Source organism: Brienomyrus brachyistius, chromosome 14 (assembly GCF_023856365.1).
Source record: "Brienomyrus brachyistius isolate T26 chromosome 14, BBRACH_0.4, whole genome shotgun sequence".
Lineage (NCBI taxonomy): Eukaryota > Metazoa > Chordata > Actinopteri > Osteoglossiformes > Mormyridae > Brienomyrus > Brienomyrus brachyistius.
Genome location: NC_064546.1, coordinates 6141835 through 6213923, shown reverse-complemented (window position 1 = coordinate 6213923; position 72089 = coordinate 6141835). Strand labels below are relative to the sequence as shown.

The window sequence follows — 72089 nt, the reverse complement described above, 5'->3', positions numbered from 1 at the left end:
CCTGACACCATCGAACACCTTTGGGATAAACTAATATGAAGAATGTGAGCCAGGCCTTCACATCCAAAATCAGTGCCTGTCATCATTAATGCTCTTCAGGATGAATTCCAGACACAATCTCATAGACACACTCCAAAATCTTGTGAAAACCCTTTCCCAGAAGAATGGCAGCTGAATGGCACCCTTTTCCAGAACCAGGGATTTTTTATTCTTGTGTGATTGTAGGAACTTGAAGTTCTTCTGAGGCAGTTCCAGAACTCTTTTTAGTACCTACTCCAGATGAGGTACTTTTTGTTCGGCACAAACTACTGGGAGGTATTTACAGCCATAGCTTGCTGATTGGTTGACCACAACCATTGGTGCTACATTGGAAATTTCGCAGAAGTGCAGAATAACACATGTAATGGAGCAAAACTTGAGCAGATGTATTTTTTTTGAACCCCAATAATATTTAATGCATCAATTAATACAATTTTTTCTTGTGCCTTCATATTTCTGTATTAGAAAATTTGATCGCTAATAAGTATAGTTGTGTCAAATATCACCGGTAATGGTGGTTAAACTTGTCAGTGCTTATTAATAGCACTAACATAGTTTTTTTATTCTGTGGAAAATTAAATATCTGCTGGCCAGATTTAATAGGAATCATGAGTATGTCATGGGTAATATAAGTAAAATATATTTAAAAAATGTCACATTTCAACAATGAAGGGGGCAGAAGCAGGCATGAGAATAAACAAATAAGGGATTTATTTAAAGAGATGGAAACAGAGGAAGCGTAAGCTGACCACATGGGGCCAAACAGAAAGGCATTACTAGCAATGGGAAGAAACACTGGAGCACACACTAGTGCAACATCAATGACCAGACTGTGGAGCACAGGACTGGGAGACACTCTTACACGCCACTGATGAGGAGCAAACAATACGGTTGAAGCGAGAGGTAAGACAAATTATCAGCAGGTGTGGCTCGTTAAAGCTACACTAGGGAGAGAACGAGGGGGCAGGAATGCAGGGCAAGACACTAACCTACAGACATTTGGCATGCTCCCATGCTTATTTAGCATAAAACTCCCAGTTCCTGTGGTGCGAAAGTAACACACAAAAGTGCCCAGGAGCTACAAAAGTCCCAGGTCGATACAGTCCAGGGGCCAGGTTCCCGAACTTTGACATGAAAGCACCTATTGATGCCAATGGATTTGCACAGAAAAAAACCATCAGACACCACATTCATTGTAACATATTATTTGGATGGTATGCCAGAAAAAAGCTTTTTTTGTCAGCTAACCACAAACGTAAACACCTGGAGTTTGCGAAAGACTACTACAACTTTGACTGGAACTAAAATTCAATAGTCTGATGAAACAAAAATGGAGCTTTTTGGTAATAAACATTCAAGGTAGATTTGGTGTGAAAAGAAAGATGGCTGTAGTAAAAAGAACCTTATCCCTACTAAAATATGGCGGAGGTTCCGTGATGTTGTGAGGCCGTTTTTCCTCCAAAAACTTTTTCCAAAAACTCTGGAAACCTTGTTGTGGTACATGGCATTATGGGCTCCATGAAATGCCTGGATATTTAAAATCAAAATTTTGCTGAAACAAAAACTGGGCCATCCAGTTGGGCCAATACTGGGTCTTCCAGCAGGACAATGATACTAAGCACATATCCAAATCAACACAAAAATAGTTAGCTGATCTCAGAATCAAGCTTCTGTCATGGCCATCTCAGTCCTCTGACATGAACCCCACTGAAAACCTGTGGGCGGAGCTAAAGAGAAGAGTGCACAAGAGATGGCCTAGCACCCTGGATGATCTGGAGAGATTATGTAAAGAGGAATGGTCTCAGATACCCTGCTTGGTATTCTCCAACCTTATTAAATGTTATAGGAGAACACTCAGTGCTGTTATACTGGCAAAGGAAGGTTGTACGAAGTATTAAAAGCAGGGGTGCCAATAATTGTGGCACATGTGTTTTTGTTAAAAATAATTATTTCTTAATGAAAGATTTGTTTTTTCTTTGAATAAATTTATTTCAAAGAAAGGTTGGATTTTTCTATTTTTTTCAGTGTGAGATGAAGCTACTTCACTGAGAGGTAGATTTTTTCTAACCCTTTTTACAAATCTTTACAAGGGGTGCCAATAATTGTGGAGGGCGCTGTATATAGTTTTAAATCTACACCTAAAACTGTACACTTGATCTGATTCAACATCACCTCAAAGTTGTAACTGCAGCAACAGAAGGAGGCTGAAAGCGAAACTGGAGCCTGCAACACTTTGACTTTGCATTAGTATTTTGCTGATTTCTGTAGAAGTGGGTAGCACCTTGGCCTCAAGCTGTAGTTCTGAATCCTGCCTTGTCTCTGTGAATGTCTCATGACTTTAGATACTCAGACATCCCTCCAGAATCCAAACATATGTGAATAATGATGAATTTGTGAATTTAAATTCACCTTTCTATGTACTGTTTGTACTGTGCCTTGTATTCTGTATTTTCTGGGATTGGCCTAAGGCTTGCTCTGTGACCCTGAATTACAAGTGATTATGAAATAAGGGATGGATATGCAGTCATGTGCTGCCAAACGATGTTTGGTCAACAACGGACCACATATATGTCACATACATGACAGTGTAAGACTATATCTGTAAAGAGGAATGGTCTCAGATACCCTGCTTACCACATTTTAGGTTGCGGGCCGAACAGGATAAATATTTATTGAACAGATATCCAAATCAGGATAAATTGAACAGGATAAATATTTATTGAACAGACTACAACTAAACGTTTTTTTAACATAAATATGAATCGAACAGACAGGATACAATATTATTCCAAAATAAATAAACTTAAATTTAAAATAACTTAAAATATTTTGCTCTCCATAAAAATATCTCCTGTCAAAATTATACAAATTGAAAATATGAATATGCAGCAAAAAACTGAAACTATAAATAAAAATTGTTCTTTTAAGTGAAAGTTAAAATAATAACAAATCAAAACATTCCATTTTCTTTGCACTTATGCCATTCTGTCAGAGTTGGATGCTTGGCATCTTTTCTTGGCAACAAGTTTATGTTTGGGTAAGGTTCTGTGTTGTGGAGATTCTCTATCAGTCACATTAGCTCCACAAATAAGACACACCGGTTTACCGGCAATGTCTGTAAACTTAGCCTCCCACCAGTTTTGAAAGGCTGTTTTTTCAATATCATTTTTTCACTTGGCCATTGTTAGGGGCTAGCTTTGACTTGAAATTAGGGTCAACAGACGCTTGATTGATCTGACGTAATTGACGAGGGAATGATTGCAGGTAGCCTATCATTTGGTAAGGTGATTTGAAACAGGCTGTGCATGCAAGACACCCTTCAAACATGACACAGCTTAAGAAATTCTGCATTGGAGAGTAAGGAAATCTTTCTGCCAGTCGATATTAGAGAGTGATCGATGGTTATAGGAAACATCTCATTGAAGTTATTTCAACCAAAGGGGGGAAATACTAGCTGTTAGGGCGTAGGGTATCCTAAATTTTATTTCCTCAGTAGAAATTAGCATCTTAGCATCTGTGTTTTTGCACAGGTGATGCAATTACATCACCTTTAACTACTGTACAGATATAATTTGAAAGAAGATTTAATATTGATATGATGATATTTCTTAAGAACTAAATATTCAATGGGGTGTCCTAATTTTTTTAACGTGACTTATGTACTTATGTATTTACTTTTTATCATTATTCTATGATTTACTCTATTTATAATTATGCGGTAAAAATAGCCTATACGATGTAGGTTTTATAAAGTACACTATATTACGTTAGCACAACAACACACTTCTCAGAATGTATCCCCATTGTTAAACAACACATGACTGTATTGTTTGATTATTTATTTTAACAAAATAATTTCATATGATTGCTTAAAATGCATTTAAACCTGAAACACAGACATTGGTGATACATAGGTAATCGGTAGGTAATCAGTTAACACAAGATATCTCCTCTATAACAACATCCATGATTCATGACATTCCATGAAATCTTTACATATCAGAAATGGCTGCTATGTAAATAGGTGGGAAGCTAAAGCAAACGTTTTTACCATTTTGAAGTGTCCAACAAAATACTTCCAGGCAGTTGCTTGAATATCAAGAAATTACAATACAGTTCTACCAGGAAAGACTTGCAATGTAGCACACAATTATTTCAAATTTAGCTGTTAAACAGTTTTCAATATATTTACATAAGTACAGAAATGGGTTGAAAACTGCTGTTTTGGTAAATTCAAAGTGAAGTGAATAAATTGCCTTTAGTGTGGGTATGCAAATTGTTTGCCAGAATGGACTGAGATTCAAATTTTCTGAAACACAAAATACTACTTGTTATAAATTACTTAACCCGAACAATAGTACCAGAAGCAGTGGCCTAACCTTCCAGTAATGGTGGTTTCTAAGCCCTTGAACTGCATTATGAATAAAGTGGCCTGCTCTTTCTCATACCCAGGTCTTGATACAGTACCAGCTTGGGTCAGAACAGTGTTTCTGTTTTGAGCTTAAAAATAGTAATTTGTTCTGTAAAATAAATTAAGGTATCAACAACAGCATGATTGTTTCATTCTGGTATACAATATTTATGTCTAAAGTATTCTGTTGCTACAAAACCATACTCTGACAGAGTAATGTATAATGGAATAATATACAGTGCTCACAATAAGTCTTGGGACGCTTGTTTAATTCTGTAAAAGGATTGCAAATTTATTGGTTTTATAACAAAATCATTACTTTATTTTATGCTTACTAAAACATCACATTATAAACAATCAGTAGTTTTAAGTAAAACATTAATTTCAAGTAGTAATAAATTGAAACCCAAATTATAGTTCTAAAAGTGTTGTTCTGAGATAAAAGGTTCATTGACAAGCAGTCTCACTGAGCTTTTTAATTAGTAAAATGCCAAACATTTGTGTTTATTATCCCTTTGGGAGTCAGTGACTACAATTCCAATTAATAGCAAAATATCAAGAAAATAACTGAATGAGTCAGTCAAAAAAATTATCAGACTTAATAAAATGTCTGTGCGAAACAGATGTTAAACATTGCTTGTCAATGGACTTTGTTATGAAATCAATAAATTAGCAAAATTTTTACAGAATTAAGCAAGCATCCCAAGAGTTTCTGTGAACACTGTAGCAAATGATGGGGCAATTTCACTATGGAGAAAATGACACCTCTGTCAATCTTCTGGCATTTTTTCCACTGTCACCAAGAACTAAGCCATACCTGAGTCATACCACAACCTAATGGTTTTCTATTGTAAATTATCCGAGTTGTGCCCAAGCCGTACCATTTGAATATTATGTCAGTTTAGCTCCTGCTTCTGACAGCACAATACTGATGTTAGCACATTCTTGTTGATTTCCAGATGTTCCAAAGACAGCCTGAAGATATATTCCTTCCAAAGTATCCTGGATCTATCCCAGGGCTTATGCCCAGAATAGGTCCCTTGGTAGTTGCATTGGTGGCGTTCTTACTAGATGACTGACCATCTAAGCCAGGGGTGGCCAATCTTATCCAGAAAGGGCTGCTGTAATGTGTAGTCAAGTTTTCGTTGCAACTCTCTAATGAGATTACAAATTAGAGGACTGATTCACTGAAGACTCCTCATACCTGGGTTTGAACAGCTAAAGGTTATCCCAAAAACCTGCATACACACTGACCTTTTGTGGTTAAGACTGGCCACCTCTGATCTAAGCTGAATATATTAGATCTGACAGAGCAGAAGCTCTGTTTTGAGGTCCCTCTAGATTACTCTTCAGGAGAGTGCTTTTAGTGACTGGTCATTACTGTAGACCAGTGTTTCTTACTGTAGCTGGGTCCTCGGGGACCCTCAGACAGTCCATTTTTCTCCCTTCCAGCTCCCTGCTAGACAGTCCACATTGTTACTCTAGGGAACTGGGAAGGAGCAAAAACATGGACTGTCTGGGGAGTCCCTGACGACCAAGTTGGGGAACACTGCTGTAGACTGACCTGTAAACTGCAAGCCTTGTCTGACTACCTTGGTCCCAATTTCACACCCAAGACCTGGTCAATGCCTGGAAAACAGCAGCAACCAAACTGACCTACCTGTAAATTTTATCAAAAGATAGTTTTCTCAGAAGGAACCATGGCCTCAGACTTGCGGTTCTGATTTTCATCAGTGTTGATTCAAACTTGGCATTGAACTGCTTAATGAGACAAATGAGGCCAAAAGAACAACATCATTTGCAAATAAATGGGAGAACTTCTAGTCTTCTAGACTTTCCAGCTATGGCCATGAAAATCACACACAGGAGTGCGGGCCAGATACACTCTTTGTACCCCCTTTGTAAACACATGAAAACACAAGTTTCACTCCATTCATACAGAAGCAATTCTGTGATGCAATACTTCTGCAGCAGGTATGTGGCAGGGTATGTGGTCATGCACCTTCTCCAAATGCACAATGCATATCATCGCTGTCCAATAAAAAGAACTCCTAAAAGCCGAAAATCTAAAATTTCAGGAACGTGAAAAAACATAACTTTACAAAATACTTTAAACTACTTTACAAAACAAACCTAAACAACAGAATGAGACATGGTAAGTGCCAGAAATAGAAACCTAAGTGACACTTGTATCTGACTCAAACAAACTGCACCGTACAAACTTTCTTCTAAGTCTCTTTAGCACTTCCTGAATTTGAAAATGAGTTGCTTGTTAAAAACCAGGAGTATAGCCTTTCTGTTCTGCAAAGTTTATTTGATAGTCCCAGTAATGATCACAAATTGTAATCACATATTGCAACAACTAAATATGGCAATATAACTTTTTGAATGTCGTTCAGCCTTATTTATGTCAAAGAAGGCTACTCTGAAAGGCCAGATGGAGAGTTTAGCTGAGCTGAATCTGTTTAGCCTCGAGCAAAGGAGACTAAGGGGCGACATGATCCAGGTGTATAAGATTCTAACAGGTCTGGATGCTGTTCAGCCAAATGGCTATTTCAATATTAGTTTAAATACTAGAAGGGGCTGCATGGTGGTGCAGTGGTTAGGACCAAGAAGGGCTACTCCCCTGGTAGGGGTATTAACAAACTGAGTAAAAAAACAATCCCGTACTAATTCCACCATCTGACGTTCATTTACAGAAGAGCCAGAGACAGTGTCCCACTGAATCCCAGGTAAATTAAAATCACCAATAACCACCACATCATTTTTGTTACTCATAATCCTGATATCATCATATAATATTCTGCTTTCCTCTGCAGCTACATTAGATGCTCTATAACAAACCCCGACAATTAGGCCATTTGAGTTTTTAGCATCTGGTTTTATCCATACAGCTTCTGTACTTTTACTTTCATCAGTGAGCTCCCTTACCTGCAAATTTTCTTTCATGTATACTGTAACACCACCTCCCTTCTTGCCTATCTGGTCTCTGTGCAACAACGTGTAACCATCCATATTATATTCTTCTCCATCATTGTCATTCATCCCCCAGTCCCTAGTTTAAACATTCCTCAACTACTCTACACATACCCCACCCCAATACACTGGTTCCCCTCTGGTTCAGATGCAACCTGTCCAGCTTGAACAGGTCCCACCTGTTCCAGGTCTTCCAGTGTCCCTTAAACCTAAACCCCTCTTTCCTACACCACCATTTTAGCCACGCATTTAATCTCCTTATCTCAGCTAACTTAGTCTGGCTTGCACATCACCAAGTGCAATGCAAAGCATCGGATGCAGTGGTGTAAAGCACACCGCCACTGGACTCTAGAGCAGTGGAGATGTGTTCTATGGAGTCACAAATCACACTTATTTGTCTCACAACCTGATGGATGAGTCTGGGTTTGATGGTTGCAAGGAGAATGGTACTTGGCTGACTATATTGTGCCAAGTGTAAAGTTTGAGGAGTGGGGATTAGGGTGTGGGGTTGTTTTTCAGGGGTTGGGCTTGCCCCCTTGGTTCCAGTGAAAAGGATGCTGCAGCATTCAAAGCCATTTTGGACAATTTCATACTCCCAACTTTGTGGGAACAGTTTGAGGACGGCCCCTTCCTGTTCCAACGTGACTGTACACCAATGCACAAAACAGGGTCCATAAGCACATGGATGAGCGAGTCTGGTGTGGAGGAACTTCACTGGCCTGCACAGAGCCCTGACCTCAACCCAAAAGAATACCTTTAGGATGAATTAGACCAGAGACTGCAAGCCAGGCCTTCTCATTCAACATCAGTGCCTGACCTCACAAATCCCCTCCTGGAAGAATAGTCAACAATTCCCATAAACTCACTCCTAAACCTGGTGGACAGCCTTCCCATAAGAGTTGAAGCTGTTATATCTGCAAAGGGTGGGCCAACTCCATATTAAATCCTATGTATTAAGAATGGGATTTCATTAAAGTTCATGGGTGTGTAAAGGCTGGTGTCCCAAAACTTTTGCCAATATAGTAGCTAAGTTTGCATTGTTGGGTGAGTCTGTCAAAATGGAATGTCTTCTTTTAAGGTGTATTTGCATTGTAGTTGTGTTATGGACAGACAACTGCATTTTCATTCATTGTAATGTGAAGTGCTTCCACACGAAGGATACACCCACAATTTATTTGGACTCTCATCCGCCATGTGATGTCTTTCTCCAACCATATTGCTCAGTAATCCAGAAGGAAAATTTTATTTGATGCTTTTCAATAATCGAGAAATTGAGGTTAAATGAATTTAAATTAATCGTAAGAGCTCTAATATGCTTGTGTGAAAGTATGGGCATGTATCAAGAATTTCTAGCTACTGAAAAGATAAGGGAGTAAGTCAAGTTCACCTGCGGCTTGACTTTTTTTTTTTGACGGAAGACTGGAATCTGGGCTAAAATTCTCAGGCTATAGCCTTGAGTGATTGGAATTAACGACGCCCATGGCATGTAAACTCAGTGACAAAAAAAGTTAAGCACCCAGATGGAGTTGTGGAAATGAAATAAATCTGCATGTGGTGAAAGGTTATGTGACTGTATCACGATTATTATAATATCAGATCAAACAGACAACAGAGTTGGCAGTATGGGCACACTGCTGGTCCCATATCAGTAGGGTGTGTCCCCCCAGGCCTGGATACATGCGGTGACATGGTGCACAAGAGAGTCGCACAGCCGTTGTAACCTCTCGTGTGGCAAGTCGGCCCACAACTGCTGTAACTGGCCCTCGAGATCCTGCAGATTGGCACTGGGCCTGAATTGATATCCGAGCTGATCCCACACATGTTCTATTAGGGAAAGATTGAGGGACCTGGCTGGCCACGGAAAGACCTCAATATGACACAAGCAGTATATAGACACATGTGCTGTGTATGGACAAACATTGTCTTGTTAAAAGACTTATCAGGGTGCTGTCTCAGGAGGGGTAAGACAAGCGGATGCAGGACGTCACTGATGCAGTGCTGCGGTGTCAGGGTCCCCTGAATCACTATCATTGATGAAAAGAAGTAATACCCTATGGCTCCCCACACCATGATGCCAGGAGTAACGCCAGTGTGTCTCTCCTCAACATTGGCAGGATTGGTCCTCTCCCCTCGGAGCCACCATACACACATTCGACAGTCATCCATGGTAATGCAGAACCGAAATTCATCATTGGTACATGGTACGATGCCACTCATCATCAGTCCATGCCTCCTGGTTATAGCACCACCAAATGAAGCTGTCTCTGCACTGCTGTTAACGCCAGTGTACGCTTTCGATGGTGAACCTGCAGTCCTGAGTCCTGAGCTTTATCACTGAGTGTATATACCATGCAACATACCATACCAAAATTCCATCCTGACTGTATCCCAGGCTTGTGACCTGCGTTGCCCGGCACAGGCTCTGACCCCACTATGACCCTGACCAGGATAAGTAGTAAGATGAATGGGTGTCCATAAAAATTACTTTTGCAGTTTTTTGTGCTTACTTCATTAAATCAGCTGTGACATAATGACATAAAAGAAATCAACTTGTATATCAGAATATACATCAGAATATACATTATATATCAGAAGGGGACTTCAATACAATTTTAAATTAGAATTATCTGAATTTTTTCAGAAACACTCAGAATATAATAACAAAGAGGCAGATAATCCAACTAATTCATGTAATCTGCATCACTTGTACGTTGTTTTGGACAAAATATCAGCTAAATAAATACATGTTAATGTAAGATACTCCACAGTTATTATAGCACTACCTTATACCAGAACCATAATGTGTGTCTAAGTCAAAAGCTGTCTACCATAACACTTTTTCTGTGCTGTGGTGCAAACTGGGGAATAAAAGTTAAAGGTTTCTTCATTTGTGTTATCATTCACTGTCTTTTCCCCTAGATAAACCTCCAATTATATGAAGATAATTTAAAAACAGATTATTTGATATTCAATATTGATTCAATGAAAAGGAAATGAAACAGAGATTAGAAATAGGAATTTCCAACACACTGGGTCTGAAGAGGTAGAATTTATTTTACCTGCAGTCATTAGTTGTGCAATCAAAATAATTAACATTTCTCAAACAAATTAGAAAGTGCCCAGGGACCAATTATATTTGGCATGTTTCTGATCTGTCTCTTGCTAAGGTTCTAAATATCTTGCTGGTCACAATGCGGCAACACTATTCCTAGATTCCGCTATGAATTTTCCATTAACAGTTGGCTTATGGTGCTATCAGCCACACCCTGACAGTATCTATGTCTTTGGAGCAAAAGCAAGTTCACAGAGTGGAGGGCAGCAAGAGACGGCATCCCTTGGAGGGAGCACATGCTCGCTTCCTGGAGGTACAGCAGAAACATCCGGCTCAATTTGCATATCATGAGAGAAAGGGAAAGCAGATTGGTACAGTATACAGCAGTATTAAACATTTTAAATATAAGATGGCAATTTTTATACATACGTATGCTATATTTGTACACGCACACACACAAACACACACACACACATATATAAATTGCCACATTGCATATGAAGTATATGTAGTATATGTTGTAGAAAAACATTAATACTCCCTTCTGAATATTTATTTTTCTGGTGATACTCAACAAGACAAGAAGTCTTTTGGACACAAGTAGCATCTGGTTTCCACGCACTTTACATTCAGTAAATTTCAAAATGCACTTTGTACACCCTTGTTTTCAAATGCTTCTTCAGAGAACTGACAAAATCTTTGAGAAAATGAATGTCATAGCTTTGTTTAGTTTCAAATCTTAGGCAACAGACTGCCAATGTCACAGCAGGGCATGATTGACGATGGTCCACTATGCAGCTTACAAACACAGGGAACTTTATTAATAGCCTAAGAAATCTGTTTTATTTTTTCTTGAATTCAATCTTTTCAGATTTATATTTTGACCTGTTTTGGATTTTAAATCTGTATAAGCAGCTGAACCGAAAAACTGAGCCTTTAAGGAGACAAAAGTCTTGCAGTTTTCAGAGTATGATGCATTGTCTCTATTGCATGTATCCCACTTTAGTGTTCTTAAAGGCTATGTATGTTCCCAGTCTGTGTGTATGAGTTTATTCTCGCCCACTGTTTTACCGATATCCTTTTAATGATTGTGCAATAAAAGAGCGCTAAAAATAGAACTTTGCTGTCTGTTTCATGGTCTGTTTACCACTCGATTGTCACAATATTTTATTTATACAATTCACAACATGTTTACAATTCAATATTAATTTTGGCCAACAGACTGATCTTTCGTTGTCCATCAAATAAAAAAAGTTATTCTGATAATAAGCGCTGGCAAATTTCATTGCTGGCACCAGCGATATTAGTTTGATCATTGATAGAATTTTCTGATGTAGAACTATGAAGACACAAGCAGAAAGGTATTCATTAATGCAGTAAATGCAATTGAGATACAAAAAATCCATCTGCTCAACTCTTGCCCCATTACTTCTCTTTTCTCCACAGTTCTGTGTAAAATCCAAGTTAGCAATGGTGCTTATCAGCAAAATTATTGCTATAAGCCGTACCCCAGTAGTTCCTGGTCAAACACATGGCACTTTTCCTCAGTGCCAGGTACCATACTTTAGGTACTTTCCCTTTTCCGGTTGAGTACCAGTACCAAAAATTCCAGTACCTAAAGTACCAAACCAGTTGTGATACTTTTTTGGTGTTTCAGTACGTTTGACTGGGACTTGCAAACGTGTTCATTGTTGATTGGTTATGCACATAGCCTGCCTCTGAAACACAGTATAACCACCATCTTGAAAAAAGATATAAACTCAGAAAACAATAAACAAAGTAAAAAAGTAATAATAATGTATGAAAAGTGGACAAGTGAAAAGATCCAAGCTTTAACTGCATTCTGGTCAGAAAAATCATAAGATCTGGATGGCTTGATAAGAAATTAAAGTTTTTGCTATAATATACTAGGACTGCAGGATATTGGGAAAAAATAGTGAGATGTGATTTTTATGCAATAAATATTGGGAAATTATAAAACAAAAGAGTTTACAAACTCTTCTAGTTGTGATTTAAAAAGCAATGGTGAGAATGACAACATGGGGAGAACATGCAAACTCCACACACATGTAACCCAGGCGGACACTCGAACCCAGGTCCCAGAGGTGTGAGGCAAAAGTGCTAACCACTGCACCACCATGCCGCCCCCAATTTTTTAAAAATATACTAGATAATCTTGAAAAAGAATAATCATTAAAATTGCAATGCTTGGTAAGTCTTGTTTTCTATGACAAAATAAAAATGTTTTAGCAAATCTCTGCACTGAAATGTCTGGACATTATAAAATTGCCTTATTTCAACCCAGCTGACTATCATGGTCCTTGCACTGTGAGAATCGCAAGTGCATAACATGTGATGATGGCATTAATATCGCACATTGCCCAACCCTATAATATACTATAGCCATTTTCGAATTCAGCACAAAATACCTTGCCTCACATTGTGGTGACATTCAACAGTGCCACCAGTTTTTACACCAGTGGAAAACCAACACCTTGAAGTACCCCCAATTTTTTGAAGCACCAAAAGTATGGTACCTGGTGCAGTAATATTTTTACATATTAATCAGGCTAAACAACATAGTACATGTATTTTTAACATTCTTAGATTATTAAATTATATACATTTAAAAACTTTGCTAACCATTTACCACGTGGGAAGGAAGTAAGTCTCATATCTTGGAACTGAAAGTATGTCTAATTCTTTTCATTTAAATCAGATAAGATTCACCTATATTTATAAATCTTAGACACAGTGGGACATAACAAACAAAATATTCTCTCTGAGTTAAGACAGGGAATTGCGGGTTAGAGTAAGGGCAGAATTATTTAACAATGTTTTATAAAAACACAATTTTCATAAGGACAGTAATATTGTTGAAACACTAATAAAAATACGACAAAATACAGATTTTATTCCTTTCGAAAACTTGACTTATAAACAGAATTGCGAGCCAAAGACATGTGAATAACTTATACTAGTTTTAAAAAGCCAAAAAAAGATCACAAAATGTAAAGTTTTTACAGTACGGCGATCGGAAACCACCAGAATTACGTCACATAAATGGCACTTTTACAAAGACCAGGATATTTATAATGCATGCATTCCATGTATACGTTGTATCGTAATGTGCTTGTTTTAAAAAATATTTGATTAATGATAACAGCATATTGTTTCACTGACTGGCATCTGGCATCAAGGATGGTCTAAACACAAGGAATCGGAACATGAAATAGACGGTTACATGGAAAATAATTGTTAATATAGGTCCGACGTTGTCTTCTGTTATACTAAGTTGTGTTGCAACTTAGTAATTAGTTTAAGATGGGAAAAAAACTAAATAACATCTCACATATTCATATCTTTAAAAGTTGACGTACTGCGTGACGTACTCGCTTAATGTAAGCACGCGCGTTATCCCAGGAATGGTGCGCGCGCGTTGTGCACGAGCGCCTAGGCGAATGGAAAACTTGGGGGTGTAGGTGAGAGAGCAGGATCCATCCGTCGCCATTACTGCTTGGAGTGTGAGGGGAGGGAGCGGGTTTCGGATTACACCCACATCGAATTATACGAGGAAAAAACATCAAAAACGCCACTTTTGGATTGTAAAAGGTTTTATCTACGTTTTTCGCATCGGGGGAAACTGAAAACTATCTACGTTTGCTCCAGTGTCGAATGCAGGAGATTATTTTGGGAAGAAGGCGCAGGAATGCTCGCTTCTTTTCCGTGTTGTCGCGAGCAGGGAGCGACCATGTTCCTAGGTAGGGGAATGTATACGGACAAGCAAAACTGCCCCGACTTAAGTAGCCTGGATGAAAGGGATATATAATGCAGGGTGGCTTTATTGGGTCGGAGTGGTGAGACAGCTTACCACACTTATACACCCATATATTATAGAATATGTAATATACCAGGATACGTGATAGAGTACACACGCACGGAATGCTATGTTCAAGCGTGCACATGTAATTTCCAGAAGTATCCGGGCATAGTTGTGCCAGGTCCGGGCAGGTGATCATACGATGCCCGTTTTTATATTGTCTTTTTCCAGGACATACAGTTTTGTTATTGATTTGTCTTTCAAGTGTTGTCATCCCATGTAAGCGCTGTGCTAGGCTTGTAGGTGTCGTGTTCGGATTTGTATGCTCAAAAGCTCCACATCGCTAGCTAATTAGCTGTTTTACGTAGCAAGGACATCTACTTAACGAAATAGGTGTAATGTTGACGCTATTAATAGCCGGAAAAAAGCTTCCTAACATCGGACAATGTCAGATGTTAACATCAGCGAATCAGCTGTCGGCTGAATTATAATATTAGTTCAGATAACGAAACTTAATTCTGTTATTGTTTAATATTGACAATATGGTAACTACAGTAAAATAAAAGACAACTGCCAGTAACTGGCGTCTTAATGGTTTCTGCTACTTGGGGGCAAACCAATTCTTTGGCGACAGAACAAAAAAACAGTCGTTGTAAAATGCGAGAAATAATCGAGTAGTTAGCAACCAATGGAGATTGTAGCGACAGTCGTTTGCCTCGATATCTCGTTGGCTATGCCTCTGCTGAGCTAGTAGGCTAGCGTTAGCTTGGGAAGCACATCTGGATGCCTGAATGTAGCGAAGTGGCGGCTGGATATCGGCGCAGCTAGCCATCTTATATCACATAGCTTAGCTTCGACTCAAAATTTCGCGTTTACATATATTTTAGAGGGTATACCCAGAAACCGCGGCGTGCAGAGAGCGTTACGTATTGCCGGCTTTGTTGATGTGCGGGTTTTGTCCTAGTTAGAAAACAGTGTGAATTGGGGAACACCCAAATTTCGACTGTAGTGGCTACAGTGGTTAAGCAGATAGCACTTACTCAGCGCTGATCATACTGGAGGAGAGCAAAACATGGTCTGACTGGCTCTTGGGCGCTGTAATACTAGAACAGGGAAGTGTTTCGCAATATCACATTTACGCAGCAAACCGGGTACTGCATTGCTATTATTTTCATTAATACGACTGCGCCCAGTTGATAGTGAGACTAGTCACGATGTTTTCAATTTGGACGAGTGCAGTTGCAGTTCATTTTTGATAAATGGGGACAACAGACCGACTTGTCGGTTTGTGACCGTTTGAAGACCGGGTCAGGCCGGGCATTAAACCGGAAAATCAATGAACCTGACCAGAATTACAAACGGATTTTTTTGTTGTTTCAAGATGGCTGACAACAGGGGCGAAATTAATTTCAGTGATGTTTAACGTATTTGAATACATTTAAATCAGATACTTTTTCTTAAATGTTTAGGGCAAATGTTTATCATTGGCGTGGATTTTAGAGATTTATATTTGAGTTTTTATCACCACTACAGAATCGATTAAAGTTTAGGACTTGGCATTTTATTAGGCCATTATTTTAGCTAGTTACCCTTGTTCTGTTCCAGTATATTGCATTAGCTTGTGATGCTGGCCCAGCCTAACATTTTACAGATGTTTGATAAATGTTAATAATTCAGACTGTGAGGGATTGATAACATTATGTTCAGAAGTTATAATATATTGCTTTTAATAAAGGGAAAAGGTCACTATTTGTTCATATTAGAACTTAATCCATAATGTTGCAAGTAATTACATAAAATTATAAAACTAACTTGGTATTTAGAATAATATAAAGTGTAATGTTTTAATTCTTTGAAAATCTTAATTTTGTTTAGGTAAGAATTTGGATTTAAATGGCTTTTTTGCATGCAAAATGCGGTTACCGTACCTAGCTTACTAATGGTGCTTTTCCACTGCTGCCAAGAACCTAGTCTTACTGCAAAGAGACTGGTTTCCATGTAAATTATTAGAGCCATACCCGACCCGTATCCGCGCTGACATGTCCCTGCTTACTAGTAGGGCTGAAAGCGTGACTAAACCAAGCTGGTTGCATCGCCACCATCTGATTGGTCGAAATGTGCACACGTACCAGTGATTTGCATCAATATTTGTAGATTAACTGATGGAAAAAAAGTATATTCTATAGATTATTATTGGTAGTATCACTCATTATGACGTATTCCTGCATCCCCAATAACTTGGAACTTGAAAATTTCCAACCGTCTACTTAAAAACAACACCACATTAATCGATTCCATTTCTAAATGCAAATTTGCACAAGCTAATGCTAATTCTGCTATAATTTGCTATCATAACACCAGGATTGTCAACTCTCATACATGTTGCGCTTTCTCACTATCACGATTGTGCAGGAAATCTTAGAGCAAATCTATATCATTCCATTATAAACCTAAAATTAACTATATCAAAAGCATTTTGGTAGTTTGCAAACCCTGCAGTCTATTTGCAAGGTAATAAAACTCTTATGTAAGTATGTGTGCAAACTTTTCTTTCATTGAAAATCTTACGCTAGCCAGCTTACCAAAGTTGGCAACTCTGTAACATGGTGATTCTTACAAAAACATTCCAGTGAAAATTAGCACATAGTTAATCATGTTGTACACCGTATGAACAGTACAGAAGCTTCTCTTCAGGTGTATTTCACTGTTGCTTTCTAAATCCAGCAATTCCTTTTCTGAGTCAGTGCTTCTGTAGCAGAAAATCGAAGTGAACTGGAATCACGCTATAACTAGTCTTTCTTTCTGATATGGGTCGGATATGGCTTGGTTCCTGAATGCCAGTGGAAAAGCGGCATAAATATCACATTTGTCAAGGACTTGGCTTTTGTTTAGTCTAATACAGTTGACACATTGTATCATCATAAGCATGTAGGTCAGGTACATGGTGGCTCCACTTTGCAAATGATGCCTGCACAAAACTAAATCGAACACGTCGGTTAGAAGAGTCTGTCGCATACTTAAAATGATGCTGCCACTTTGCTCATTTTATGTCATGCCACAATTCTAGGGGCGCAGAATGGTTTCGATGCAGCAGACCCACATACAGAGTGTATTTATACACATTGTGGCGAGTAGAGGAGTCATTTTAATAAAGGGAATGACAACTCTTTTAAATTGGAAGCTGTTTTCTTTATTAACAGCCACTATTGGTTTAATACAAACAGCCACACAGACATGGAAGCCCACGGTTTACATGACACTCATACTTGCACGCTAACGAAACACATGCATTCCACAGCAAACAAACATGGTTGCAACATTTACTATTGACATAAATAGAAGATGTGCGTTGCACTAAGTATGCCCGTAACTGCATAATTAGTCCTGCTGACCAACCCCTCGGCAAATCGTGGGCAGTGAGTGTGGTCAGAACAAATGGAATAGTTTCCCTCAGGTACCCTACACAGGCGGTGCGGTGAATGAAAATGACCACTCGTACAATGAATTACTAAAGCAATGCCAATTCCATCAATTTTGCTTTCTTAACAGAAATAGGGGTAACACGACTGCAAGTTGGAAGAACTTTAGCTTTATCCAAATTAGTGGTGACACAAGGAAGCACCCTATAATTAGATGGTAGATAATTGTGGATAACCTGATTTTCACACTCTGGTTAAACAGAAAAGTGGTTCTTTATCATCCCCCTTATATTTAGGTAATGATTAAATGATCTTGAGTCTTAAAAACGTTCAAATTCCTGAACATTTCAGTAGTCATTGCTCTTATTGTAGTCAATGCATTAAATTATATCCTGTTGAGTATTTTAACATAGGTAGGCCGAAATCAAAAGGTTAAATAGGGAAAAACCAAATTTATCGAGGACTATGTTTTTTTTTCTCCTGCTGAGCAATGTGTTAAATAATTTGCAGAAGTTAGTGTGTTGAGTTTCATTATTGCCCCTAAAACTGATTTTCTCATTCGAGGTGATCCCTGCCATAGACAGCCTATATCTTATTTTGCAGCTGCCTTTCCAACACAAAATTTTAATTATACACCATCAACTTTAATTTTCAGCAAAATTTCTGCTTACTTTTGTTAAACATCTTAATTTTTTTGGGATGCAAGTGTTCATCATAGTGAACATGACATCACTGTTTGTTGTCTCTCCTGTTTTGAGGTAAAATTATCATTTATGCAGAAATCTTTAAAATTTTAGAAATGTTTATTCTAAAGGTTCCTACACTATGGTCATATTTACTCACCATGCAAATTAAGGAAACATTTTCCATGGTATAGCTCATTATTCTAGGGATTTTGCTTTTCATTTTAGTATATATGACACTACAGTTGTCCCAAGGGAATGGAATAAGGAATGGAGAAACATTTCAGAAACAGAGGTTCTTGGCGAGGCCAGTACTTATATTGTGTTGTTAATTTTGTGGAGGAGAATATTACATGAATTCTATCAGTAAATAAACTTACTTGCATTTATTGTGTTTTATCGTAGTTGGTCCATCTGTTTTGTGTTAACATTTTTACCCCTTCATATGAAACAAATGCGAAATTCCAAAAATTCATATCATTCATATTCATATCATTCATATTCATAGAACTTATAAGTTTATGCTTAAACGGTTCACCTTCCCCTTAGAGAGACTTGAATTAAAATGCTTATATACAGATATTGCTGCTTGGCAACTAGTAATAGGCCACAAATGGCTAACCTATGGTGAAAGGGTTTGATTTTATTTGATTTGATTTCAGAAAATCCTTTTTTTTTGCACAGAAATACTGGATTTTTTTTCTCTAATGCAATTCATCTTATTCAGTTGACGTATTGAAATATCCATAAAATGTAAAAAGTTTACAGTATAAAGCCATAAAAAATTGATGCAGAAGCTTTTGTATCCTTGAATGCCCTTTGCTATGCTTATTTGGTAATTTAAGGATCATTTCATTTTATAACTGTTAATGATAAAATTACCCTTTATTTTCCTAAATACAAATACAGATACGTTAGAATCCTTCCCTTCGCATTGATAGTAAGTTTGGGGGTTACTGCAGGGTCAGCCAGCATGTGATGCCTCTGGATTTAGGAGTTAAGGGCCTTGCTCAAGGGACCACGGACATGTGACTATTCTGTTGAGGCTGGGGTAGAACGAGCGATCTTCTGATTACAGGCACAGAGGCTTAGCCTGCTGATCCACTCACTCCCCTTGGTTCCCTAGCAACTGTTCTGTAGAATAGTGCTATAGAACAGTCGTTAAAATTGTTTTTACTTGCTCAGCTGGTTTAAAGAAGCATCAGTGCATGGTGATGCACTTATTGAGGTAGTAATTCAGCTGCATCAATCTCTAATGTTAGAATTGATTTTTGTGGGGCAAATTCCTCCTTAAAGTTACTCTTACTTTGGGGTTTACACACACTCACATTCACATGCTGTATGTAGATGTGCAGAGTAGCAGCTCCAGCATGTGGGTTTTTGAAACATTGGCTGATATGAGAAGGTTCATACATATTCAAAATGGAAGTGCTAGGTTACCTAATAATCTTTGTGCTACGCCACTTTTGGGAAACTCACAATAGTCAAGACTCTGAAGTAGCTAACTAGCCGGCTAAGTAAAAAGTAATGTTAGCCTTCGAGATGCACGATATATTGGTTAACACTGTATTAGCTGATATTTTTTAATGATCAAAATCGAAATGGTTCAATGTTGCCAGCTGATATTTAAACTTGATGAATATTCAAAGTTAGGAGGACCAGAGCTAAAGATGCAACTACTAAAATAAAGGTGCTGATATGCAATATTCCCTTAGGTTAGTGGTCTCCAACCTTTTTCACAATGTAAACTACTTTCACTAAGTAAATACTCTAAGACTGACTGACTCTAAGGCATGACATGAATTTTTTTTTGTTATAGGAGTACAATGAATTAGGTGTGCTAATGAAAATTGATGTCAATACTCTCTTTTCTTAGTGATAGAATATGTTTAAATTGAGGGCTTTCTTTCACATTAAAATAAGATACATCTTTCAGAATTTTTGTTGTTTCTTTATAAATTGGTAAAATACTGACCTAGATTTTTCTAGAGATGCATGCTATTCTCAGGGATTTCATTGGCTCTTTCAAAGTAGTTGCAATTTTCCATCTTTCCACCCCACCCCCCAGGATCTTTGATAGTAAAATTTGGCTGGGGGACAGGGGGTAACAATTACGTAGTTTCAAAATATGGGAGAAATCACATCCCCAATTGGTTCGAGGTGTAACACAGCATTTTATTTTGCAGTGTAGAAAGATCTCGTAAAATGCCGGATCGGAGACTACTCTACTTAGAAGAGGTCTGAAAGTTCTGGCCTGGAATATGGTTTTATATGGCCTGGACATCTATCAAATTCATTATTAAATCAAACCAGCAGATCATTTTTTATTTTTAAATAGAATAAAAAAACTATAAAATGTTATTTTAAGCCAGTAAGCCCCCACCCCCCCCCACCCCAGCCAGGCTAGGTTAGTCAGTTATTGCTATCAATAGCTTTTGCTAGACAAAAATATATTCACTATCGGTATAAATGAAAATTTTCATACTGGTGCACCGGATTCATCCTCTGGTTCCAACTGATAATGTACAGTCGCTTTCCCACTATGAAGCAGATACAGTTTCTTGCAGGCTTGATTTGTTCCACTGATACTGCTTTATTATCGGTAACAGTTTGAAGTCCCTTATTACCCAGAGCTGTCCACTGACCTTGCTGCTCTTTGCTTTAATGATATACTTGAATGTGTACATAATCTCTGCTGGTCATCATATGGGTTATCCTTCAAAATGGGTGTGGTTGGAAGGATAAGGGAGTTATGGTAATTTTTGTATTAATTAATTAATTTCTATTTAATAGTGATCAAAGTAGTAAATAAATCCCACCAGAACACTTGTAGCAGTTTAATGTTAAAAAATGTTCATCATAGTGAATGTGACATCCTTCATTAGTTGTTGTCTCTCCTTTTATGCTTTATGCAGAAATCTGTAACATTTTATTAATGTTTTACACTAAAATTCAACATCTTCCTGTTTTCTTTTCTCTTGTTAGGCACTTCTTTTGTGCAGTGACAATATCAGCCTATAGCAGTAGCCAATACCACTTACTTTTCATGTCAATTTTTGCAATAATTGATGTTTTTTTTGAGCTGCATCAGATATCTGTGGGCCCAGTTTTCGTTTGACAATATATGAAATTGTTAGCGTAGTGTAGAATAGTTTCAGGTGAAGAAAATGAAAATCACAACAGGGAACCTTGAACTGTGATACCTGTGCCTGAAAATTCAGCTTATTGTATTCCTGATGGATTTGAAAAGTTTTTTCCGTAAATTCCCCCAGCAGCATTAGGGCCAAATGACATAATTTAAATAACTGTTAGTACTTTTTTTATATTTTTCCACGGTTCGGTATGTGTCAATTTTTGGGCCATGGAAAATAACACATCATCCTTTAATTAAACATTATAGTCTTTATTTTTCCATTTAATAACTTTCCATTCAGAGAAATTGCAGCATGACTTAACCCAGGCATAGACATAGCCTAGTTATGTCTCTACTCTATGAAATCAAGGAGAGAAAAACATTAAAATTAAAAATCCTTCTTAACTTTGATAACCCGTAGGTGCTTTGTCTATTCTATTTTAAATGAACAGTGCATGTAGTATGTACAGTACCTGTACAGATAATATTAAAAAAATAATAAACGTCAAAACATCCAGTGTGCTACCTGTTTAAGCATTCTGTATTAGCATTCTCTCTAAGCTTTGACAACCTTTTGACTTGCCTTCCCTATTTTATATAAACAGGGTACATACTTATATAGGCAAAATTAAATGTAAAAATTACAGAAGGAAGTTGGTACTCTATTGAGATACCTATTTCTTTATGGTAAGGATCTTTGTAAAAAGATAAGTATGTCGGCACTGTGAACCAAGGCGACTGCTACCAAATCTCATTTTTATAAAGAGAAATAATTTTATTTGGCAAGAATATTTATAAGTTAAGCAAGTCACTGTTAAAGAGTAATCACATGCAGTCGCAACAAAGTAAATGTAGACTGATAGATAATCAATATTACATACTCCACGACCCAAGACAGCATAATGTTTTTGATGCAACAGACCCATATAAAGGCGTCAAAAAATGTATTGTGGTGAGCGGTTGAGTCATTTTATTTATTATTAAAGATGATGATGACAGCTTTTTTAAAATAAAATACTCTTATAAGCTACTATGAGTTTAGTACTACAGCGGCATAAACAAAGAAACCAACAGTTTACGTGACACTCATGGGTACATGCTAATGAAACGCACAATTTCCACGGCAAACATTACACAGTAACAATTAACTTAAATACACAAATACACATGTTAGTTTACACCATCTAAAGATATGCACACTGCTGTACAAAGCATGCTGACTGTTGACCATCCCCTTGCCGTTGTGTTAGCCAATTGTCAACAGCAAGTGGGATCATTGCTCATGTAGCATTGTATTGCTGAAACTGTATTGATTATGTTTCAAATATGCGGCTACATTTAGCCAGGAGATGGACAATTCATGCCATCTGCTGTGGTATAAAGACCTTGAAATTCTAGTCCATGAAAATGTCAACCCCAGTTTTTTTTTTGAGAAAAAAACACCAGCTTGTATTCAGCCCAAAACATATAGGAAAATGATATCATATGATAATATTGCAGTTCACATGTACGTGTTGAACCATTGGGGGCATACCACATGGTTTGATAAAATACCGAATACCATTACACCCCTATTTTATATACATAGGATCCTAGATGGTTTATTAGGAATATTCATAATTAGATTGGTGATCTTCACAGAACTTAGTAATGTTCCTAATAAATGGTGGAGAAATTATATATAATTAAGAAAAAAATGCAAAAAATTCCAGTTTGATTTGCCAAAAAATGTCTGTTAAATATTTTTTAAAAGCAGAATTTTAGCTGAAAATATTAAATCAAACAACATCTTTGTGTAGTAGACAAAAGTAAAGTTACAGGTTTACCTTTCAAAACAAACTAATGTTTTTAAAGTCTTGTAGATTTTACTGGTTTTTATGTGTAGATGTTTCCACTTCTACACAAATCCAGGGGCTTTCTCTAGACATTTACACATTGAGGAGAAAATTAATATAAATGTGAATGGTCTGCTTTTTAAATTTAAAAGATAGGCACGGTAGCAGTTTGTCCCTGGCATTTGTCACTTAAGCTGTGTGCCTATATGAATTTATTATACTACTGTAATTTAAGAACATTCCTGTACTTGTTCTTTGCTTCATGTTTCTGCAGGTAAAATAATTTCCTTTAGCTACAGTAGTCCATCTTCTGTCCACCCTTCTCCTGACTGCATACTGGTTTGAGTCTGGGTGGTCTCCTGAGCCTATTAAATGCAGCATAGGGCACAAAGCCAGGGTATGCTGTGGATGTAATTACTTTATTTCATAATATATATTTATTTTTATTTATTTTTATCTATTTTTATTTATTATTTTTAATGAGGCTTTTGGTACCACTGAGGCAGGAAAACTGAAAGAAATGTAAAATATTTTATTGTTCTTGTTTGCTTAACAGTGAATGAGTGAAATGTATTAAGGGGGTAAAACATTTGCTATAAAATATAAAACACCTCATATTAATTGTTAGATGAAGGTGAAGAGGAAAGTGAAAAATATTTTTACTGAAATTCTGTATGTAATGAAGAATGTATAAGCATTCTTTTACCTTCTTACTCTTGCAATGACTTTTTACTATCTTTTTGGTCTTTTATAGAAAAAATACTGTCTTTCTGTTTAAACATGACTGCACTTTTATTGATACTTAACTTGATGGGAATTAGTACAGTTTTTCATATTTTTTGTTATAACCTTGTAGTATTTGTCTATTATTTTTAATGTACTGTATGAATTCTGAAAAGTAACAACTGCAGAAATATCTACAGTTTGAAATTTGGCACATCATTATATGTATTCATTTAGTTGATGTAATGATTTAAATAGCTTATTTAATGGATTTTTAAAGGACCATTCCATGTTTGTCTTTTTAGGTAGGTAATAGGAGGGGGAGAAGCACCTATCCCAAACTGAAGATCGTGGAGAGAGGGGACCAGTCACTTCACTGAACCATGGGCACGTACCTTCTATAGCTCCCCTCAGGACATGGGACTGGAACTCTAGCTGTGAACTTTTCATGTGACAAGGCAATGACCGGGGGAATATAATGGCTAAGAATAAGGAACCCCGTCTACCAATGTATGCCGTAAGCGTTGTTGGGCTTTCAGGGACTGAAAAAGAGAAGGGTAACTGTGGTGTGGGCAAGTCATGCTTGTGTAACAGGTATGTGCGTCCCAAGGCAGATGACTACTATCCTGAACACACCTCGGTACTGAGCACAATAGATTTTGGTGGCCGTGTTGTAAACAATGACCATTTCTTATATTGGGGTGAAGTGTCACATCGTGGTGATGATGGCCTTGACTGCAAAATTCAGGTCGTTGAACAGACTGAGTTTATTGATGATCAGACATTTTTGCCGCATCGCAGCACAAACCTGCAGCCCTATACCAAGCGGGCTGCAGCCTCTAAGCTGCAGTCAGCAGAAAAATTGATGTACATTTGCACTGATCAATTGGGCTTGGAGCAGGATTTTGATCAGAAGCAGATGCCTGATGGCAGGCTGAACATTGATGGTTTTGTTCTTTGCATAGATGTGAGTAAAGGCTGTAATAGAAAATTTGATGATCAAATGAAAATAGTCAATAGCTTATACTCTCAATTGGCAAAGTCAAAAAAACCCATTGTAATTGCTGCAACAAAGTGTGATGAGTGTGTGGAGCAGTACCTAAGGGACATCCAGACCTTCGCATCCCATAAGAAGAACTTGATAGTGGTTGAGACATCGGCAAGGGCCTGTGTAAATGTAGATCTCTGCTTTCAAGCATTGATACAACAGATAGACAAAACAAGAGGCAAACCGAAAATTATGCCTTATTTGGATGCTTACAAGATCCAAAGACAGCTAGTTGCTACCGTGACCGATAAGTTTGAGAAGTTGATTGTACAGACTGTCAAAGATTATCACACGAGCTGGAAAGCTATAAGTAATAAATTAAAAAATCATCCAGACTATGAGGAATACATACATTTGGAAGGTACTCGAAAAGCTAAAAACACTTTTTCAAAGCACATTGAACAGCTGAAACAGGAACATATCAAGAAAAGACGAGATGATTATTTTTCAAGCCTGCCTAAAATTCTTAATAACTTGCTCAGTAAGTTGGAGGAAATTGAGAAACTGAGCTGGACGGAAGCTCAAAGTCTTCTGAAGAGTAGATCGGAGTTTCAGTATTGGTTTGTAGTACTAGAACACACTCCCTGGGATGAGACTGAGCACATTGACAAAACAAATGACAGAAGAGTGCCCTTTGATCTTCTAACAACTGCAGAAGGGGAAAAGATTTATCAAAATCATGTCCAGCATTTGATATCTGAAAAAAGACGGGGGGAGATGAAGGAGAAGTTCAAGAAGACTCTGGAACGCGTACAGTTTATCAGTCCAGGACAGCCCTGGGAAGAGGTGATGTGTTTTGTCATGGAGGATGAAGCCTACAAGTATATCAGTGAATCTGACCGCAGGGATGTTTATAGCCGGCACCAACGAGAAATAGTTGAACGAGCCAAAGAGGAATTTCAGGAAATGCTTTTTGAACATGCAGAGTTGTTTTATGACTTGGATCTAAATGCTACTCCAAGTTGTGATAAAATGAGTGAGATTCATACAGTACTCAATGAAGAGCCCAGATACAGGGCCTTGCAGAAACTTGCACCTGATAGGGAGTCCCTTCTGCTCAAGCACATCGGTTTTGTGTATCACCCCACTAAAGAGACTTGTCTCAGTGGCCAGAGTTGTGTGGATATGAAGGTAGAGCAGATCCTGTCAAACAGTCTTGTTCAACTGGATCATGGTCGTTCTAATCTCTACCATAATAGTGCCAACATTGATAAAATAAATCTGTGTCTCATAGGTAGAGAGGGCCTTGCACAAGAGCTGGCAAATGAGATCAGAGCACAGTCCACAGATGATGAGTATACCCTTGATGGAAAAATATACGAGCTGGAACTTCTTCCAATTGAAGTTAGTCCAGCATTGTTACTGAGTCATTCTTGGCCATCAGCCTTTAAACCTCACGGTTGTTTTTGTGTCTTCAGTTCAATAGAGTCATTAAATTTCATTGGTGACTGTGTTGGAAGAATTCGAGCAGAGTTTGCACAAAGCAGAAGGGATAGATTTTTGCCACCATTGCCGTTTATTTTAATTCTAGCTAACCAGAGAGACGGTGTTTGCAAAAATATACCTATCTTGAGACATCAGGGCCAACAACTTGCCAATAAACTACAGTGTACTTTTGTAGATCTACCTTCTGGGACCTTTCCTCGAAAATTTAATGAATTTCAAATTAAACAGGCTCTTAGGGGAGTACTAGAAGGGCTAAAGCACAACTTCGATGTAATGAGCCCACTTCCTTCCATCAAAGACTTATCTGAGACTGACTTGCGCATTGTCATGTGTGCTATGTGTGGTGATCCATTCAGTGTGGACCTCATTCTTTCACCTTTTCTTGAGTCACATTCCTGTAGTGCTGGCCAGCCTGGCCAAAGCAACACATTAATCCTTGATAAAATTATTGGAGACAGTCGCAAGCGGATACAGATTACTGTGCTGTCATACCACTCCTCCATTGGGATCAGAAAAGATGAGCTTGTCCATGGCTATATTCTGGTTTACTCAGCAAAGCGCAAGGCATCCATGGCTATGTTAAGGGCTTTTTTGGCAGAAGTCCAAGATGTCATTCCTGTACAAATGGTGGCTATCACTGACAGCCAGGCTGATTTTTTTGAGAATGAGGCCATCAAAGAACTGATGACAGAGGGGGAGCATATTGCCACAGAAATCACGGCTAAGTTTACAGCACTCTATTCGCTCTCCCAGTACCACCGTCAGACAGAAGTCTTTACACCATTTTTCAATGAAGTGCTAGAAAAGAAGAACTGCATAGAGAGCTCATTTATGCTTGACATTAGCAGAGATGGTGCTAGTGAGGGTGTTTTTCCTCAGTCACCACATGGGCATTCACCTGCCTACATCTACCCTGATTCAGAGGATGACGCAGAGGCACCCCCACCATACAGTCCCATTGGTGACGATGTCCAGCTGCTGCCAACTCCCAGTGAGCGCAAATGCAGAATTGACATGGAAGGGAATGAGTACCATGTCCTTAACATGCCTGTCATTGATGAGCGCAATCACAAAGTGCCTCCCCCGGTCAAACCAAAGCCGGTTCTACCCAAACATGTAAGGAAACTGGACCCAAATCTCCTAAAAACTATTGAGGCAGGCATGAGGAGCACCCGGAGGAATCGAACCGGTCTTGGGGATGATCTTGAGGCCTCTGACAACTATGCTGAGCCCGTGGACACGCTTCTGAAATCCAAGGGCTTTAACGATGTTATTTATGCTGTCCCAGACGACAGCCAAAGCCGTGCAGTCAAGATGCGCCATCCTGTGGGGGTACATCATGGTCACCAAGAGGATGAGGAGAACGGGTATGACCATGTGTCTAAGTGCCAGGCAGGCAGGAGACCTTCGAAGTACAAACACCGTTCCAAGATTCTGTTCAGCAAGACAAAAGCATACCACAATCGTGTTCATTCTGATGTTAGTGATGAGGAAACTGGATCAGAAATGCAGAAGATTTGGAAAGGAAGGGGTCATCGGGGCAGTGAGGAAGATCCTCTGCTCTCCCCTGTTGATCCCTGGAAGGGAGGAATAGACAATCCAGCTATCACATCTGATCCTGAGCAAGATGACAGAAAAGGGAAGAAAAAGAAGCCACAAAAGACCAAGGAATCCAAGAAGGTAAGCTGTTTTGTATTTTCTCCTTATGCGACTTATATCAGTCTTAACTGTTTTTCCTGTGTGATCAGTTTGAAAAATAACTTTGCTTCTTAGCTTGATTATGTTAAAACTAATAAACCTAGGAAAAGACTTTATTATTTGAATTTTTCACTGTTTATTTCATCCCATTTGTTAGCTTAATATTTAGTTAATAAACTAGGTGTTCTTGGCCTTGTATAGAATGGGTGGGCATAAAAAGTGGAATGTCTTATAACCTTATAGGCTTTAGCTGCCCATGCATATTGCATACTCTGGTAGAACATTAAAAGGGGCACTGATTGCCTTATCAGTATTATGACTTGCCCTATTCAGAGTACAGGACCTTTAAACAGTGGTAATAGCTGTCAAGTCATTGGTCATGTATTGGTTGCACCTGCAGTGTAAAAGCAATGAGCCCCCCTTAAAATGATCAAATATGACTGAATTACAAATGATTGATGCGCATATTCGTCCGGGTGTTATATTTTTCAGACTCGTTTCTCATAATACATTCAAAGTGAAGTTAAAATAACTTGTCAGCAAATCTTTTAAAGAAAGCCAAAAACTGAAAAATGCCTCTTGCATTAGAATTTAGTGATTAGTTGTCATTGTTTACACACCACAGCACACAACAAAGAAACATGTTCTCTGCATTTAACTCATATGTGACATAGCAAGGGGCAGCTAATTCAGCACCTAGGGAGCAGTGCTTGGGGGTGGTACCTTTCTCAGGGTACCTCAGTGGTGCCTTGCTGGTCGGAAATTCGAACCGGCAACCTTTCAATTACTAGTGCACTTCCCTAACCATTAAGCCACCACTGCCCACAAGTACTCAACCCGAGCACATTAGTATTTAGTATAGCCACCTTTTACTGCAGTAACAGCTTCAAGTGTTTTGGCATAAGTAGCTGTGGCTACCAGCTTTGTACACTCTACTGGTGCATTTTTTTGCCATTTTTCATGGCAGATGTGTTCCAGGTGCTTCAGGTTGGTTGGATGTCATGTATTGAATGCAATTTTCAAAGAAAGCCACAGGTTCTCAGTAGCATTCAGACGTGAACTTTAAATCGGCCTGTTCAAAAAATTTGCCTTTTTGTTTTTTATTCTCTTCTGTAATACTATGAAACCTCCTGAAAGGTTAACTTTTAAGTTAAGCTTCAGTGTTTTTTTGCAAATTAGCAGGTTTTCTTTTAATATCTCTGTATTTCGCGCCATATGTCCTTCCTTTGATTTTGACAAAATACCTATTTCTTGAAAATGAAAAGTATCCCCATTACATGATGATTACATGATGACCATCATACGTCATTGTAGTGATGGTGTTAATTGAGACATGGACTGTATTACTTTGTGCCACACATTGTGCTTTGAATTTTGGCCAGAAATCTGTCTTGGTCCCATCAGACCACAGTACCTTGACTGATATGTTAGCTGGGTCATTTCTTATACTTTCTGGCGAACTCTAGGCATGTTTTCATATAGCATTTCCCATGAGGGTCTTCATTCTACCCACTCTTCCCTCTGGCACATTGTACTGCTGTGGTATGCAGTATGTTCTTGACATGGTCCACCTTCATTTTATTCTCAGCCATTGAACTCTGTAGCTCCTTCTGAGTGACTGTTCGTTTCATTTTGGCTTTGCTCACTAGTTATCTCTTGTTTCATTGCTAAGTTTTGAGGGATGGAAGGTTTGGTATACCTTCATGTTTCTCAGTAAAGATCCAACTGTGCTTACTGGGATGTCCAAGCTCTTGAATATTATTTTTGTATCCTGTTATACATACAATTCAATTAGTTTATCTCTACATGCCCAATAATACTCTTTAGACTTCATTTTTTACTCCTTTGCTTCACACTGACAGACTTGTCGATGTTAATGAAATTGAGAGGGAGGGGCAGGAATTATCACAGGTGGAGGCCAACTGTGACACAGTTGTGACCTTGGTGAGGCTGTTTTTTTCCTCATTTGTGTCATTTTTTCTTTCTCATCTGTAGCTTCCAGAGCACAGGGGTTAAATACTTATGCAAGCAGTATTTCTCAATTTTTGATTTTCTTTAAAGATATGCTGACAAATAATTGATATTGACAAGACACTGTATGTATAATAACCTCAAATATCTTGTCATTTCCTCGTGATTAACCATGAGGGCAGTTTCTGCTCAGATGGGGTTAATGCTTCAGTGACATTTTGCAAGTAATTACTTAGCTGTCATTGAGCAGTAGGATTTGTTGATTTTGGAATGACTAAACATTTGGAGCCCAATGTTTTGGCGACTTGCCAGATGTTTAAAGCAGTTTTTAATCACCATGGAGTACAGAGAATATGCAGAGGTATCAGTGTTTCCAGGTTGTTGAAGAATTATGCTGAAGTCTGTTTAATTGTTTCAGGGGTGCCTCAGGAGGTATATAGAGGTTTCGCTCAGCTTCAAAGAGCATGTTCCCTTGTTCTCATTGACCCTTTTTTGAATTCTTAATGATTTCAAATCTGTTCCAGTTGTGATGTTAATTCTGAATAAAAAATTTGAATTGTTTTTCGTATGAAGTGTGTTCCATTTCCATTTGCTGTTTAAATTAGAAGTATACAGTAACGGTGTGTGTGCGTGTGTGCGTGCAAATCAGGGATATCATAGAATTTTAGTTTGTCGTTTGCTGTCAAGCTATGTGGTTTTTTATTCTTCACAAATTTGTAACAGTTTGCTTTTAAGATTATAAATCATAGTCTGAAGGGTGATGTGATGGCTCAGTGGCCAAGTTTGTCTTGTTTGTCCTGGTCAGGTGAAGGCAGTATAGGGTATATGCTGGGGATGCCTTTCTTTTTCAGGGCCCATACATGCAGTCCTACCTACTTTCTGAGCAAATCCATGCATTTTGTTTGTGATGTTAGTGCTTTATTGTGAATGCGGGCAAACAAATATAGAGAGGCTTTGTATTTGTTGTACATTACATAAGTTGTCTTAGAAAAAAATGCAGATCAAGGAAGGATTTTGGTACCATTTGAATTATAAACTGTACTTGATTTTTTTATAAGTATTCTGCATAGATGTACTTTAGATAATCTTCAGAAGACCAGTGCTTCCATTGATGTGATAAAATTAAGGCAGAAGTATAGGTTTTCCAGTGGCCAAGACTGCTCCTTCAGTCTGCTTATCTTAAAGGTTCAGTGTTGCTTAAAAAATATTCTACACAAGGTTTTACGAGAAAAGTTTCTTAAATATCAGGCTAACAGAACATTTATTTTCAGTGACAAGAAAAACACAAAGGTTAAGAAAAACACAAAGGTTTAGGTTTCCATTCCCTTGTAGTTACAATATGGTTATTCCTCTAAACCACAAGTGTCCACATGGGTGTGTAAATGGAGCATGGCAAAGTGACTTGACGATATGACAAAACTAATTTAGCTAGCTGAGCTGTTATAATTTTGATTTTGTTTAGTCCAGTGAACTCCAGCAGAACACTACCATTAAGGGATATAACCAGATGACAGCAAGAAAAATTAAATGCTAAAGCAGAATTTTAGAAGTTAATGTTTACTTGGATTTGTACTCTTTGTGTATAAATTATGTGATTAATTAATGAAAAACGTAATGTCTTGTTTTCACCAATGTGGTGCTGGTGCCGGACTTTTTCCCAATCCAGAACTAGTTTTGTGAATTTCTGCTGCAAAAAACTGGCCCTGGGCCAGAAATCAATGGCTCTAGCACAGCACCAGAGAAACACTGGTCTCAGAATTTGGAACTGTAATGTCATCAAAGGTGGGATGGGCTATCACATCCAAACCTTCCGCATACTTGGAAAATTTAATCCATAACCGATATAATTTTGCCTGATATCACCGGTGCCTTCAGTGAGACAACTTGTCAGCTTATTAGCAGAATTAGCATTGTTTTTTCATTCTGTGGAAAATGAAAGATCCATTTGTTGGGCATATTTAACAATCATAAACATGTCACAGGTCAAAAAAAATAAAACATACTCTGCCGAAGAGATCATGAGGTGGACAATAAAGTTCAATTTTAGCAGACTCTTATTGTGCAGTCCTTAAAAGGACAGCTGTAAAACAGCAACGGGAACAAAAACACACACACAGGCAGGGGATCCTTTAAGGAGTGAATACAGGCAATAGAGACAGAGCGCAACAAGACATACCCTGAAAATGTTTTTTTCAGCTTTGTTCAACTTATAAAAACTTAAAATCCCAAAGCGTATAAAATATATCCAAAAAACGCATTACATATGAACTTTTACTTTACTCTCTTCTGCCTACGTAACATTTCTGTTCAGTTCTTTTTTTGAAACTGATGGAAATGTGGGCAGGGTCTCAAAAGGCACCAAACAAATACCAGCCCAGCATCAGCACAGGCTCTGTGTTGGTGGAAATGAGACATAAGATTAGTTTGAAGTTGAATTTATTCTTCGGATTTCTTCAGTAAAATTTTATGCTGTAGCCAAGATGAGAGAAACCTGAAATGCAATGGTGACTGTTTAATATCTTTGTAGTTTTATTTTCAATTTATCTCTAGTCTCATATTTGATTAATAATACAAGCAGTTTAAATGGAACATTTAAAAGATTGCCATTACTGCAGATATCATAAAAATATTGCAAGTCATCTATGATGTGATAAATAAGCATATTACTACTGTCACAGAATAAGTAACTGAATATCAATAATTCAGAAGTAAATAATTCAATACAACTTTAAATAGAAAAAAAGGAATGTGCGATGTGATGTCAAACACTGTATGAGATGTTTGTTTGCTGTCACTGCAGAGACTGCAAGTGTGACTATCTGGATGCGGCCATTACATAGCATCAGTAAAATGTATTGTGCAACATATTGGTAGATAGAGAACAGATCAGAATTCAAAGTTGACTATTGAATGTGCATTGGTGTCGCACCATTGTAAAGTCGAAATATCTTAGGCTGAACCATTGTAAAGGAAGGACAATCTGTATTTATATGGTATTAATAGTATTTCTTTTCTCAGCAAAAATCAAAGCCCACCAAACCTTTGTACCCGCCCACCCGGAGGAATTGGGAGAGCAACTATTTTGGGATTCCCCTTCAGAACCTTGTCACCCCTGAGAGACCAATCCCGCTTTTCATTGAGAAGTGTGTGGACTACATTGAACGTACTGGTAAGATCAATCATGTGGTCTTTCTTCTTGTATAGTGAAGCTCTAAGAATATTTGGTTTCCTTTCTATACTATTCAGCGGCTGCGTAGATAAATGGCCAGTAACGTACTAGCTTATTTGACTGATTATGGGTGTTGCTGAGATTGTGGCAAGTGGTATGTAATGTTTTTAACTTGTTATTCCTCTGGTGTTCTGCTGGTGAACACATTCACTAGGTTGACACTTTTTATCTTCCCTGACTTACGCATAATGTCTGTATCTTACTGGAGGGGGCACAAAACCAATTTTCCTGAGGTAAAAGTGTAATTGCCTATGAACTAAAAATAACCTTCAAAAGCATATCTCTTTGTCGTTTGTATTTTTGTAGTGACATTCTTCCTTTTGGCCTCCAGGCATGGCGTTTTTCTGGCTTCTGCCTTTTGAAGTGCCTGTCCTGTCTGTTTCTGTTTATTTCTCTGTGCTCTATCCGTCAGGTTTTTTTTAAACATCTCTGTTGATTTCTTACCTAAAAACCAATAATATGTTAATAGTGCATTTGTGTGTACTGTTACAATTCATGTTGTGTATATAGATATAATCCATGATGAATGAATGAAGCTTTTTTGTCTTTTCAGATCCATTAACCCTTTTACTGTCATTTTGATTTGAGTGGATTGGGGCGGGGTGGGGGTGTTGATAGATGATCTTGAGATCACATTAACACATTGGAAGCATTTCTTTTCCATTGCCACTGGAATATAATTTTATATCTGCATGAAAATTTCACTTCAGATTCAAGTTTAGCATATTCAGGCTTGTTTTTATTGTAAGGATGTTAATATAAAATATGGTGAATATGGTTAATATAGTGCTTGGTAATCTGAAAAAAATAATTGTCATGTCTGCCATTAGCTGTAGATTGTATGGTTAATTATAGTTTGTTGCATTATTTTCTTGTAGGCAAATTAAATTAGTGATTTTGATGGAATTTTTATAATGAAAATTGTTTCGATTAGAATTATGTTCTAACAACTCCAAACTTTTCTCAAATATCAGGATAAAAAACAGGTAATCCTTAACAGAACATTTATTTTTGGTTCACCTAAGGAAAACAAATATGTGCCATTATCTAGAACTACTCACAAGAAGCAAGAAAGTGAGACTGTGAATCACTAATGGTGTTTTTTCCATTTTCAAAACATGAGTTTTTTTTATAGGCCTCAGGCTTGAGTCTTAGATTGAATATGGTATACTTTTTTATCTTTAATTTGCCCTATGGTCATGGACTTTGAACATCAAACCATAAAGTTAGCAGCTGCTAACTCTGAGCATGAGCTGCATGGTTGAGGCAGGAGTAAAGAGTGAAGACTCCATAATAGAGATGCACCAACGTGATACTTGGATCCAGTATCCAATATTCAGATTGGATAAGTAACCGTTCCACGTCTGATACTTACTTATTTAGATTTTTGCAGTCTCTAAAAAGATATGTCCTTTTCCCTGTTAAATCTATTTGTGCAGTCAATTGCCTGACAGCTCTTTCTCATTTTAGATGTGTTTTTTTTGGCATTCAAGTTGAATGCTAATGTTACCACTCAGTGGGTCTGAGCATAGGGACTCTCACCAGCTGTGACGTCATGAGCATACCCTTTGCAGTACAAGGAGTGAAAGAACATCAGATAAGAGAGTGATGACCTGGAAATGTTTTACACCTTTAACAGCAATTTGTAGAACAGCGATTTCCAGTCCTTGGTGGGAGTAGCATTTAATGTAAAATCCCACTAAACAAACCTCGCGCAGTTGTGACATAATGCAAGTAATATGAAAAATGAAATGGATGATTTGGGAGTTGCTGACTAGGGCTGTTTTGCTTACGCACTACAGTTTATGATAGAGGGGTGGTGTCATTGTAACAAAGTATAAATTCAGAATCGGATCGGAACTGAAAAAATGCAGATCGGCCCATCCCTAATCCGTAATAATCATAGAGTGTTTGGCAGATATGTTATATTGCAAATGCGTCTTCCTAGCAACGTGTTTCAACTGGTTGGGAGCAGACTTATTAAACACTCAGTTCTTGTCTATCCTCATAGAGCCAACATTAAGATTATACTCTTGCCTGAAATAAGATTATTCTGATTGTCAAGCTAGTTTTATAGGATGTTTTGGTAATGTGTGCAAACCCGTTGAAATCATGAGGGGAAAACACAATACTTTAAAACAAAGGGGAAATCCTGCAGCTTTAATTTTTCAACCATAAGAAGTTAACTAACTTTTTATTCCCTTATGCTTTATATGCTTCAACAAATTTGTGGAGAATCTAGGAAAAGAAATAATGTTGTGAGGGGAATTGAATAAATTTCTGCCAACAAAGCTCTGGGCAGGATGGAGTAAAGTGGTATTTGGTGTTTAGAAACTGTGAAGAGAGAGAGACAACTAGAATAATGGAGACTCCTGTTGGAGTTACTAAGGCCTTGCTGAGTGCACCACTATTCTGCCCTCTGCTCCAGCCTACTCCCTCTTCATATCCTCTTGTGGTTACGCAAAGCCCATTTTTAGCACATTTTACCACCTTTCCCCAGGAGCTTATCTCCTGATTAAAACCCGTAGCTAATCATATTTTCAGATAAGACCTTATTTTGAGTGATTCTTTTTCTGTCATGGTATTCATTTGACATTGGTTTCAACTGCAGAAGTGCTTTTCAGACCTAAATCAAAGTGAATGTTATAGCATTTTTCTTAATGGATAAATATAGTACTGTTTCGCTTTTTGTGCTGTGGTTTGCTTTCAAAATGGCACTTTTCTGTGTCTTGCACCTGCTTTAGTTATGCTGTTTCCTAAAATAATTTTAATGTTGTAATACTTAGAAAGTGGTAATCACAAGTATAAAGCTAGCAATGCTGGTCTTCCATTGAGAACAGCTTTATCCTAAGTTAAAGTAGTTCCTAATGCATTTTTCTTCTTTGTCTTTTTAAAAAATACCTCCAAATTCCTGCTAAGAGGATCCTGTGGTAGTTACATTTTTGCTTGAGGTTTCTATGGCTGAAACAAAAACAAGTATCTATTCCAGTCTGGGGTAAGTTAATTAGCGTTGACTGCTTGGCCCATGACTGTTGAATTTTTATGGTGACTCTGCTCCATTGTGCCTCAGCAATTCAGAATGTCACACGAATAGAGAAGCCTTCTCTGGCATTTGTTCCCATTCATGTGGTACATCAGTCTGCAGGAAAAGAAATTAGAATTAGAAGTAGGAATTGTAAGTGAAGCTGTTCTGTTCCTAGATTTTAATAGTTGTTTTGCTTATGCCTGCATTTCTGTTTGAGCCTTCTAGTTATGCTAGAAATCCTCCTGATCATTGGTGATATCATTCACCCACTCCATATGAAGAAGTGTTTGGCTTTTAGCAATGGTTTTGCTGCATGCCTGGTATAGGCGTGCAGTTGAAGGAAAGAGTATAGCTATTAATAGGTATAAATGCTAGGAGAGAACCAGTCTTGAAACATGAATTTGAGAGAGAGACAATTGAATTGTTTTGAATTTCTTCTTCTTGGCATTGGGGTTGTAAATCATGGGGCACTATGTGATTTGATTATGATTATGGGGGGAATAATTTGATGCATTGAAATGTTTAATTTCTATCGTTATTTGATTTAATTAATCTGATTATTTTTATAGCCTGATCTTTTAACTTCACTAAAAAAATCAAAAATGACCGTAGGAACTTAATTACACACTATTAATGCAATGCAAAGAAAGTAGAATCTCAGAATATTTGTATTTTTATTAGTAAACAGGAAGAACACACCAGGGTAAAATTGTCAAAAGGCCAAGTATTTAACTGTACAGAAAAAAAAATCAAACACATTAAAGGAAGTCCAACCTGATAGGCTACCAGCATTGAAATTTGTCAAACTTACCATCCCAGATTATGTGATGATGTTATATTATTTTTTATTTTATGGAAAACAAAAAGATCAATCTGCAGGCCAGATTTAATAATTGATGTAATAATTAATTGCTGCCCAGTACTTTGAGACGTCTTCTAAATCGCGAGTGAGCCGCTGTAGTTCTCCATCCTTGACTACGGAAAATCCTTGATTAATCAATGCAGTTGTATTTTAGTAGTTGTGTCTTTAGCTCTGGTGCCACTGACTTTGAATATACGAGTACAGGTGTCTGCATCGATCCATGCCTATTACATGAATCAAGTATCAATCATATGTGACTGATCCATGTCTGATACTTGTTTTTGGCCATCTGTAAAAATATAGCTCCCATTTCTTGTTAAATCTATTTGTACAATCAATCACACAACATGTTTTTTTGGGGCATTCAAGCTGAATGCTAATGCTGCCACTCAGCGGGTGTGAGCGCAGTGACTTCTACCTGCTGCGACGTTATGTGCATACCCTTCGTAATAGACTAAGAACATCATATAAGAGGGTGGTGATCTGCAAGTATTTTATGCATTTTAACTCGTAGCACAGTGATTTCCAAACTTTGTAAAAACAAAGTTTTGAGAGGTGGCAGTAGCGTTAAGTGGAAAATTCCGCTAAACAAAGCACACACAATTGTGCAAGACAAAGCGAGTAATATGAAAAAAGCAATGGATTAAATGTGAACTGCAAATGCCTAAAAATACTTAAAACCAGATGTACAAATGTGGTGGAACACAGTTCATTATGTATGTCAGGGCTTCAGATTGAATACTGTAATTAAATCAAAAGGTGCTTCAACAAAGTATTAGTTTAAGGGTGTACACACTTATGCAACCAGCTTATTGTATATTTTTATATTTTTCCCTCTGACAGATTGTTTGTTTTTCACTTGAATTATATAGGTTATAGGTCACATTAAAGGTGTGAAAAGTTTTAAAATTTATCATAGTTTCATTTTTTTGCGTCACAAAAACCTGGCATTTTTTCAGGGATGTGTACACTTTACTCACAGTACGTATATGTACATACACTTGTGATGAAAGGCATCTGACTGTAGTGTTAAACCGAAACTGTGATATTGAAAAAGAAAGCCGTTTGTAACTATTAAATGTAATTATTAAATTAAAAAATAATAACAAAATGAAAAGAAAGAGGAGGAGGCTGGTGGAGAGGGAGAGCCAAAGAGAGGTCCTGAGACAAACACAAGTGATGATGTGAGTTACGATGTGAGTTACGTTATTAAAGCTAATGTTCAGATTAAAATATTTTGCAGGAACACTGATTTACCCCCTTCACATTCACGCATTTGACATTTGAGGTTTCGGCCATTTGCTAGTTGGCCCTTCACGGTTAAACGGGGATATTTTTTAATCTTGCCAAAAGATGGTAAAACTCAGAAAACGATTTGGGTCACAAAATCATATAATGTATAAATATTAGTAATACATGATGTATATGTATCTTTGGACTGTGGGGGGGAAACTGGAGTACCCGGAGGAAACCCCACGACGACATGGGGAGAACATGCAAACTCCACACACATGCAACCCTGGCGGAGACTCGAACCCAGGTACCAGAGGTATGAGGCAACATTGCTAACCACTGCACCACCATGCCGCCCCTGTATTTATTATAAAAGTATTATTCGCAAATTGTCCTATTAGCAGGGATCTGCCGCCCCTAGCCCCCACTAATGTGAAGGGGGTATGTCACGTCTTGAATCACTGTCAGCATTTCATCAATACAAAAATCAGGCTATGCAGATGAGGACAACTATTCATCAGCATGCAAGGTCATTGATTAATACTTTGCATAACCAAAAAGAAGAGTGTGACCAAATCATGTGCTGGTGTGACCTGCTGAGAAAGCTGGTACCAGTTGTGATGCCACTGGAAAAGTTAGTTCAGAGCTCTGTATCTTCCTAGTTGTCTAATTAAAGATTTTTTGACATACATTTTTCTTTTATTTTTATAAAAAAAAACATTAGTAATACGTAAAGTATACATATTTGTACATCTTTTATATTTATTACTTAAAATTTAAGTAAAAAGCAGCTCTTGTAATAGAATATGTATCAGTATTGGCAATTGTGTATTGGAATCGGATCGGAATTGAAAAAATGTGGATCGGCCCATCCCTAATTTGATAAATCGTCCAATAGTACTGGCCAAGACTGACACATTGGACGGATACCAACATGTTCATCAATATGCCATGCATCTCTAAGGCTAACGATACTTTTTCCTTAGCTAGATAACTGCCTCAGGGTCTTGATCATTGCTACCACAGCTTGCAAAAAGAACAACTTTTTTGAGCTTCAAAAGAGAAGAATTTCCCAAAAGCATTGTAGCGCAATACATCATCTTAATATTGAGCATTCTGCCCTACAAAACTGGGACAAGTTTCTCAAAAACAGCATAAAGCAAAGATCATCACCATCGGAAAAATGATCAGGTAGTGCTTCCTTTATGAATAATAATGAATATTCCCCTGCTATCTTGTGTTTTGGACATTTGTATTCCGCCACAGCTACTTTGAGTGGCTACCTGAAGTATGTGAATGCGAGAGCGCACAACTTGAAAGTAGGATTGAATGGATTTTTACACCCATAGTCCACACTATTACATTATTTTTCTTCATTTAATGTTGAATAAGGCTGCCTACTAAAACATATGAAAGTAGAAATATCTTTAAACTATCTGAAGTAATTTAGCGTTACTGTATTTTGAAAACACATGATATAAATGTGTACATAAATACATATATACAGAAGAGTATAGCCATTTTTGTAATCTGCCTGTTTCACAGACCTGTGTTTGATTCACACCTTGATAGGTGTGAATACAACACAGTGCATCCTTTGCCAGGGAGTCTTGAGCATACAGTTCCAACACTTTGAAAGCCTCAGCTTAAAAAGACAACAGGACTGAAAATGAAGACAGGAAAGCAAAATATTACCCATGAGTATGTGTTTTCTGTATCGAGATTAACTCTAATCTGTATTCTGTCAGATTAGTATACCACACTGCTGAAATAATGTACCTGGCACTTGTGTTTTCCCAGTCAATATTTTTACGCCGGATTTGTTTTTGCATCTCATAACTGTTTGGCTGAAAAAAGCAGGCCCACACATACACACACACACACACACGCACATGCACGCACAAACATGAAAATAGACAAAATGGAAAGTGATTATCCGGAAAAGCCAGATGTGGGGAAAGAGGGATGTTTCCATGGCAACTGACCTACCGTCAGTAGAATAACAAAATTGCTGAAACTGCTGAATAGCCTACCTAATCTCTGTGTAATTTATTAAATTTGACCCCTTTGCACCCTTCTGTTATCCATCTCGCCTTGCTCGATGAAAACACACCATTCTTTTAGGTTATACATAACCTTGCAAGCACTGTAAAAGGTATTTCGCACTGGTGTCAGTGTCTGCCTGCAAGTGTTATGGTAATACCCAGAATAAGGGCATATTCTTAAAAAGGGCATGTGTAATGTACACCCTTAACTTTCATTAAATCTTCATATGAAATATGTCTGTTTTTATTTTATATTATATGAAAAATGTGGAGTAAAAGAGATTGTGGAACAGTAATTAAACTTCATAAGTAGAATGTGTGTTTGAATAAGTGTCTAATACTACTTCAGTACAAACACTTCTGCAAGTGTTAGATGTTGGGTATTTTGTTCTTATTTTTTGTTCTGTTTAATGGCACTCTTTGAAACACCCTGCATGTGACATCATAGCTTTAAGTTTGAATAACTGTTCCTACATTAGCTTCAGATTAATGAGCTCCCCCTACACCTGCAGTTTACTAAATGATTTATTGCTGCAGATGTCTGGCCTTTCTCTTATTATTGGTTGTTCTCTAATTGTAAATGCCATGATAAAGAGCCTTGTCTTTTTCCAGCTGTGTCCTAGAGACAGATCAGTATTGTAACAACTCCTAATGTTTTCTTCTGTCAGAAATCAGATCACGATTCAGCACGATATTTTTAATTTCTCCTTCCATCGACGTCGCAAATCAAACACTGTGAAACACCGAGAAAAACTGAAATAAATATTACCATTACAACTCAATTTTTAGAAAATTCTTTCGCGAGTCTTAAGTAAATGATCTACATGTTTCTACTGCATTTACAATACAGCGCAAAATCACGAACATGCATATGAAAACAAGAAAAAGCAAAACCGTAACATACCGTGTGCTCCTTCTGATCAGAATTAGGAGACATTTCTACAGTATAACCTCTTCCTTTCAGTCTTTTTTGATTTTCTTTTCTTGGCTATTTTTCATTTCACTTGCTAACCTTGTCTTCTTTCCATTGCTCATTACGTTAGGGCATGTGATCATGTAAATGTAGCTCTTTCTGCTGAACAGTAGGAGGCACTGTTACCAGAAAAACTCCAAATTAAACTTTTTACAAATAATATTTCAAACAATGACATGTTGGCAACAAAATGAAACAAAATACATTCACTGGACAAAATACAAATATTAAATAAATGCATAAGCAACCAATTTCCTGGCGACAGCCACAAGTATGATGCAAGGAAATATAATAAAATGTAATAAAACATTATTGGAAATACTGCTTTATCAGGTTAAATCACTGTTTTCAAGGAAGTGACTCTGTATTCCCCTCCACTAATCGCCAACTTATTGTGCTGGAGGGGTTTGTTTGCCTCCGTGACCCTAAGGAGCTATGTTTTGGCCGTAATTGCTCCTGGTAGGGTCTTCCAAGGCAAATTGATCGGCGAGTGGCCAGACAAAGTGTGATTCCTGTCACCCGGACCCCAATGAGCGGAAGTTGGATGGATGGATGGATGGATGAATGGATGGATGGATGACCCTGTATTGCTCTTTACACTCCTGGATATCTCAGTTACAATAGGTTGATATTTTAGATTTCAGGCCTCAGGTTTCAAGCTTTGCATGTCAGTATCTAGATAAGTTTGTTTTGTGATGAATTTACTTGATAAGTTTGCGGAAGTTTCTTAAACCTTCAAATAACCCGTTGTTCAATGGTGTAGAACAAAATGTTCTTACACAAAATCTTTCTAAAATTAGCATTATTGTGTACTCTGGTATTATTTTGTTTATTATTCCTAGGGCAGTTGGTGTGGTAAGTCGTGTATAGTAATATTGTTATGTACTTTAAAAGTGTTGCATATATATATGTGTCTGACATTACATTAAACTGTAGATGTTATATGGTATAATTGGACTGCAGCATAAAAGCCCATTATTAGCATTTTAGATGTACATTGTCACTGCTCAACCAATCAAACTAGTAAAAATTTTGATTAGCATGTTCATTATGTCCTCAAGTTTAGTGTTTTGTTTAGAAAACTGTGGTATTGATTATTTAACTGTGTGTACAAGGGCTTGAGGGTATATTAGTTGCCTCTCTGTAACGATCGTGGTGGGATCCCTGTATACAGGCAAAAAAAAGTACATTAAGTTCAAGATAAGGCTGGTTGTTACAGTCTGTCCTCTGTCCTTATTGTTAATTTGCTGTACTCCGGTAGACTGATGCTTGTGTTTATTTTGACTGTGTTTGTGTGCTGCTTGCACTGGTTCCACAAGCATTTGAATTCTGAGACTGATATATATATAGTCCACATGTGCAAATTTTTTGTATTTTGAAATATCTGTTTTTAAAAGAGGGTTAGTGACTACATACCAAATGCACTGAAATCATTATTGAGGTAATATCAAGAAATTACCCATTAAAGCTGTGAGGTGCCTTTTTTATACCATTGTTACCATTATAAAGTTGACCTTTTATACTTTCATTCAATTAAATGAAATCATTGGTGCTAAGCATGTTTTGGAAACATTGAAAATCTTTAGAAGCAGAAACTATTGGTCTATTAAAAATTGTAATGTATTTCATTTGGCCATCCTTCTGTAATTTTTATGAGTCTGGAAACCTCCTATTGGTCCAGGAATGTCTGCTGTGCCACGGCTGGTTACTTTAATGGGCTGCGGGTATTCTAGTGGTCAAGGACATAGTACTACTCATAGGAGATACCCTGGTACACTACTGATTAATACATGGTATTAATACAAGATGTTAACTCTAACTCGCAATGTGTTTGTGGGTAAAAAGCCCTTTGGATAAATGCATCATTGACACAGGAGAATTACTACATTTTAGTGGTGTGTTCCCACTGCGTAGTGATGTATTTGTGAGAGGAAAAAATGTCTTTCACTGTCATTCCTTGATTTTACCCTCCAAACCTATATTTTGTTTAGCACTGTATAAAGTTAATCTATAGTTATTTATGGTAGCCATGAATTTTTAAATGTTGTTTTCTAATAATAACAGAATAATTATCTCAATATCAAGAAAATGGATGTCATTTTCATGTGATACCAGAATAATTTTCTTGGAAAATGAACACTGTTTTCTTGCAATAACTGAATCATTTAGTGAGGTTGCATTGTGGTTAGCACTGTTGCCCTGCTCCTCTGGGACCAGGGTTCAACTTCCTTTTAAGACTTCTTTTCCAGCAAGGGAAAATGTATGGATGCATAATCTGAAAGAAATGCACAGTAGTTGATGATTTAGCATAACACTCACATTTGGTTTTCCCATGAAATGTCACTGCAATTCATTTTCATTAAAACCGGGACCATCACATTGTGCATCTAGTAAAACATGTTTCATAGATGAATAGCTTGGAATGGCTTATGAACACCCTGTACTTTAACTCTTTCTGGGCTTTAAATGAAGTGTTCTTGTGGACTCTTGACTTAAGAGAAGCACAAAATAACCTTAAATGGAAGCAGCTGTAATGATTTGCCTTTTTTCTGGCTTTCAGAGTGACATTTTGTCAAGGAAACGTGTACCTGTAGGCTGTGTGACAATGCTGAGCTGCTTGCCTTGTACTTCAAAATGGGCTCCTTGCTGATTAGTATTCCCCTCACCCTTAGGGATTACTTGACTCCTGGAAGGGCAATGATTGCCATGCCTAAGGCAGTCCAGGCTGACAGTCTGTGTATGTCATATGAAAGCCTATGCTTTGTGATTGTGGGCATTATATTATGGGCACAAATTGTGATTGTTTCTATATAGGAAAGAAAATTTATTTACTTTTACTTTAGCCACCAGAAATTGACTTTCAGAAATGCATGTAAGTATGTCCTACAGGTGTTAGACCCCTGAGGTCCAGGTCTGCCACAAAAATAATATAAAGTTCATATCTGCTTTCACAAGAATTGAGCTCCAGTAATAGATTGCGGGCATCTTTAGGTCTGGTGAACATGACTTTTAGACCTGGTTTCTACCATTCCTTCTGATACATCTTCCACAATTGTGATTTCTGGAGTCAAGATTTCTGGCACAAGTATGAAGGATGTTCAATCTTACTTTTTATCTATTCTGGGTCGAAATCCACAGTCATTACCCATTGAGAAACAGGAAGTAAGTCGTGGAACTATTTATTGTCATTTGTTGCTGTTGTTGGCCAGCTTGTTAGAATACTATGTTTACATTTCTGTCCCCAGAACATTTTACACCTCAAAGGTCCTTGCCAGATGTGGTTGAGCAGCTTGTATGTTCTTAGCCAATTTCCAAGCATAATTTATAGTAGTGTGATATAAATTTGTCATTTGAGTATTAGCAGTTATTTTTTACGCAATTTTTTCCTGTTTTTGATTTTATTTTGGCAGTGACTGCTATCATACTGTGCTTTGGAGGTCTCAGTATGTAAACATGAAATTAATTTACATAATGTGCTACAACAGCTATGACACCTACGACTTACATCTGTTTGCCAATATTGACTGTAAAAACCACGTACTCAAGATGGCTGTGTAGGTATAGAGGGAGAGTCATTCATGCCTGTTTGAAAAATGCTACACTTCTGATGGATCAGTAGTAATTCACTGACAGATGTAACCATTATAACTGCAATATGACCAAAAATGTTATAATTTTCAGTCATACAGCTGCCATGATTACTCAATCATACTTCATTACTTGATTATTAAAAAGTATCGATTCAAATTTTCCTTCTTGATTACTCAGCAATATGGCAGAATTAAGACTGCGCATAGCAGATGGCAGTCCAAATAAAGAGCCTGATTCGTATGGAAGCAGTTCCCTTTAAAAGCGAATGATGAAAGTGCAGTAATCTTTAAGTATTGTAAAGCAGAACTTAAATATCACCACAGAATAATCACAATGAACAGATATCTTAAATGAAGACAATTGAGTTTGACATTCTGAGTTCTGAGGTACCACTGTATTTCTGAATTCTCACTGGATTATTACCGTGTGGTTTGAATTTTACTGGATTACTCTTATTACATAGGTTGATTTGGACTTACCTGCTCTACCGGTGAATTTATCTGTTGTGTTTTGACTGTGTTGCCTTCCATCTGTCTGCTTGCCTGCTCTATTACATTATCTTATTTTTTCAATAAATCTCCAATGTGTGTTTTTATGACTGTCTGTGCTTGCACTACATTGCTAATCCTAACAGACAGTCACAGAAAAAGTGTCCTCATTTCATAGTGATGCAAAACGTGGACACAATGGGTTATAAATTGTATGAAACTTGAATAGCGTATTTGTTATATTAATATCAAGCAAAATTATATTGCCATAATAATCATTATTTTTTTATTGCCCAGCCTTAGTAACAATGCCTGATTGTGCTTCAAATCTATGTCGTCATTCTGTGGTGGTAGTAATGCTTCATGAGCAATCAGCTGGATGGATCTATTATATGGTAAATTGCACTGTTTCTGTTAGTGTTTTAATGTTTTGAATAATTGTCCTGCTGCTGTCAGTCATACCTTATGTACGATTAGGTAGCTATCTGAAGTTTAATGTGCATTTTAATCTAAAACAGTCTTTGTTCATGCTTTTGGTGCAGTCGAGCATAAGTATTAAATATAGTGATAAACCTTGGAGATCTGTGAGATGCAGCTGTGTTTTCTATAATTTGTTTAATAAACTTGTAAAAGGTAATGAATGACCCCTGTAACTTTAACTTAAATTTTATTGTCATTTTTATTATATACAATTTTTTAAGTGTACTAGGGGTGGAGTTGTGTGTGTGTGTGTGTGTGTGTGTGTGTGTGTATTCTCGCAAGGATGCATTTAGCCCCATGTCCTGCCACATGAATGCCCCATCAGCGGACGCATAATGTGTGCATGCCAATTCCTGCTGGGTGGGCACACATTTCATCGTATTGTGCATCTATAAATAGAAGAGTGAGTTTATGCAAATAGTCAGTGATGTATGGACCTGATTCTCTTATCAAGATAAAACTAATATGACTCGCGTATCTCATGGATACGGTATCATGCCTGAAGTGACTGCAGGTTTAACACATATTTACTATCTCAAACTTAAAACCTTGGAGAAAAAAGTTCAAACTACAAAATCTAATTACTGATCTTCACAGCATGGTCTCATGATTAGTCTGGCTGTAGAATCTCATAGTAACTTTAGTTTTAACATAGGGTTACAGAAATTGCAAGGAGAATTAAGTGAGATTGAAGTGCCAGAGCTGTCATGGTGCATCATATGCCAGCAGGATGGCATCTCATCACCCAGGGTGTAGTTTCTGGAGGTTTTGGTCCTTGAGACAGTGAAAATGCGTTGACCACAATATTTTAAATCAACACATTGTTTTTTTTTATTTAATTAAATTAACATTATGATTTCTAAAACCAATTCATTATAACAAATGTTTTCCTTTAATATCATTACATAATTATGAGAGTAGTTCACATTATCACAAAACAAAAAGGTGGTTGTACGCTGTGTGTAGTTTGATGGCATGCTACAGGGGCACTAATGATGTATACGAGCGCCTGAAGAGAGAACCCCTAGTTGCTATTCTGGACTGCCAGAATACTCAATGCCACTGTAAGTGTTGTCTATTCATGTTTATAAAATAACCATTAGTATGGAGAGCTTTTTAATATCTTTTGTCCCTGTAGCTGCTAAATACACTCATTATTAAAGCTATAAAGTTGTCTGCCTGCTATCTTAGAATCTCTTAAAAATTTAAGCTAAAATCTGGCTTATTCTATGTGGATTGACTGTGCCAATATGTATGTTCGTACACAATGGGCTTGTTGGGACCAGTGTTATTATCATTGTAAACTAAAACTGAAGCGAAAATGGACACTAAAAATAATTTTTGAACTCAAATAAAAATGAGAATTATATTTACAAAAAAAAAAAACGTAGGACTTCAATTGGCAAAAAGTAGCACCACACAATCAACTTCTTTTTACCTTATCTACAATATCTCCTCTTTTAAAACATGTGCTTGCTAAGCTGTCTTTCTTCATCACCACTTCAGTGCTTCTCGCTTCCATGATTTAACAAGAGTAACATGGAGTGCTCCTTAACCGAATTTAATAAGCATAAGCTTACGCTGAACTTATACAGATTGTTTATTGTGATGGCCAAAAGTTATCAATCTGATATTCTATGCATAGTACTAATTTGCTTATCGATTTGTGGGAAAAAGTAATGTTGATGTAGTGCTTTTCTTCAAACTACTGAAAGAATGGGTTATTTTCGCCAGATAGTGATGAACATCAGAGATGGTTTTGCCTCCGTTGGCATCTGCAAATGAACTGTAAGTAATTTGCTTTAGCAAAGGAGATGTATTGGTCATCTCAATAGCATTATTTCAGTGGAAAGCGGAGATGATTATTTTTTTTTTATGGCACAAGATTATAGGACTGTAGGATTATTCATGTTGTACTAGTGTGTTGTGATTGGTAATTGGTAGGGGTAATTCACCATTTTACCGTTAACCAATAAGAATTTTAACCAATTAATAATATCAGTTAAACGGTTAATAAAAATGAATGTTAAGTTTGCAGTATGGTAAATGTATATAAGGTAGAGGATAAATGAAATGCACACTTGGATACATAGCCTATCAACTCATGAGGGCGTTTTGACCCGTATAACCAACTATAGGTGCTAACAGGCTACAGCCATATTTGCAGTCTGAGAAAAACATTAAACAAGCCAAAACAAGGAGTGTCTGGGATCATTTGAACCAAAAGGACACAGTATTATATGTAAGCTATGTTGTGCAGTGTTGAAATATAGCAGTACTACAACCCTAATGCAGTATCACTTACGAAGTCTCAGTCAATAGTCTGCACTCAAGACCCCACAGCATGTCGACATGTTGCTATTTCAGAATAAAAATTAGTAAATAAGCTGTCCGTTATACTCAGGGTTGAAGTGGGAAATAGCCTTTTTATTTTGTAGTATGAACACGGCAACTTTTCTTTTTGTTAAAACGTTGGCTGTTGATTATTAATTAGGCTAGATTAAATATACCAGATAGTGCAGCCGGTTTTTGTTACAGCACCATTTTGTTACATGTTAGAAAGTATGCAGACAACTTGCAGTTCATTTGTGTTTTCCTACACGGCAGATGTAGGCTGTGCCGGACCTGCCAGTTAAGAACACTTGGCACTGGAGGATTAAATGTTGAATACATTTTGTAAACCTGTTTTTTTTTTCATTGCAAACTTTTTTGATGATTATTTGCACAAGTCAGTTATTCACACTATTGTTTGCACTTGAAAAACTTAAAGCACATCTAATTTCTAAAGCATTTTGGTATTTGGTGAACGACATCCATCCATTTAAATAGTAATTTTTTTTGTTGGTTAAATGGCTAATACTCGATTAACGAGTGTTGACTATTGGAGACTAACAAAATCCAAAATGGACATCCATAGTGACTAGAATTGTTCTTTTTGTGACCTCCTTACAAGCAAAACCTCTTAACCAGCAATTTGATGGACTTTTTTCAGCCATCTTGCCACTGAGCACAGTAGTTGAAAAGTAGCCTAATGAATTCCAGGTTCTGTTTCAAAAAAGCAATAAAAATGGCCATCACACCAGTTATGTAGACTTCTCTGTGACTTCTCCTGTCCTTCATTCATTTGCTCGCCAAGTTATTTATGCACCCAATCCATACACACAGGTGACTCTGCTGTGTTTTGTTCTCGGGAAAAGGACTGTATTTGAATATGCCCCATCTGTTCATTAAAAATTGAATGTGGGTGCAGCTGTATCCAGAGGAGGACAGATGCCAGAGTTACCCATACTGATTCAGATAACTTTCTAAATTGGTGTTTAAAGGTACTGTACATCACCATGGCACTCATACCACTCATACATAAGCAACACTTTCTCCACCCTCCCAGTAGACTGCTAAGGGTTTTCAGTGTAAATGCTTGAACTGTACTGTTTTTGTTAATGTGCTAATGTTAAATAAGGCTTGGCCATTGAAGATATAGTCTGATTCTTTATTTTTGGAAGTTTTGTCATTCCATGTGAAGTTATTTTTTCTAATTCAGTTAACGGTCTGCTTGTTTTTGTATTTCTTCTTTTGTTTTTTTGTCTTTGATATAGATTTTTTTTAAAGAATTCTAACTTCCTTTGCACTGGAAGAGGAGACTATTTACTATGGAGCTTCGGTGCTGGGCAGTTTAACTTAAACAAAATTAACAACCGTATAGCCGTGGAAAAAATTGAGACCATAGCACAATTTTCTGTTTCACTAATTTCTCAATTTATTGGTGTGCATCTGTGAATAATGTTTTTTTTTTTTATTTTTATATATTTTTTTTGTGCTAACTATAGCCTTGTTCTTCTCTGTTTCTCATTAATTAAGGGCTTCTTCCTTGCATTATGGGATTTAAGTCCTGCTTCTAGAAGCCTAATATGAACTGTCCTAACAGTGTACTCCACACCAGTACTTAATGTTTCCCATTCCTTTTTAGGGTAACTTGATGTCCTCCTACAATTCATGAGAAACTGTCAGATAAATTAACGGTCATCCCTGACATTAGAAAGTCGCTACCACCCTTTACCTGGTTAGTTTCTGGTTATTCCCAGTGTCTCCTGCTTAACTCTATTCTTGTGTGCTGCTGTCTTAGAAATTTTGAACCTGGATGCAACCTACTCCTCAGCGTAGGCTTCTGCCAGCAGAACCACAATTAAACCAGGATTTAAAAATGCCAATTTGTTTAAAATATGGAGTGGTCTCTTCATTTTTTCCATGGCTGTATATTAGATAGTCCTCTGAATTTTTTTTATCAACTTATAATTTATTGGAAGCTTTTCAATTTGTTAATGTAATTTAAATATAAATTATACATACATCTTCATGTTATCTAAGTTTGCAATTTTCACATTAATTTGTAATTGTAATACTTGCCAGAACCATATTCTCATATTCCACAGACTATTGCACACCCTGCTGTTGTGGATAGTCTTTTCTCCCATTAGGCATCAGCAAATATTATTAGCAGTAATGCTTAGAAATCACATTTTTCAGGCTCCAAAAGAGAAATAAAATAAAACTATTTTGATCATGTGTTGGAAATAAAGGTTCAAGCACATGATCTTCAGTGAGTATCCATTTTATTTTTAGTGAGCTATTTCTAGAAAAGGCACTTTCTTGTTTCCTCTGTGGAACTAGCAGAATTTGCTGTTACTGTTAGTTATGGTTTCCTGTACACCTCTGTGAGCATACTGTGGTTTAACCATTGTTAGTGACCAAGCTGTCCTTCCTTGCACAGTATTTTGGAGTGTACTCAACTGAAGGCTTTACATAAGACCCACTGTGACAGACTGCAATTCAGTTCATTTGCTCCTTCTGTTGTATCATGCTGAGTGACGATGGAGATATTTCATTTTTTTTATTCACATGGTCTGTGTCAGTAATAACACTTTCATAAATTCTATCAGCCTATCTTTTTTTTTTTTTTTTTGCTAAAGGTTGCACCATTGGAGAATTTCTGCAGTACTACTTCATCAGTGCTACTATTGATAACATGCTGGTGTTCCTTACATTGTGAATGGAGGAAGCAAAAAACACACAAGAAAGTGTAAAGCATGCTTAAAGTATTTGATTTCCGCATAAAGTTCTATACAGTCATTTACTCAGATAGGAGTGTTAAATGGCCTCATGTTATTCATAGTTTCAAATCATTGTTCATCAAGATCTGTAACATAAATTAAATTATGAATGAGATGTGGGTAAAATGTATCAGAGTTTGTTTTACTATGAATTACTTCTTATGAAAGTAAGACAAATATTGTCCATAACTGTTATTACTGGTGTTTCTACTGTTTCTGTCTTAATTGTAAAAAGTGTAATACATTTTAAACATTAAGGCTACGTTAACACTGCCAGCCACATCGTTCAATTCCGATTTTTTGCTCAGACCGTATTTGTTTATCTTGATGGTTCACATTCATAACTACAAGTGACCTGTATCTGACTGCAATGTGAACGCATCGGTCCTCCGAAACGTCACATTCTGTTTTCGCAGTTATTGCTGGAACTGCTGCACCAAGAGATCTGTGGGTACGAGCCTGCCACTGCAGGCTGATGATGTCAGCACATACGTATAAGCAAAAAGCCACATGAATTCTGATCTGAGCGTTCACATTCAGGTCATATGGCCGCGAATCGGATACCTATGAGATTTAGTACCACGTATGAAAGTGACACAAATATGATTTGAAAAGATCAGATTTGCGTGTCCACACAGCCCTGAAAAGATCAAATCTGTGTCACATTAAGGCAAAAAATCTGATTTGAGTCACTTCAGCATGGCAGTATGAACGTAGCCAATGTGACACAGATCAGATTTTTTCAGGGCTGTGTGGACATGCAAATTTGATCTTTTCAAATTAGATTTGTCACATTCATATATGGTACTTTTTGCTTATACGCATGTACTGACATCATCAGCCTGCACCGGCAGTCTCGTACCCACAGATCTCTTGGTGTAGCAGTTCCAGCTGGCCACCTAACTTTTTTTTTCTCCTTTTCGACCTGCTCATGTACAGCTGATTCACTGTTTGTCATCCTCCAGAGCAAAGTGCGAAACATGCGTGAGCTACTAACGCCTCCATTTTCAATGCTATGAGTCGTCCCATAGATATGACGGTTTATGTTGTTGGTGATGCAGTTGACCCGTGTAAAAACGTATCAAAGTGCGCATTCGTGACATTTCGGAGGACCGATGCATTCACATTACAGTCAGATACAGGTCACTTGTAGTTATGAATGTGAACCGTCAAGAAAGACAAATCCGATCTGAGCAAAAAAATCGGAATTGAAGGAATGTGGCTGGCAGTGTGAACGTAGCCAGATTTACTGTTTTTCATGACACTTTTATGACGTTTTATAGTCATAAAATATATAATATTAGAATGATTAATTTAAGATAAAAACCTTCTTTATCCTCCAGGGATCCATTTCTATTATCCAGCAGTTTCTGTATATATAGAACAATGGTACAAGTGAGGGAACAGTGCTTGTAAAGTCTGCAGTTAGTGGGGCAAAGGGTTGCTGTTCTCAAAGAAAGATGACGTTAGGACCGTGGAGAGTGGAAGCATTGAACAGTCAAATGGCAGAAACATAGTCAAAAGGGTGCGCCTATGGCTGAAGGTGCTCCTTAGCTGTACTGGCTCTCTCTCGAGGATGGGGCTCATTATTCAGAAGGGAGTACAGTTTGCACGGTATCCTTGTTCCAACACTGTTTTAAAGGAATTCAGGCTCAGGGTTAGCTTTTATCAAGAGTTTGTCCAACCCATAAACCACCTTCACCTTGATGTTGCTCCCCTCAGTAACCGGAACCAAAAAAAGACACTCACCGACTGAAAATAACATGTCTTGCACATCAGGTAATAAGATTACATGACTATGTATATCCACACAACATTGACTGCTTATTGTAGTGAGAGTGTGTGTGTGTGTGTGTGTGTGTGTGTGTAACAGTTGGCAATAAACCAAATAGAATCACTATGCAGAATGTTTGCGTATATGCCTTAGCAGTTTGCTTTTTAATATTTTAATAAGGGGCGGCATGGTGGTGCAGTGGTTAGCACTGTTGTCTCACACCTCTGGGACCTGGGTTCAAGTCTCCGCCTGGGTCACATGTGTGCGGAGTTTGCATGTTCTCCCCATGTCGTCGTGGGGTTTCCTCCGGGTACTCCGGTTTTCCCCCACAGTCCAAAAACATGCTGAGGCTAATTGGAGTTGCTAAATTGCCCATAAGAGTGCATGTGTGAGTGAATGGTGTGTGAGTGTGCCCTGCGATGGGCTGGCCCCCCATCCTGGGTTGTTCCCTGCCTCGTGCCCATTGCTTCTGGGATAGGCTCCGGACCCCCCGGGACCCAGTAGGAAAAGCGGTTTGGAAAATGGATGGATGGATGGATATTTTAATAATTTCATTTAATTATTGTATTATTTGTGTTGCTAGGCCCTTGGTTTTTCCATAGTAATTAGACCTTTTTTGAGTTAAAATCCTCTTTCTTCTTTCTCTCTTTTATGCTGTTAGAGAAGCCTTTAGAAATAACCTGTTAGTATTTTTTTTTTTGATGGAAATAATCACAATATTTTGATGCAGTTTGTAGTACTCCGTACAAAAACATTGTAATTCCTTCCTTTTAATAAGGGACAGCTCTGTAATCATATTGCACTCTTCCTGCTTCCTGTAGGTTGGCTGCTTATAAGGCGGAGTAGAGCCTAACATTCAATCTTCCTGCAGCTTGTCCTCGTTCGAAGGAAGTTTTCCTAGCCAGACAATTTAATCAGATGTAATGTAAAGTATATCTGTATGTCAGCAATTTGTTTGCCATCCAGTGTTTTTCAGTTTCACTGTTACTGGTGGAGGTTTTGTGCTTACACTGCGTGCTGATTATCACAGATAGCCTAACCTTGAATGAGGTGCATACTGTATGTGGAAAGAAGCAGGCTTGTCTTTCTGCAGTGACTATCTTGGCAACCAGAAAAATGCCTGCAGCTACAGCTGACACACTCTACACAATTGTGCCCTGTTAGTAAATTAGGATACACTTTTTTGCTGGCATAGTGCAGTACAGTCTCTTCGGACAAATCATCAGTCATTTGAAGTCATAGTGTGACAGTGAATGTTGAATCTAAAATTAAATATATTTCACAAATAAGAAAATCATGCACTTAATGATCTTGTCTTTGGTTCTCTTTCAGGGTCACTCTACTTAAATAATGCAAAGAAAACCAGAAAAGACTAAAATAACATTGACCATGCACCTTCCACAAAACTGATTCAGTCATGAATTGCCTAACACACGAAGTATTTTATCTCTGATAGTGCCTTGGCAAGAAAAGCTTTTGAAAACAGATTTATGAGTCGTACATTTTTGGATTGATATTCAGAAAGGAAGATTGCCTTATGAATGTGTCTTGCGATAATGAGCTAAACAAATGTGATATACTTAATTTAATAAGGTACTTGAGGCCAAATAATATGAAAACATTCAGAACTTAATGGTTGCCACTGCACCAGAACAACACAAAAGAGAACAAACGTCATGCTTACTGTTCTAGATTTCTTGTCCTATTGTCTTGGGTCTGGAAGCTTTATAAGTAAAACCTGTACTCACTAGGCATAGTAACCATATTATAGTTTTAGTACTATACATATTGAATAGGATATTTTGGTACCTTATCACAATCTGCTTAAAAAATAAAATCTTGTCATTGTGACATTAGTAGGAATCTAGGGGAAGATTCAGTTGGGGGATGCATGAGGATACAGGACAATAGAACATCTAAATTTGGACCTCTTCCTCTTCCACTCTTTCCTGTTTTCTATTCGTGTAATGTTATATCTTCCTTCCAGCATTCACCCACTGGAGAATTGTGATTTTATGTGAATGAGTATTATATAGCAAAATATTTCCTAGTAGTGAAGTTGTAACTTTGTATTCAATGTCATATTGTGGTTCTGGTCACAGTGATCTTTCGGCAGAGCTGATTTTAAAATTCATCATGATTACTATCAACAAAACGATGCCTTTCAGAGTGAAGCAAGCAATATACATTTGTTTTCTTGTCAACATTTTATTGTAAGTAATTTTTTGTGGTTCACTAAGAGTTTCAAAAAAGTGCGTCAGTATTTGTCTAGAAATTTGGAGGATGTCTAACAGTGCTTAGTTAAAACAAAGACAATAGAGAATGACTTAGACCATGAATTTTAACCTGTGGTGCTTTGCAAAATGGGATTACCCGAATACACCCGAGACCTGATGGTATAAAGTAACATTTTGGCCTAACATGTCAATGACTTTTTGTTTAAATCCACACACTAATTACTGTTACTAAATTCTGGTGTGTGTGTGTGTGTGTGTGTGTGTGTATGTGAATGATTGTATGCCAGCTCTTCAGTCCCATTCACGTGACACGTTACACATTGTCCTTTTAGTGTCAGGCAGGGGTTAGCTCGACTGGGGTTGTGCAAGATGAAGCACATTGTCTAGAGGCACAAATGAGGATAATGGCTGGTTTCATTTCCCCATGTTTAGCAATATTATTGGAATTACTTTAGTCCTATGAGTGTAGTTCTGCTACTAGTATGGTTTATTTTTTAGTTGTACGGGTTTAGTTGTGTCTCTGATGGTGCTTTTGTACAGGAACTGTCACTCATCATGGAAGCAAGCAGCATTCATTTAGTCATCAAATGTACAGTAAGATAGAATAAAGTAAGAGTAAATATCCTGTAAAGAGTATTTTACCTGCTTTGAGATAGAATTGGCAAAGTTGGATGGGTGGAGCAGTAACAGCATAACTTTTATGGAAAGTAACATGCATCCATGTTTCATTGTGCCTATACCAGGAGGCACAGGAAATGAAGCAGTAGATACCCTAGATGGGATATCTGTTCTTTTCATGTTCAAGATAAGGAAATGTTCCACAGCCTTATAATATATCATTGTCACAACAGTCTTATGTTGATATATACACCTGATCGAGTCACGTCCAATCACATTTATGTCCGAAGTTCACATCAGATAATATACACTGATCGAGAGCTTAGCATAACGGGTACTGGGGAATGGGCAATGACCCACTGTCCATATCTAACTGTCTGTATGCATACAGTAATGTATATGTAATGAATAACTACAATAAGCACATATGATACAGAAACAGTACCTGTACTGTACTAGATATTTCATTGCATAAAAAGAAACTTATTGGACTGTACAATAAAATATTTTGCCGCAGTTTTAGGCACTGTTGTCATCCTCAGCTCCCACTGTTTGCTATTGCATGCATCTTGCATTTTTTGATTTAAGTTAAATCTTTTTATTGTAGTGTGTTGTGATTTTATATTTACATTAGTTTTATAGTACTGTGTGTATTACATGACATTAATTGCATGTGTCACCTATCCCCCGTGCTGGTAAAGTTGCCAAGCGATGCCTGTTTGTTTATATATATATATATATATATATATATATATATATATATATATATATAATATAAAAAAAAACATCACATCCAGCAAATTTTTGCCTCATTCTCAATTAAGTTCCCCCAGCGTGTTTTTTTTTTTTATAAAAACTTTTTTGCTTAATAGTCAAATACAGTTACAAAATAACAATGCAAGCATATAGTGCAAAATATATTACAAACCAGAATAAGAATATATTTGTCTCTTCTTCGGTTTCCATTTCTGCAACACGTTCTCCTATTGTGCATTTTGATGTGTATTGTGGAACTTATATGCCCATATATGGTTCATTGAGGACACTTTTAAATTAAAATTAGTTTTACCGTGCACACACAGTCACAGTTAGAATGTGTGAGATTTATCAATATTGACGTCTTACGACTGTTTGGAGGCATGAGTGTTAAATACCAATTAAATAAATACCAAAGGAACCAGGAGCCACAGTTGGCCTGAGTTCCTGTGCTGGGAACCTGATCAAAATTTCAGGCTCCTGAAAAAATTGGTAGTTCCTGAAAAACGTTTCTGCTGTAGGAAAGGGCTTTATGGGCAGTGGAGGTGTGAGGCCATGGGGCTACCCATAGCGTCATCTTAACTGTGACAAAATAGGGAGTAAACTTTGACAGGAATTGACCACACACCGAACTTTTTTAGTGTTTATGACACTGTTATACTTAAATTTGACTGCTTAGGTACTTTAGGCAGCAGAACAGCTAGCTAGTGCCTGCACCTGCATCAGCTGCTGTTCCTTCTGTCTGTGCAGGTACCTACACATGCTGCTACTTTTCCTCGCCCTCATTAGATGGGACTTGCCTGAGCATGTCAGAACTTGCAAGGAATGTGCCAGTGTACAGATCTTTGAAACATTGCTGAGTGATGAAGACTGGACACACAACACTTACATTTCAGTTAATTGGTTTTGCAAAACTATAATCACCTTTTAACTGTATCCATATTTCTTTGTTAAAATAGTCCTTGTGCTGTGCATGGCATTATAATCCCTGAGCAGCACTTTAAATTCTCTGTGGGAGCACTCCTCAGTTAGTGTGTTAAAATACCCTATAGGAGCAGCCTACAAATGTGATAATATTAATTCATTAAAAGAATGACACTGCCACCCAAGAATATATATATATATATATATATATATATATATATATATATATATATATATATATATATATTTTAAAAGCTTTTAATTGATGGTCATTATTGGTATGTAGGTATTTACCAAATTACTCGTATTCTAGATCTGACATATTTACGTGAACTGGCTGTGATAGGACTGGCATGAATTTTTCATTGTGTACAGTTTTGATCATCTTTATCTGAAATCTTACAAGTATGTCCACTATCCAAACTATCTAGATATTCACTATAACCACTTTGTGCTATTTGAAAACCCACTATAATGAATCCACATATGGACAAAAATGTAAAGCACTTGCCAGAAAAAATGTTTAAATGCTTAATGAAGCAGTCCTTGATGGTCTGTTACATATAGGTGATTAGGAGATTTTCTTTATTTTTTTGGATATTTGGGTGAGGTGGATGGGCTGGGAATACAATATTATTATTTTCCATTATTATTTAGCCCCCATTATACAAAAAATCCTTATCCAACATATTTTTAGGAACTGATCAGGTTTGAGTAATGAAAACATTTTAGATTGTAGTATACAGTATACTAGTCTCTTAGGATTGAGTTTTAAGTATCTGAATAGGTACTTCACTCTACTTCATAGAATATTGATATATTTGTTTACTACTTTCTTGTATTTGTGCCTTTAAATACATCTTAATTTTACTTTAACTATTTTATAATATAAGAAGGAACATATTGGGTGTGGTGTGTTAATGGTATGACTAAGCACCATAATATTTTTGTCATGGTTGACCAAAACTTTTAACAATATTTTTGTCGTGGTTTTTGATGACACTGTTCGAGACAGCATTATTGCCTGTAAAAACTTCCTGGCACAGGTTATGTGATATAACCTCCTCTGAAAAATGTCCTTGACTGTGCGCTATTATTAATAAATTAGTGCCTTTATTCAAACCAGATCCAGGATGTATTAAAAGACATGCGACCGACACCTGTGTGTTACAACCCTCACAGAATGTGGACCAGATGTGACAGCTAGTCTGCATTTATATTATGAAAGCCCCTGCTTTCAGAGTGTCCCTTTTCCTATCCTCAGAGTTGCCCATAACATACTCACAAGAAGCAGACTGTACTTGCAGTTGTGTAATCTAAGAGTACAGTCATCATGATTCAGTGTTTGGGATGAGTACAATGTGTAATCGCTCTGTTTGTTTGGAATTCTTTTTTTCAGTTATGGTTCCAGCCAGACTGGTTTTTTGGTATTTTGTTTCCTTGGCCAGTATCTGAGAAGTTGAGACATCTGCCTAAGTCTCGAATGCTGACTGGATATTCTTCTGTTTACTGGCGTGTTGGGAGTATTGCCTGGTTGAAATCATCTAGGTCTCGAATGGGAAGGTGCTCTGAAGAATTAATACGGCTGATATACAATGTATCCTTGTAATCAGTCATCTGTCAATAGTAGCACACCACAATAAGATTCATTACAATTATACATAAAAAATTTAAGTATATCAAAAAATATAGGGATCAGCTTGACCTTTTCTACGTTTTGTCTGCTTAATGTACTATGTTTGTACTTATTTTCCCTAGCTTTCTTTATTCCATTTCTTGGTGCATGTGTATATTCTGTGGACTTTTTTTTTTTTTACTTGTACACTACTGCTTGAGAACGTAATTTCATAGTAATGTCTGACAACTGAAAAACGGAAGTTTAAAAACAAGTATCACAATGCCTTAGCTGGAAATCTTTGATTACATCCTAACTACACAGAAATTTTGCTAATCATGTCATCTACTTGGGGTTTGTTTGGAAGTTTGGACTTTGCAAGTAACATACCTCAAATGAAACGCACCACAGAAAATATAAACATGTATATATTATTAAATAGCAGTGTGGTTAAGAACAAATAATCATTACTTCTGCTGTGTTTTATTTCAGGTTTGACTACAGAGGGCCTATACCGTGTATGTGGAAACAAAACGGATCAAGACAACATACAAAAGCAGTTTGATCAAGGTAATGTGATGAGGCCTGCCTAGGAGCCAGTGACGCACCAGCTCTTTATAGTGCTCCTTTTTGCCTTTGTTTTCAGTAAATAAAAAACCAAATCTTAAATCTTTGAAATTTGCTCAAGTTTCTAGAAGGCTAATGTTATGTAGATTGAGAGCCCATTGTAAACAAGTATTGTGAGTGGATGGTCTTACATGGACTATCTCTAAATTAGGATTGCTCGATATCTTAAAAAAAAGTGTTATTTTAATCATAAAACATTGGGATAAACAATATCAAGCAGTCCAACCCCCCACCCCGCACCACCACCATCACCACACACACACATGATTGCAGAAACATGCGCAGTCAGAAATGATTTTAGGTCAGAAGTTACAGCTCTAATTTAGATGCAAACAGAACGTGCATACACTGATGGGTCTACCTTGGGGAATAGGGGGTGTGAGGACAATGCGTGGACCTCTAAATGGGCTGAAATATTTCTTTGATTCTAACTAATATTTACTCCTTACCGGTAATTTAGCCCCCCCCCCCCCTGTTTGGCAGAAATTCTTATTGTCAGCTGTATTATTCTGCTCTTTGTACTTTCCACATCTGCTTGTCCTATGCATGGTCAATGGGGTCTGGAACCTGTCTTGGAAGTAATGAGCGCCAGGCAGGGAATAACTCAGGACAAGTTGCCAACCTGGACTCATTTTTTTTTTCTTCCATTATTTTTTCCCTCCTCCCATTCATTTTTTTTTTTTACTCCTCTCATGTTCCCTTAAGGGCCTTTTTCATCAAGGAGTCTATTTGCCCATAAGGCACTTAAAAATCACTTAAAAAGTTACGTGCTTTTGCATTATTCATATTCTGCCTTCATTACGTGTTGTCACGCCCAACGTGTAACCAGAAAAAGAAGGCACAACTGTGCATGAAGTATAAATTCATCCAGCAAGAAAAGGGGGCCAAAGCAAAACGTGTAATATGAACTCTTTAATTTATATTCTGAACTGAAATCCACAGAAACCCCCCTGTTTTGAAGATGAAAGCAAGGCTTATAATTTTTCATTTTCACAAAACACGAGAATCTTTTCAGAAAAAATGTTGCATTGAAATATAGTGTTTGAATTTTGTGCAAAGCATTTTACATTACTTTAACCTATTATTAAAACTGGGAGCTCTGATTTAATGATTCGTCAACCTAAATAAGCCAAAATAAGCACCACTGTTGCAAATTTAAAATCAAATATACGCAACTAGATAAAATATTTTAAAATCTTTCAACTTTATTGTAACCTACAATAGCAATCAATTAGTACAAGATATAGGTTCATTTTTTCAGTCGCATTGTTTTGTCATTTGTTTTACTCCACAACTGATTAACCCCAAAATTGACATTTTAAACAATGATATAATGTGAGTATGTCATCAAACTAATTTTAAAAACTTGATATATTGCGGTAATGAGTTTGCAAGAATTACTCATATTGTATTCATGAATGAATCCATATATTTAGGCTTTTTTTCCCCCTTTTCATTCAGAACAATTCTGTAAACACGCAAATATGCCTTACAAATGGATATGATGTAAATATTTGTAACATTAGCAACATATAAGATAGCATAGTAATTTGTTTAATTCAGTACAAAATTCCCTGTCTCGGGTTGTGATGTAATTCGGCACGAGTACCAGTTTTTATGCTAGTGGAAAACCAACACCTAGAAGAACCGTACCTTTAGTTCTTTCTCAGTGCCTACAGTACAGCACTGTGGAAAATTGCCCTATGTAACTTATGTATGAAGTGTATGTATGTGTATAAAAATATAGCATAAATGACATCCTATATTGGTTCAATATGGAGCGTTTCATGATCTACCCAGAAACATGCAATGCATCCAGTGATGTATGTCTGTCCCGTTCTCACAGGAGTGCAAGTGCATGCACTGTGACTAATTGAAATAATTATTTTGCTATGCATGTTGACAAGGCAGATGTCACTTGAATTCTGCTTAATGGTGATGTATATTTTTGTGTACTGTTACATAATTATTATAATTATATGAATTATGTGTTTAGGATTGTATTTGTATAGTGAATGTAAAATGTTACATGTCCAGTTTTCTGAACAATGCAATATTAAATTTGGCCATGTAGCGACATATGACTTACAGACCTCCAGAGTACATAGTGAAAAATGAAATTAAAAGCACTTAAGTCAGTGGCAGAATGCATGTAACGGTCATTTACATGCAACATGGCCATATTTTTGGTGTTTTTCCTCCCAAAGTGCATATAAAGCCTAAATACACATAATCCCCAGGCTTAACTCAAATGGAGAATATGCTTATGTAGAAAAAAACACATTCCTTTTTTGACTAAAGCACATGAGAGAATTGACCTCTCAAACATGGAAGGCACTGCGCACACTTGTGTGCTGGGTCTAACACAAGCACCAACCAAGTAGGCAGGTGGCGCCAAATGGGTGTATATAATGGGACTGATTTGTGAATTGTGACTGGAAGAGGGGGCAGAAAAACAAATGTTATAATAAGGAGCAAAGTTTCAGTCTCTTTAGCATTTCTTTCATTTGGAAATGAGTTGTTTGCTAAAAACCAGGAGTGTGCCCTTTTATATTCTGCAAAGTTTATTTAGCAGTCTCATGTCAGTAATGAACAGATGTGAAAGTTTTGACCAAAACCAATATATTTATGTCTAATATGGGGAGGGTGAAACTTGCCAAGCTTGTCAGTGCAAATCATCGGAATGACGTTGCATCATTTTTAAGCTGTGGCAAAGTCATATTTAATAAAGAAGTGTGTGCAGTACCATAAGTAAAGTACCTGGTGCAGTGGAAAAGCACCCTAATTATAAAGCAGCAATATCAATATCACCTCAGCAATATCATTATTTAACATTGAATTAATTAAACCTGAATCCTTGAAACTTCTCAGTAAATATATTGCTGAAGGAGCGTATTCTCTGCATTACTGTGTCATGGGGGTCAATGTGTTATATTGTGTGGAATGAGGCATATTTAATGTCAACCTACTTTGACAGGTAACTGAAAACATATTATTGTCTCTTTCACATTAAGCATGCTATCAAATCATTTTATTACTGAAATTTTAACCATGAGGGAAATGCATGATTAATAGAATATACAGGCTTGTAATAGTACTTTGTACATGGGTTCTTATTTCAGTATCAACTTTTGAATTATTCAAAAATTTCTATTGCAGATCTGCTGCTTTACTTAAGGAACAGACATGCCGTGGATTTTGTACACTCCCTTTGGCCTATTATCAGTTGTTTTTTTTTTTTTAAACTGTATTTTACACTAAGTACACAGCCATGTACATAACCTGTGTCCTATGTTAGTTTTCTGTTCCAATCTCTTATGTTAGATGGATTGGGGCCGACCCGTGTATTAAATTAGCCATAAAATCCCCTCAAAACATTCATTTATTATCCAATTTGTTTCTTACCTCTTGGATACCTTGTTAAGCTTTCTTATCCATGAAAAGTTTGGTTTTAATATTTTTGGTGCGGCTTTCTGGACCTTTCTTTCGATAACATACCTCTTGTTTTCAATTTAAAAAATTATGGTAAAAAAAAACTTTAAGAGAATTATATAATTAAACGAAATTGCTCTTATCTTGCCTTACATGTCTTAGCATGCCTTACCTAGTCAGTTTTTTCTTAAAATTTTGTTTAAATAGAGGTTCCTGATGCAGTACACAAATTTATGTGGTGCTTTTGTGCATTTTAAAATTACCAACAGGTCGGTGCCAACCCTATCACCATAGGAAGGATATACAAATGCCAAGTTCTTCACTTCCTTGAATAGAATTTAAATTTATAACTTTTGCCAGCTTCTGCTGAATAAAATCTTTCCTCCAGTGTTGTCCACCTCCATGCAGGAAGCTTCATTTTCTGACAGCTGATTGTGTAAGACCTCCTCTAACACTCCTTCCTCTCTGCTGTCTCCCTTTGTCTTTCTCTCCCCACACAGACCACAGCATGGACTTGATTGCCATGGACGTGGCAGTCAATGCTGTAGCAGGTGCTCTTAAGGCCTTCTTTGCTGATCTGCCTGACCCACTCATTCCCTACAGTCTGCACCCAGAGCTGGTGGAGGCAGCCAGTAAGTGCAAACATGTACTCCAAACCAAGCAGAAGCGCACAGTGGATTGGAATCGGTTACTGATGCAGTAGTAATACAGTTATGACTAATCATATGCTGAAAGTGGACACTAATGTTCCTGATTTTGATTCATCTACTTCATTAGTAAAAAAGAACCAGATAAAAATAAAACAATGTAAAAGTGCTGTGTGTGTGTCTGTGGGCATGTATATATTACATTGCGGGGACAAAATGTCCCCACAATGTGATGAAAACCTGTTATTTTTCCAGTTTCCACAAGGGGAAACTCAATTTTATGAAAATCTGTGCCTGCAATCAAAAATGAAAAATGCCATAAGTATTATATTTTGTTTGGTTAATTACGGTTAAGGTTAGGACTGGGTAGGAGTTCGGGTAATCATACTTATGATTACGGTTTTTGTCATAGAAATGAATGGACAGTCTTCACAAAGATATGAATACAAACATATGTCTATCTTTGTGTGTCTGTGTCACACTGGGAGGATGTTAAAACCTCACCCCTCTGGCAAAATGTAGTGAAATATTATGACAAGCTGAATGTGCTGTGCTTCATAAGACAAGAAATCAAAAAGGAAAAACCCCTTGCCATTAAAGAAACATGAAAGAACTGTTTATCTTATATAATACCACTAGCATTTCTAACGAAATAGCATTCATGCCCTTCACTCTTACCTCTTTTATATTAAAAATAATGAATAAATAGCCATAAGTTCTCCTCAAATGAATTCCTTGTTTGTGCACTATTGACTTGATTTCTGTTTTGATTTATTTGAAGTTCATTCTGTAGTGTGATTTACAGTTGAAATGGTTAGAATTTTTGCAACTATAAGTATAACTACAAGTTTGAACCCAGTATTAGTCTTTTACTGTCCTTTAAGCAAATAATTAAACATGTAAAATCAAAGCAGACACACCAGTGTAATACCCAGAGCAGCCTTGAGATAGCATTTCTCATCTCCTGTATCTCCTCTTCACCATTACTGATAGGGGCAGCCTTTGCCTTACACTGATAAAGCATGGCTTCAGCGTGTAACAATATAGCAATTCGTACTGTATTCCTTATATTTATTGTCCTTATCAGCCTCATGGAATTTCCCCATCTACTTTGATCCTGAATAAGCTGCACTGTCCCCAGAACTTTTGGTCTTGTGGTAGCATGCCATTTTCATGTTTGATATTTGATATTATCATGAGCATGTACTGCTGAGTGTGATGCTGTGTGAATGTTTGAATGTCTATTGTGTTTAAATGAATGAAAACACTGCAATTGTTCTATGGTTTTATAGAAATTGTGGACCACATAGAGAGACTGCAAGTATTGAAAGAAATTGTCAGGAAGTTTCCCCCTGTGAACTATGAAGTCTTCAAATATGTAATTACTCATCTAAACAGGTAAGAATTTTATATTTGCTATTGTACTTTTTTGTAGACCTGTACATTTATGAAAATGATCGTAGTCTTGCTCTCTGATTATGAAAGTAAACTGAATACTGTATGTAATCTGTGTATAGCATATTATCTACTTTCAGTGGACTCTATGCCCGCAGAGTATGTGATGTATTTACGTTAGACATTATACCATCGGTTTAGATTCGGGTTTGTGGAGTCACTAGCTAGACTGAAAACAAAATAATGGACATTGTACTGAAAAGATGCGAATATTCAGGGTTTTGTTTTAAATAAAAAAGTAAGAAGTTAACACCTTTTTATCATAAATGGGCATTTTAAGAAACTTTTTTTTATTGCAGGATTGCCAACTCGCAGGCATCTGGCATGACACGCTTTCTGACTCTCACGCTTGTGCAAGAAATTGCACAGCAAATTTATATTATTCCATTATGAAACTAAAATTAGCTGCATAAAAAACACAAACCATACAGACTTTTTACAAGTTAATAATACTGTTAAGTACATATAAATGTGTGTGCAGACTTTTCTCGAATTGAAAATCTCAGGCCAGCCAACTGGCCAAAGTTGACGGTGATTACCCTTAGTAAAATATTGCACAATAAAAATGATTAAAAATTATTTTATTTATTTAAAGTGATTCAGGTTTAACTCGGTAAACAAAAATTAGATGTACATGAAGTTTTATGTGTCTGTAAGGTTATCAAAAGGGAACCAATGTAGAAGGAATGCACTTATTCAGAGCTGAGTGATAAAAGTGTTCAGGGACTGTATTTCAAAATAGGTTTTCCACCAATATAATTGCATGGTGATAGAAAAAAATATTGCAGTAGAATTATTTGAAATTCATCACTGCTGCCATTGATCAGTTATGTTCCACTATCCTGTCCTGTTGTGTCAAAAGGCATGAGAACTATTAGCTGTAAATTACTGGGATGAGTCTTTTAAACTCAGACGGAGTATCTTTAAATATTTTCTATGCCTGTGAATTCTGCATCAGACTTAGACTTGAAAAGTTGACATTTGCTTCAAAATAGCCAGTATCAGTGTAATAACCACTATTAGATATCTGTTTAAGTAATACAGTAGTGATTACAGTAACAGATGAATAGGCTGATGAGTTGGCCAATATGAGTTTTTTTTTTGGCTCTTGTGCCCTTTATTATTTGTCATTGAAATATTTGAAAATATATTGAAAGGATTGTAAAATACATTTTACAGTTTATAAATTTACTTTGTCATAGACTTTTGTCTGCCTTAATAATAACCCCGTTCTCCCTGTAAAGTATATCCTGGTCCATAGGCCTCTAGCCTTTGTTTCCTATTGTTCGGAGGCTACTGGCAATTGTTTTCAGTTTAAGTCCAAAGTGTGTTTCAAACTGAGATATGCTGGACAAGTTTTTCTCATCCAGCTTTTCTTTAAAATGAAAAATAAACCTCACGAAAGGCAATATGAGAAAACAGTAATGGTAACAGGAGGAAACTGATTTAAACATACAGGACAAAGGGATTTCTGGGCTGAAAGAACATTTAAAAATTTAAAACTGTTAATAAGAGCGTACAGTAAATAAAACCATATGATGGTATATTGGGTTAACTCTGATAAAGGAGTATGGCACTACTGTTAAAAGATTCAACTATAAAATAAGATGCAACAAGGGTAAGAATGCAATTGACATTTTTTGCTATGTCTGAGTCCTTTCTAGGGCCTTTAATTGATGTCCAGTCAGCCTATCAAACTGATGTTAGTTTTATCTCTTTTTCATTAACATATCAGGTATCTGGTATATACTGTCATGTTCCAGCTCCTACAAAAGACTCAAAGGACTTCGCATTGCAAAAAAGCATATCATTTTCATGTTTGTTTTGTTATTGCAACACTTGCAGATTGTAATACTGTAAAAATAATAGTAAAAATTTGTGTCATCTTGCAGTGCATTGCCCACAACTTAACTAAATCAAAACCGCTGATTTAATGAGAAATGTACGTTATCATAAGACTAATTCTAATCCAAAGGTTCACCTCTTTGATTCACTGGATGTGGGGAAAGACCATTTCAGCATGAATAATTATAGATAAATCGTGGTGTCTCAGCAACAAACATGTTCAATATTGTTGGGTTTGCAAGCGATACAATGGGAACAATAAAATTCAAATGCAGAAACAAAATGGGACTGAAGTGATTTTGCATTTTTATTTTACAGTTGATGTATTGCTCCCACTGTGAATCGGCATAATAACTTAGTCTGCAGTGGGATATCAGTTAAAATGAGGCAAATTGATAGCGCTGCCCCTGGTGCCACTACTGAATTTTTTTTAAGTTGTATAATTAGAAATGATTACTGTGATACAGATCTATGCCTTGGTCTGCAGAGCCTTGTCACTTGACTTCAGACTGTTCTTACTCAAACTTACTTGTGATTTTGTCTGAACAAAAATAATGGTGGGAGCAAGAAGTCACACCAATAAGTAATAATAATACTAAATCTCTTGCGAAATTTGTGTCTGACATATTCATCAGTTCATGTGGATGTATTTTTAGACGAAGGCGGACAGATTATTACATGTTAAACATGAGTTGTTAGGTATGCTACATATAAAGTAGCGAGGGATACTTACATTCTCATCTTCTCCTTCCTTGCTACCCTAAGTGTGAATATGCTTTTATCTCCCTTAGGGTGAGTCAACACAGCAGAACCACACTGATGACAGCAGACAACTTATCCATATGCTTCTGGCCTACACTCATGCGGCCAGACTTTGAGAACAAGTACACTCTCTCCACCACCAAGCTCAACCAGTCGGTCATCGAGTCCTTCATCCAACAGTGCCAGTACTTCTTCTATGGCGGCGAGATGGTGGAGCTGGCCAGTGCTGAGAATGGTCCCCCGGCTCACCCTCACAGTATGGTGGAGGCCCTGGTGCCCTTGCAGCTGCCCCCTCCATTGCAACCCCAGCAGATCCAGCACCCAATGCAACCTGACCCTCTTGTGTAGCCCTCCTTTCCAAATACCCCAACACCCAAAACTAAGCTTGGGGTCAAGTTCAGAGAGATTATCTTTCTTTAATTGGAACAGCCTAGGTGGATAAACAACTTCCAGTAACTAATACCGAAAGAAGAACTTTCAGAATCCAGCACTCCATTTTTATTACTCTGAAAGAATTTATGGCATCTTAATTCCAGAAAAGTAATCTTTTTTTTTAAATGCCGTACTGCAAACATGTACACCGGGAGTCATGGGAATGTATGCTGGTTTGTGTCTGTGGGGGGTGGGGTGGGGGAGGGTCTTGCTGTTTTGTGAGCCACCTTGCTGATGCATGTGTTATAGGCAAGGCTGTGGTACTGTTTCTGACCAAGAAACTCCAAGAAAGATATTTATACTTTTTTTTTATTTTAGTTTTTAAAGATACAGTCCTCTGTATGCAGTGAACATCACTCTACATGTGCAACTGTTCTGATGGATGTTTGGTTGTTTGCTTATTTTGCATTTTTGGCAGTTCATTTTTTTAAATGCTTTTTTCCCCCCCAGAATGAGCAAAAGACTGACCAGTAACTGGTAGTGTTGTCTCCTTTCCTGGTCTTTCCCAGTGTTGTGCACTGTTTAGGACCCCTAAAATTTATTTAAAAAAAGGAATGAAAGAAAGCCTAGTGTATCTGACTGAGCTGAAGACTCTCGCATCGCACCTTTGGTCCTGGTGGAGCATGGCCTGTGGAATTCTTTCCAAACCTTCCAAAGGGAACATCCCACTATAGATCCCTTTGTAACACTTCTTGTTGGACACTCAAGCGTTGCAAAGCAGTCTGGGTATTTTGTTTACTTTTTGTTGCTTTTTTTAATCAACATATTAGTAATACTTTCTTACATTAGAGTAAATTTGAATAGATGCTTTGTTTAAGCTAAATTTGCATGCTTTCTGCCTCCTAAAATACAAAGAAAAATGATCTTCTACACAAAAGCTTACTTATTTTCATTCACAGTTTTCTTTTCCTAACTTGGTTGAGGGGAACATGAATATGGGGCATTGGGGGATATATGCATTTTTTTTTGCAAGTTGAAAGTTTTTATACCCTCCCATAGTCTTCTCGTTTAATGTATCATATTTTAACAAACTCAGAGTTATAGAACAAAACTATTTTGATTCAATGTCCAATTGTATGTTTCCCTGAAAAAAGGACACACACAACATGTACCTGTTTTTGTGTGTGTGTATGCATGTGTGTAATATATATGTATACATACATATATACATATGTTTATATGTGTATATATATGTATATACACACATACATTTATATATATATATATATATAAATATATATGATTGCTAATATAGCAATAAATACAATGAGGTACTGGTGGCCTTTTGGCTCTGTATAATCTTGTAAAACATATAATCAAATTACTTTATGTGGTATGATGTACTAAACCTGAGTTAGATTGACTCTGTGTACTTAATTCGCTATCTTCTGAATAAAACTCATAGCTTGTTTTAGACGGTACAGAATTTTGTTTGTAAAAGATGCTGCTTAGAAAGTGTTCACAATAGAAAGTACAGTGATGTTGGAATGATGGGATGAGGCCTGGTTGGAAACAGGTTTGTGGATCATACAGATGTATAAAAAGGCTTTGCAAGACTGCGGTTAATACATTTCTCAATAGAAACCAGGGGGAGGGCAAGTCTGCAGCTGCTAGGATACCTTTTGTGTAGTTTTGAAAAGCAACCTTATTTGTTCTATAAGATCTGCCTCATTCAAACTGGTGTACAAACTCTTAAGATTTTAACATCATCTGCTATGTATAATAGTAAATAAATGATTTTAAGAAATTAATCTTAAGAGTTTGGTTTACTCCATATTTTTTCCCTGAAATAAAATCTCTTTTTTTCAACATTGTGTCTTATTTGTGTTTGGTGATTTGAGTACTGATATGCTCAATGTATGTTTGAATTTAAAATTTTTATATAGTATATATCTAGTGTTCACAAAGTCTTGGAACGCTTGCTTAAATTCTGCAAAGAAGTTAATTGGTTTCATAGCAAAATTCCATTGAGAAGCAATGTTTAACACATCTTATGTGCCACGGAGACATTTTCTTTTTATTAAGTGTAATAATTTTTTTGAATGACTCATCCAGAATTGTTCTTGCCATTTTCCTGTTAATTGCAATTGTGGCCACTGGCTCCAAAAGGGATACTAAACACAAATGTTTGGTGTTTTATGTTATTGCTAAAGTGTTACTAATTAAGAAGCACCCATTGATGATGCTTGTCTGGGAACTTTTTCACTCGGAACAACTCGATTAGAACTATAATTTTGGGCTTCAATTTACTCCTACTTAAAATGAATGTTTTACTTAAAACTACTGCTTGTTTCTAATGTTATATAAACATTTTTGTAAATGAATAAATGTGATTTTTGTTATAAAACTAATAGATTTCCAATAGTTTTACTGAATTAAGCGAGCGTCCCAAGACTGAGCACTGTGTGTGTGATTGAGTGAGTGAATGAGTGAGCGAGAGAGAGAATTACATCGTGGGGATGAGATTTCCCCACAATGTGATAAAAACCTGTGATAGTTTACCTTGTGGGGACATTTTTTTCAGTGCCCACAAGTATAACATCAGGGACGGCATGGTGGTGCAGTGATTAGCACTGTTGCCTCACACCTCTGGAATTCGGGTTCGAGTCTCCACCTGGGTTACATATGTGTGGAGTTTGCATGTTCTCCCCATGTCGTCGTGGGGTTTCCTCCGTGTACTCCGGTTTCCCCCTACAGTCCAAAGACATGCTGAGGCTAATTGGAGTTGCTAAATTGCCCGTATGTGTGCATGTGTGAGTGAATGGTGTGTGAGTGTGCCCTGTGATGGGCTGGCCCCCCCATCCTGGGTTGTTTCCTGCCTCGTGCCCATTGCTTCCGGGAAAGGCTCCGGACCCCCCGCGACCCAGTAGGATAAGCAGTTTGGAAAATGGATGGATGGAAGTATAACATCAGCTTTATAAAAATCTGTGACTGCAACTAAAACTAAAAATGGTAAAGGGCTTATATTTTGTTTGGTTACTAATGGTTAAGGTTGTCATATGTAAAATTCGAGTTATGCTCAAAGAAATTAATAGAGTTTCCCAATAAAGATATAAATACAAATGTATGTGTATGTATGTACCTTCAAAACTACAATATAAAATTTCTGTTTTGAAGGTACGTGACTGTCTGATGATTTGGAAATATAAATTTTAATTGCGGTTTACTGTAGACATTTTCTGATATTTTTGCAGCATAAAAACACACTGCACTTAGTACTTAGGTTAATAACATACATGTTAATAACAAACCCCTCTATGAATGTGATTAATGTCCCTGTGAATGGATTTACAGCTTCACTTTAGTTGAATGAAACTCATGATATTTGGAGAAGTCTAACGGTGTTGGCAGGAAGCCATAATACCTCTGCTTGTTTACTTGGTTGTGAGTCGTCAGAGGGCTGGTGTCACTATGAAAGCATTTTCTTGTCTGTCTGGAAATACAGTCCCAGGTGATTCAGTTAGTTTGACTTTTTGCATTCCCTTTGTTCAGCTGCACTGGAGTGAATAACATTTATTCCTTCATTTATTTTCTGATTATTTTCCTGCTTCAGAAGGTAAAAATACACTTTATTAACCAAAATAAATTCCTAAATGGGTATGTGTTGGGGAAAAAACCTGCCTTGTTTTTAGCAAATGGAAAGACTTAATGTATTACATATCATTGTATTTACAGAA

The 72089-nt window shown here is 37.1% G+C and overlaps 1 protein-coding gene across 1 annotated transcript; it reads left to right on the top strand.

The window, feature by feature from the left end:
• Positions 1 to 13959: 13959 nt before the first annotated feature.
• On the top strand, positions 13960 to 70221 carry arhgap5 (Rho GTPase activating protein 5). Its single transcript, XM_048974108.1, has 7 exons — positions 13960 to 14239; positions 24397 to 28265; positions 33273 to 33423; positions 59705 to 59782; positions 63772 to 63903; positions 65211 to 65316; positions 68010 to 70221. The coding sequence occupies exons 2-7, from the start codon at positions 24570 to 24572 to the stop codon at positions 68326 to 68328; spliced, it is 4482 nt and encodes a 1493-aa protein (XP_048830065.1). The 5' UTR covers positions 13960 to 14239; positions 24397 to 24569; the 3' UTR covers positions 68329 to 70221.
• The last annotated feature ends 1868 nt before the right edge of the window (positions 70222 to 72089 follow it).

Bases quoted from the DNA above. Each gene is read 5' to 3' on its own strand.
- arhgap5 (XM_048974108.1), top strand. From the start codon at position 24,570: ATGGCTAAGAATAAGGAACCCCGTCTACCAATGTATGCCGTAAGCGTT. The intron at 28,266-33,272 runs GTAAGCTGTTTT...TTCTTTTCTCAG, and splicing joins AGACCAAGGAATCCAAGAAG to CAAAAATCAAAGCCCACCAA. The intron at 63,904-65,210 runs GTAAGTGCAAAC...ATGGTTTTATAG, and splicing joins AGAGCTGGTGGAGGCAGCCA to AAATTGTGGACCACATAGAG.